The sequence below is a fragment of the Rhipicephalus sanguineus genome, chromosome 6, assembly GCF_013339695.2.
Source record: "Rhipicephalus sanguineus isolate Rsan-2018 chromosome 6, BIME_Rsan_1.4, whole genome shotgun sequence".
Classification (NCBI taxonomy): domain Eukaryota; kingdom Metazoa; phylum Arthropoda; class Arachnida; order Ixodida; family Ixodidae; genus Rhipicephalus; species Rhipicephalus sanguineus.
The window spans coordinates 46,593,435-46,665,523 of record NC_051181.1 but is presented as its reverse complement, the minus strand read 5'-3'; the positions used below and the strand labels follow the sequence as shown (position 1 = coordinate 46,665,523).

The 72,089-nt window shown below is 48.3% G+C and overlaps 1 protein-coding gene across 2 annotated transcripts; it reads right to left on the bottom strand.

Moving 5' to 3' along the window:
* Nucleotides 1–19,508: 19,508 nt before the first annotated feature.
* On the bottom strand, nucleotides 19,509–69,140 carry LOC119395753 (dystroglycan 1). 2 transcript variants are annotated; one of them, XM_037662759.2, is made up of 4 exons: nucleotides 68,988–69,140; nucleotides 58,888–59,077; nucleotides 56,219–56,369; nucleotides 19,509–26,003 (listed from the first exon to the last, which is right to left on the bottom strand). In XM_037662759.2, exons 2-4 carry the CDS (start codon nucleotides 59,065–59,067, stop codon nucleotides 23,236–23,238), a joined length of 3,099 nt encoding a protein of 1,032 aa, XP_037518687.1. In that variant the 5' UTR covers nucleotides 59,068–59,077; nucleotides 68,988–69,140; the 3' UTR covers nucleotides 19,509–23,235. The 2 variants fall into 2 exon arrangements, with proteins under 2 accessions (XP_037518687.1, XP_049272720.1); XM_049416763.1 differs by lacking the exon at nucleotides 68,988–69,140 and adding an exon at nucleotides 68,926–68,941.
* Nucleotides 69,141–72,089: the final 2,949 nt, after the last annotated feature.

Here is a 72,089-nt window from a genome sequence, read left to right as displayed (position 1 = left end):
TGTGAAAAGAAGTAATGCTTCACGATCGACACCTACTAGCGCTTACTCCGTGATTACACGCGATATCGGAGGTCATGATTAAAGCGTCTCGATACCAGAGAGGTAGACTGGCCGCGCTGGCGTCGCCGAGGCACCCTTGACGCAGTTACATTCTTTGCCTTTGGCTTCGTGTTAGCGTGCGTCGGCGTCGGCTCATCGGAGTAGTGCAGCTCCCACGTGCACCAACAGGATTTCTCCGCCGCCGACTGCTTCAATTGCGAGAGCACCGACTAACAAAACTGCTGCAATATGCGTTGCTGAAAAGACGCGATTTCGACGGGCGAATGTCGTGCCCTGGTGGAGCGAGAGCAGTGCCTGCGAGACAGAGGCCAGCGAGACGCACGCGTTTGCTGCTCAGGCTACGAACCTCTACCTCCCGTGTTGCTGAAGCGCAGTGTGTGTTATGTATGCATGAGCGCAGGCGTCGGCTACCCATTGCTAGAAAGCGCACACCGTGCCGTTTCTCTTCTTAATTGACGGCGCTTTGAAGAAGTGCATACCGGGTACCAGTGTTGATTATGAGCTTGTTGATATCATCCTTATGCGGGATTCACGATTCGCTGTGTCCAAATATATGTTCACACCGTCAGCTACCACAACGGTTTAATCATGATCATGGGCGTTAGTCGTCGCGATAGAGACATGCTGTCAACATGGGTGCATCCACGTCAAACGGTGCTATAGCTGCCAAACACGAATAGACATTGTACAAGCTCTCATATATCACTACACAATAAGCACTACTTCTGTGAAGACACGTTTCACTTTCGTGTTATACCGATTCCTATGACGGAGGGATCAGCCATGTTTTTTTTATATGCATCGCTTACCGCTGGTGGTACGCACATCTAAGATGAGATTGGGTGTGTTTTCTATCACGCAACGCTCCTACATTTTCTTTCAATTTGAAAACTGCCCTTGATACGCGCACAACAATGCGGCCCCTTTATGTACCCAATCGTGATGTGGAACGAAAAAAAAAAAAAAACCGGGCACACCTTGCGACAGACACCCCCGTGTGGCGGGACGCAGAGGGGTCACTCCACGCGCCGCAGTTTTACAGAAAAAGAAATATCTAAGAACGTCTGATTCTCCATCGTCATTACTTGCAACAATAGCAACGGCGAGCTATTTATATACACCATTTAATGCTAACGACACGGAGAGCTTGGAGGTGCTTCAGTGTGTGTTGCATCACCCGCGAGATTGCCCGAAGAGTGCGCTTTAAAGCAACGCTCCTACATTTTTCTTCAGTTTGAAAGCTACCCTTGAGACGCGCACTAAAAAGTGGCCGATTTCTGTACCCACTGGCGATGAGGAACGCCGAATAAACAATGCGTCGGACGCCACCGCGAGGCAGGGGACGCGGAGGGGTCACTCTACGCGCCGCAGTTTTAAAGAAAAAGTCTAAGAGCGTTGTCATACAGCGCGCTGCTCAAACACGAACAACTGGAACAGTTCGCGCTCGTACTGTGTGTACCTGTATGTTCTTTTCGAGAGTCCTTTCTTGTGTTTCAGCAGCGCGCTGCAAGTGCCGAGCTGTGACCGTTGTTAGTTCGCGGTCGTCTTGTGTGTGTTTTTTTCGCCAGTCCTTTGCGCTCGAGCGGCACGTTGTAAATATCGAGCTGCTTGTCGTTCTTCGTGATATTGTAATTTTTTGCTATCGCATTCATTTCTTCGCCATTTTGGTGAAACTGTGACTTTTTTTAAACAACGGTATTATATTAAAAGCCGATTCTAGCCTTAAGATCGCGTCATTTGACTGGTCAGCATCACGGCGAAACGACAGAGGTGCGACTAACCTTGAGAACAGGTTTCAGTTGTTTAAGACCAAAAAGCTATCCACATCACCTCTGCACATCTGTGCCTGGCTTTTTGGAAGCACAGAATCACCATATCGCCACCGCTTTAGCTAGAAAAGTACGTGAAAATGCATGACTCTTTCTTTTTGAACAGCGAAGCTGCTTAGCGACTCGTTCCTTTTCCGACGAACGAAAAGACTATCATCATCATAAACGGGTATGTGCCACAGAGATTGGGTAAACCCCACAACTCACCGTTGGTCCACTAAACATGAAGAAGGCAACAGGTAGCCCTACAAATGTGACATAGAAACTGGGTAAATCGCACTACTCACCACTGGTCCACTAAAAAATTGGCCGCGTATCTGCGTGCTTCGCTGCAAATGTCGTGTAAAGGCGATAGAAGAGGCGCTGTGTGAGATATGGACGCCATCTGGCAATACGTCGGGAAACATGAGTGCTGTGTTGCGTGCTGGTAGTCCCGGCGCAGCAGCAGGCGAAGACCGGCGGTGACCAACGCGACCGGCGGGGACGCCAGCCAGCCCGAAAACGCGGTTTGGCGCGAAGCGCTGAAGCAGAGAAACGTCCGCACTCAACGAGTACTCTCCACACACTCTTTTATTTACACGTCGCCTGGGTAAAACAGGAACGCCAGAGCGGCGCCCACAACCGGCAGCCTGAAGGCCGCCCACAACGCTGCTTTTTCATTTTTTAAATATTTTTTTTCACCTTCTTGGCCTTCTCAAAACTAAAGTTTTTCAACACCAACCCATGGCATTCGTACAGTGCAATACAGAACCGAAACCGAAACACAACAATGAGCTCGTGCGAAGGGCACGGAGGAAGGCAAATTTCAGCACAGTCGCATTTTCAGCTTTGTTGAAACAGCGCTCGCTAGACGACGACGAAGTAAAAGAAGGCACACGACAGGCGCTGCCTGTCGTGTGCCTTCTTTTACTTCGTCGTCGTCTAGTGAGCGCTGTTTCAACAAAGATGAACGCATAACAACTCGCTCAAGCTTCCATTCTTATGCATTTTCAGCGCAGCTTAAGAAACTAGGGTCCTTAAATTTACGTATGTATGCATTTTCTATTAAAGGAACACGCCACCTAATACTTACCTAGTGATGTTGCACCTCGGATATGCATGATATTTGCTTTTTGATCGACAACGTTCACAAGTATGAACAGCCATACCAGTTCAAGACGGCTGGCCCTTGGGCAAGTGGTTCAACTTTGGCCGAGTGGCTGAATCGAGGGACGTGCCGACAAACAGAAAGACAGACAGAAAGACAGACCAAAATTTCTGCGTTTAAGTTCCCCAAGAAAGACTATCGTCTTTAATATCGTCTTTAAAAACTCCAGGCCTGCTCGTAAAGCGCAGAACAGTCACAGCAAAAGCTGGAGGACCGGCGTTTCTAGAGCCCGTAATAAACTCTCTTGGGGATACTAATGCACGTACACTAGCAAGGTACCCACTACGCCATAAATCATAATTTTTGTGAACTTGGGAAGCACCCACTACGCCATAAATCATAATTTTTGTGAACTTGGGAAGCACCCACTACGCCATTATTCGTCATTCTGCGGAGAGGCGAGGTACCATCTGTAAGGCATTACGTGCACTTTGTCGATGCGATGGCTGATCACGATTAAGAATTATGGCTGAGCCTTTTGTAATGGGTTGGAACCTTTAAACGACCCACTAGTTATGTAATTCACATTGTATGACGCCCGGTCGTTATTTTGACTCTCCCACGCTATATAACAAACGTTAACGTTAAAGAAAGAGAGAGAGAGAGGGGGGAAGAACTTTATTGATACCCTGAGGAAATGGATCATGGGGGTCTCATGGGCTTCGTTGGCAACCAATAGGAGTGCACTTGCGAGGAACCCACTACGCTATGAATCATCATAATTTTTGTGAAGTAGGGAAGCAGCCACCATGCCATTTTTCGTCATTATGCGGAGAACCGTGGTATCCGCTAAACACCTGTATGGCATTATGTGCACTTTGTTGATGCTGTGCATTCAACAACCCACTCGTTGCGCATTTCGCATTGTGTGATGCCTCGTTACAGAATTTGCGTAGTGTGACGCCTGAATGTTATTTTACTCTTCTACCACGCTGCATTACATGTGTCAATCGGGTTCCTTCCCGACACAAAGCCTGTATAGGATCTTTTTGCAAAGAAGTTTCAAGCACCGGCATAGCTCTGAGGTAGAATACTGGGCTTCCACGCAGAGGGCCCATGTTCGAACCCCGTTTCAACCTGAACATTTTTTTCTTATTTCGCGCGATAGTGGTTACGGACACCGGCGGCGGCGGCGGACAACTACAGCGCCAAAAACAGCTCTTGCTGTGATCTCTTAACAGCCTTCGCTGTAAAGCGAACCGTACCCTTGATCAATCAGCGTGATTGGTTGGAATGGCGTTTCCGCTGACAGAAGCGCTTTGATAATCAGTTTTCGTAAAATTAAAACGCATAATTTATTAAAGTCATATATGCCTCACGAGAACGCTGACATGACAAAAAGCCTGCATATGGCACAAAAAAGTACATTAATCACAAAAAACAATCGCCCGCATGCTGGGTCCAGACGCGCGAGATGATGATGATGATGATGATGATGGCCTTTATAAATGGCTCACACACACTCTGGGGGATTGGCTAAGAAACGAATAATTTATAGGTAAAAGTGGTCACATGTGAAAATGAATTATAGGAAGTTAGAATATATTGTAGGCACATTTATCGTACTTCATCGTTCTCACTTGTACATAACCATCATCATCGCCATTGGGTTGGTTGGTTGCTGTTCTGAGCCGAGGCAGACATCGCGGAATAAACGCTGCTGCTGGCCCTGCCTGGTGAAGTCTTCCTGCGTCTTTCAGAGTGGTGGAGGTGGGTCAAGATCCCGACGTCCTCCTACGTTCGTGTCCCACCTGGAGCTACGATCCGGTCGCCGTTTGCGCCCGGCCACCCCCACAGCTATGCAGACAACGGAACCAACACCTAGCCCTAACCCTACCGCGCCGATGCCTGCGGCTGCCCTCCCTTCGTCCACTGTCACCAGCCCTCAGCGCTAACCACCCGTATTCGCTGGTCTCCGCGGTGACGACGTCGAGGACTGGCTCGACCTTTACAACCGTGTGGGTTCAGCCAATCGGTGGACCGAAGCGGAGAAATTGAGCTATCTCCCATTCTACCTGACCGGCGTTGCCAAAACGTGGTATTTCAACCACGAAACTGACTTCGTCGATTGGTTGACCTTTGCCACCAAGCTGCGACAAATCTTCGGATGCTCGTCAGGTCGTTCCGAAACCGCCAAACAGAAGCTGGCTACGCGGGTTCAACTTGCACAGGAGACATACACTTCATATATCGAGGATGTTTTGGCCCTCTGTCGCCGTGCGAACAGTGATATGACGGAAGCCGAGCGCGTTCGCCTCGGCTGTTAACAATCCAACTACGGTTGAAAACATCATTTCCACATGCCAACGCCTTGACCAATTGCAGTCCCTCCGCCTTCAACAAGACAGCGATCCTCGCCTTATGCCTCCCTCTGATTTGAAAGCTCTTATCCGCGCCATCATCCGTGAAGAACTTCGAGACCTGGAACAGCAGCGGTCCACTGCTGTCTCAACTCCACCCGCACCGTTCGACCTGCGGAATCTTGTGAAGCAGGAGTTGGCGGCCATGACAACACCGACAGCGCCGGTCGCTCCACCAGCACGCCCGCTGCCCACATACGCTGATGTGGCCTCCCTGACGACACCGACAGCATCAGTTGCTCAAACACTGATGCCCACATATGCCGATATAGCTGCAATTCCGCCTGCTGCGGTCACGTCTGGGCCTGCTGACATTGCTTGTGGCCATTTGGCTTCTGTGCGAGGTGCGGTACCTGCTCCACCCTCGTCTCCTCAGTGGCGTCCGTCCCGTCCTGTTTGTTTTTACTGCGGTATCCGAGGCCACATATCTCGTTACTGCCGTCGCCGCCAGCAGGATGAACGACGAGGCTATGCTGAGTTCGAGCGGGACCGGTTTCGAAGACCCGATCATTATGGTCCAGACTCCTACCCATTCACGCAGTACCGGTCTCCGTCTCCTCCAGCGTCCCCGCGTCAACATCAGGACTACCGCTCCTCCAGGCTCCAGACGACGCTCTCCATCACCCTACCGCCGCTCGGCATCGCCGCTTCGGCCCCTCTCCCGCACTCTTGAACAACATTCGGAAAACTAAGGATTGCAGTTTTTGGAGAGAAAACTGCGTCCCGTCGATCATCAAAAATGCCTCCCGTTTCCCCGGCTAACCTGTTGTCAGTGACTATTGAAGGTGTTCCTGTGCAAGCGCTTGTTGATACCGGTGCCGCTTCTGTTATACGTAGTGACTTGTGCTCGCGGCTCCGTAAAGTCAGAACACCTTATGTGGGACCTGTGTTGCGTGGCGCAAATAACGTACTCATCCAACCTGATGGACAGTGTACGGCTCGCGTTTTCATCGACGGCATACGTCACCGCATCGAGATGATTGTGCTACGCACGTGCGTTCATGAACTTATCCTGGGTTGGGACTTCCTACATTCTGCTTCCGCTGTCATATCATGTAAAGAACACGTCGTTCACATCACGGATACATCGGATGCATCTATGTCAGCCCCGCCTTCATTGGTCTTCAACTTGGCTGTCGCTGAAGACTGTGTTTTGCGCCCTGGTCATGAACACGTGGTAGCTGTTGCATCTAGCCAAGTAGCCGATGGTGACGCCCTAGTTGCCCCTGCTCCTCGCTGCACCTCTCGTGGAATTCTCGTCGCCCCCTGTCTCCTCCGGTTGTCTCATGGCCGCGCGCTTCTGCCCATTTGCAACACAACTGCAGAATCTACGATGTTGCCCAAGGGGATGACTGTAGCGACGATAGACGCATCTCCACTGACCTCCATTGCAGCACTTTGCCCGTCTTCATCGTCAGTACCCACGTCAGGTGCGAGTTCTTCCCCTTTCCGAGCAGTAATCGGCTCCGATCTAACCTATGCACAATCCACAGCGTTATTGGCGCTTTTAGCTAAGCATAAGGCCTGCTTCGATAGCTGTGCCACGACACTGAGTCAGACTCCCGTGGCCGTACACCGCATTGAAACGGATGGTTCTGGTGTTATACGCCGTCGGCCTTATCGTGTCTCACAATCGGAAAGAAAAGTCATTGAAGAACAAGTTGATGATATGCTATCACGCAAGATAATACGGCCATCTTCCAGTTCCTGGGCTTCTCCGGTCGTCTTAGTGAAGAAAAAAGATGGCTCCGTTCGTTTCTGCGTTGATTATCGAGCGCTAAATAAGATCACGCGCAAGGATGTATATCCTATGCCTCGAATAGATGACGCCTTGGACACACTACAAGGAGCGCAGTATTTTTCCAGCCTTGACCTACGATCGGGGTATTGGCAAATCCCTATGAATGAGGCTGACAAAGAGAAAACCGCCTTTGCTACGCCGGATGGGCTCTACGAATTTAACGTAATGCCATTTGGCCTGTGCAACGCTCCGGCAACATTTGAGCGCATGATAGATACTGTTCTTCGTGGCCTAAAATGGAAGACCTGCCTCTGTTATTTAGATGATATTGTTGTGTTTTCATCTACCTTTGCCCAACACCTTCAACGATTAGACGAGGTACTTCAGTGCCTTTCAAACGCTGGCCTTCAGATAAATACCAAAAAGTGCATGTTTGCCAGCAAAAGTATAAAAGTCCTCGGTCACGTCGTTTCCAAAGACGGAGTCCGGCCAGATCCCGACATGATAGCCGCTGTATTGCAGTTTCCTCGGCCTTCCACCCAAAAGACGTTGCGCAGTTTTCTTGGCCTGGCGTCATACTTTCGCCGCTTTATACGCAACTTCGCGACTATAGCGGCTCCCCTAAATAAGCTATTAGTCGCTGGTGCTCCTTTCGCTTGGTCCGACGACTGCGAGATCGCATTTGAAGTCCTTAAAGAACGCCTGACTTCCGGACCAGTGCTTCGCCACTTTGACGAGAGCGCGCCTACTGTCCTCCACACTGACGCAAGTGCGCAAGGTATTGGAGCAGTACTTTTGCAGCGTGATGCAGCCTCTAAAGAGCAGGTTGTGGCATACGCCAGCCGGACTCTGTCGACAGCGGAGAGGAACTACACGATCACGGAGCAGGAATGCCTGGCTATTGTCTGGTCGATACAAAAATTCCGCCCGTACCTCTACGGTCGGCACTTCACTATCGTCACAGACCATCACGCACTGTGTTGGTTGTCCTCGATGAAGAATATGTCAGGACGTCTAGGGCGCTGGGTCCTGCGCTTGCAAGAGTATGACTTTACCATCACATATAAGTCTGGCAAATGTCATCATGATGCCGACGCGCTGTCCCGATGCTCACTTTCACTATCTCTTCACAATACGTCCTCCGCATCGCCTCCTCAGAGCTCCGACATCCCGCCTGCCTCACGACACCTGTCGATCACCTCACTGGACCAAATTCAACCTTCTTCGCAAGCCGGTTTCCGTTCACTTCAGCGGGCCGACACCTACTGTCGAACTTTCCTTGACTACCTCCGCAGCATCACTAAACCACCTAACAGCCGCTTGAGACGCCAGCTTAGACAATTCCGCCTCGACGACGGTGTGCTCGAACGCTATATTTATCATCCCACGGGTAACAAGTGGGTGCCGGTCCTTCCCCGCTGCCTTCGTCTTCGCGTTTTAGAAGCATTTCATGATGACATTGCTGCTGGTCATCTAGGTTTTCGCAAGACCTACGACCGCATCAGGACCCGCTGTTTCTGGCCCGGCTTGTCCACGTCGGTAGCCAAATACGTGGGCTCGTGCGCGTCATGTCAGCACCGTAAGCGGTCCACGTCCCCACCCGCCGGTTTCCTGCAGCCTCTTCCCTGTCCGACAACACCTTTTGAATTTGTCGGAATTGACTTGTATGGTCCCTTGCCGTTGACGTCTAACGGTCACCGTTGGATCGTCACTGCAGTCGATCATTTGACAAGATACGCCGAGACTGCGTCTCTTCGGTCAGGTACTGCTACAGAAGTCGCCGACTTTTTCTTGCAGTCCATCGTCTTGCGCCATGGAGCTCCTCGCGTTCTTCTGAGTGACCGGGGCAAAGCCTTCATTTCGCACGTCCTCGAGGAAGTCCTACGGGCCTGTAGAACGACGCATAAAACCACTTCTACGTACCACCCACAGACGAACGGTCTTACTGAGCGCTTTCACCGAACGCTCTCTGACATGATCTCCATGTACCTACGTCCGGATCACAAAAACTGGGACAATATTTTGCCATTTGTCACCTTCGCATATAATACCGCGACACAATGATCTACCGGCTACAGCCCTTTCTTCCTTGTGTATGGACGATCTGCATCATCAGTCTTCGACACGGCATTCTTCTTTGGTCCAGCTCCGTCCAGTACTCCTCTACCAGAAGAGTTCGCAGCTCGAGTCGCGCAATGCCGTGAAATTGCTCGGCGCAACACGGAAGCCACTCAAGAAGAACGAAAACGTCGCTGCGATAGCAAAAGACGCGACGTGACATTTCATTCCGGAGATAAGGTCTTACTATGGACCCCGACTCGAGCGTCAGGGCTCTGCGAGAAATTTCTTCACCGGTACGTTGGCCCATACACCGTTCTACGACGAACTTCCCCAGTGAACTATCTCATCACCCCGCTTCAGTCCGTCACTGACCACCGTCGTCGCAGCACAGAAATTGTTCACGTGTCACGCATGAAGCCTTTCATTACTCGTTCAGCTGATCTTTGAGTTGCGGCCAGGCTGGCCGCTTCGAAGAGGGGGGGAAATTAGTGTAAGCACATTTATCGTACTTCATCGTTCTCACTTGTACATAACCATCATCATCGCCATTGGGTTGGTCGGTTGCTGTTCTGAGCCGAGGCAGACATCGCGGAATAAACGCTGCTGCTGGCCCTGCCTGGTGAAGTCTTCCTGCGTCTTTCAATATTAATAATGCTGATTTAAAAATTCAGAATCAAAATCGCCCTGATTCAATTAAGAATTTTGTACAGCGAGATGCGCAATCACTTCGTCTTTGCGGCGTTCGCGTGACTCTGCCTAAGGTCACATGACCACGCGCGCGCCTCGTGGATTGGCGCTGGCGATCTGCTGATCCACTTCGTTTTCGCTAAAGCGTGAAACGGACGCGACAAAGAAGAAAATAAAGGAAGACGATCCCCTGGTGCAGCTATCTCTTTAGCATCCAATTCGGAAAGCGTAAACACAACTAATATTTTCGCTTACCTACAAATTATCAAATTATCTCTTTAGAATTATCCCTTTTTTTTTTCATTCACAAATCCTACTGCCACACGAGTCGTGGCCGATCCACCGTGGTGAGTTGTGCCACTCCTCTAGGATCGACCAACCAACCAAGCAGCAAGCATCGTGGAAAGCTACCTCTCGGCGGCGCCAGCCGCTTGGAGAGCATGAAAAAGCGCCGTTCGCGTCACTCGGCGTACTGATGCCAAGGAGAGCAAAATCCACAAAAAAGCGAGTGAAAGCATTGCTGTAATGATGGTAATCAAAGCATTCTAAGTGAGGTAGTGAGTTAATTAGTGAAATTGAATACCGAGATAATTATTGAAAGGGAACTGTATATTGATAATAGATAGAAATTACGTGAGTACTAGGTTAATTAGTGAAGTGACATTAGGGACAACTAATTAGTGATCGTTAAGTAGTAAACGCTGGACATCGATATAATTGGAAGGTTTCGCCTTCGAGTCTTCTTAAGCGAATGCGCAAGGGACCTTGTGAGTTTTACTTTTTTTTTGCTCCTAACAAATACACAAGCTCGGTGAACCAGGCACCTTGATAATACAGTGTTTATACTTCCGGCGTCTCTTTCAAGACCGGTTACCTTTTTTTTTGCATCTATATTTGGAATACAACGGCGCCCCCAAACGCAGGTGCTAGAGCAAAATTGTTACCATAAAGAATAACGAAGTATTTTTTGTATGCCAGCGGCGGTCTATATTTCTTCAGCGGTCTTTTCCAATTGCAGAAAAGTGCTCTGCCAAGTATGTGTGTGCACGCATGACATAAGCCTTTTGTAAAAGCTGTTTCGTTGTATTGCATAAAACTGCAGCTGTGCGGCGAGCGCGAAGGCTCTGTGTACTCAACTATTCGGAGCCGTGTCCTTTAGTAGAGCAAGACAATGAACATAGCATACAAAGTGGTGAAATCAACAGCTGACGTCTACATCGACCCAATTCTGGGCAAGAAGCAGCTCGAGAATTTTTTGTCATTTTAGTGTACTATGTTTCGCGCAAGTTTGTTACAATTTGCGTTATTTCTATTTCACGTTCATGCGATGGCATATCTGAACAATTGCATAAACATGCCCTTGTGCCTGCTTGGAAGGAAATTCTATTGCGCAAATTTCAAAATATCAACCATTGTTGCGTTCAACACTTGCAACAGTTCCGTCATAGACAGGGGCGTAGCCAGAAATTTTTTTCGGGGGGGGGGGGGGGGGGGGGTTCAACCACACTTTTTGTATGTTCGTGCGTGCGTTTGTATGTGTGCGTGTATATATAAGCAAGCAAAATTTAAAATTTTCGGGGGGGTTTGAATCCCCCCCCCCCTTGGCTACGCCCCTGGTCATAGAGGTATTCAATTTTTGGTGTGTGGCCTAGTTATATTTGTTCTGTTTCTGTTTTGAACGCGTATTTTCGTTTTTGCATCTCTGAATATATTCTCAACCAAACAAGCATTCGCTTCCCTTTATTTCAGCCCAAACCAGCGCCTGCCCAAACATATTGTCACGTGGTTGTGACTGTGAAGATGGCGGCACTCGGGCTACAGGCAATCCAAGCTCAAGTTTGGGCGCGATGCTCGGGCGGCCGAGCTATGCGTTACTGGGGATAGACGCTGCTGGCGAAGGTGGTTTGTCGCCGGATTGCATGCGCTGCTTATTCGCATGCGCTGCTTATTCGGCCCGGAGCACTGATAGTCAGCAATAGCTCCATTGTGGCGCACCACAGATGCAATCCGAGAGTTCTGCGAGTGCGCGGAAGCGGGGTCGGCAGTGCTGTAACGAAAGAACGCACCGTGGATATTCCCAGTTGCGATAAGAGCAGTGGCGCAACTCGACGTTGCTTTGGAAGCCAACAAGAGACGAAACTCGTTATTTCGGCGAACTTGGGCCTAGGAAAAGAAAAGTCAAAGTACAAGCAATACACGCTGTACACTGAATAGCGGCGATCACAGCGTCGGCCGTCGGTAATATGATCAGCTGTAAAGCGCGTCGGCATTTATAGCTGTGGCGTCGAAGGCTCCCGCGTTATCGTTGGGGCCCGCGACAGTTCCAGAATAAACTCCACTGTTCTCGTTGCACGCTCAAGCTTATCCGAAGATTCTACAATAATTTGGAAGGTTCCCAGGCACTCGGGTTCGGCTTGGCAAGGCAGTGGTTATAGGTGTAACGGAACGGTTGCATGAAAGTAAAAAAGAAGCGCACGTGGCAATATATTGTCATCAGTTCCCACTTTTGCTGTCAACTTTACGTTTTATTTTACACTCAAGCTGCCATGTCAAAATCATTTGATAACGGAAAGAAATCGGGTTCCACACTTATGTTCAACAGCTGAGTGTTTCTGGAAATAAATGAACAAAGTGTATAGAAGTGCTCTGACAGTTAATGTCATGTCTCCTTTGTATTGTGAACATTATGGTTACTGTTGTTTCTTACACACTTCGTATGAATCCTGTCACTATGTGGGATAGCGTTATTCCATTGTTGATTTGTTGCTATATGTTTTTACTACATGACGACATGCAATCTTGTGTTCACAAAAATGTTTTGGTACCTTTTGGTGCCTGGAAATAAACCCTCTAGTACATGCAAATATGTAGGCTTTGTGAGGCATCTTAACATTTTTATATCTGTTGCTAACATAAATTCAATACATTTATTCCTAATAAACTCAGAAATATCATCAGTTTTTTTTTTTTTTTTTTTTGTCTAGGGGTAAAGCTGGGTTTAAAAAGCAAGAAAGAAGACGCTAGAAGTATTACGCAGCCGCGGAATGGCAAAACGCGCATCACTCAAGTTGCACACCATTGGCTCTCTTGAACATGGCGCGCTCGGTAGTTGCGGCGGCCGCCGCGATCGCACTGAAAGTACGCCACGCGTTCCAAGAAAAAAAAAAAGAGAAAGTGCTGAAGGTCACAAGGCACGCGTGACGTACCTTCTTCCCACATGACATCTCTCCCTGCTTAGCTTCCAGCGCTTTCGTCGGGACGAGAGAAGAGAGAAAGCAATTACAGCGTGCGACAAATCTTTGCAACTCCGCTCGTACTGGACATATTCTAAAAAATTTTGCGGTGGTCGCTTTGTGAGGAAATAAACTCCTTTAGTGAAGCAATCCCATGGCTACTTGGGAAAATGTTGCAGGGCCCCTTTAATGACATCACGTAGGTTTGCGGAAGCCTTGCAAAACATTCTAGGTGGCGTTGCGTGGACATGGTTTTTGTGCGGACAAACGAGGGCCCCCTCCCCTTGCCCTCTCTCGTCTACTGGGACAAAATACTTTTCTTTCCCCTCTGTTACCAGAAATGAGGAACTTCGAAAGCGTTCACATAAAGGGTATCCCTTTTTGTCTTGAACAACGTAGAAAACCGTTTCCGGCGAGTGCTTTACGCATACGAGTGAAGGAGAGCCCAAGCTGGTAGCCGGCCGACTGCTCCCCATCGACGCTACGTGCTCGAGCATGTCCATGTGTTGGGAGCTAGGTTCAACCAAGGCGAGCGTTCACTGGCAAGCAAGCGCTGGCGATCCAAACGTGCAGCCTGCTCGGCTTATGTGTATCAAACGTGGGACCTACGTGACGCCAACGCGAGACGACAGCAGGGCGGTCCCATACACTGCCCTGCAGTTAAAAGCCGCGTGCCAACTGTTTTAGTTTGGTGTTTTTATACGCTCCGCTCAGCAGCTAAGCGGAGCGAGGGAGGCTAATGCGCATGCGCCCTCCGCTAGCCGCAAGCGGGCTGGCGGAGCGAGGTCCACGCTCCGCTTCCAAGCAGCCTCAGCGGAGCGTCGCTGCCGTTCCCGCTAGCGAGGGCTATCAATGCGCGCGCCCTCCCTCTCGCGTGCCTCGACTCCCCGCATATTTCAAGATGGCTGCCTCCAGTGCTCACCGTGCTTTCCACGTACACGGCAGCTACACGTTCGTTTACGCAGCGCAAGCACCTTCGCAAAGGCAAACATTTGTGCTTAATTAAGGAAAGTGACGCGATGCAAACAACATGTCACAGCTGATCTGGCGCGTTCAAGTCCAAACCGATTGGAGTGGATCTGGAAGGCATCCTCGCCGACTATCACGTGGCTATATTGAAGACGACGCTTTTCTTTTTCGATGAAATGCACCGGTAACGCATTGTAAGCGCACGTCTGAATACTTCGTGAACAGTTATGCATATTTGTTTTACTTTGTAGAAGTGACAGAACGGTTTTTCTTTTATTTAACGAGGCTGAACTTAGCCAGAGCGCGCTGCAACTGCGAAAGGTCCGCTCGGAAACGGAAGACGCATAACTGAAACGCGAAAATCATCCGCCCCGCCGCTCCGCTGTGCGGCCGAACCATATAGAGCGTCTTTGCCGGCGTTTTCCCGGCGTTTCGTACGCCGGCGTCCCTCGACGTCGACGCTACCGGTGACGGTGGCCGAAACGTCCACCTCTGGACGGTCCAGACATCACGGGCGGCAGCGTCGACGCCGAAAGCAGTTCGATGGACGCAGAACCAATCAGCGTGCGGTTGGCAGTGACTTCCGCTACGTAACGGCGTCGTTGCTGCAGCCAAAATGGCTGCCGCCCGCCTCGAATCTAATAAGTCGTCGCCGTGCGCTGTGTGGCCCTTAAGTTCTGAACTGATGCTTGTATTTGATTTAGTTTGTTCCCTAGAAGCTTCGACAGCAAAGCGTTCGTGATATCTTCGAACTCTTTCCGAAAGCCGTACTCAAGTTCATCGGTAGGCTTAGCAGGAATGAATGTATTGGCCGAATACGTGGCCTCAAAGATGATGTGCAGCAGCCTCAAGCTCAGAGGCCATATATTACGAGTTTGTGGTTTTTCTTAATGCCAATAGCTGGCGCTACAAGTCCAAAAAAAATAGACTTTTCGGCGGCACTGTGACTCGTTTTTTGCACCGCAGAACTGCAAATGAGACATAAAAGCTATAATCAGGAATATATCTTGTTGGTCCATTGACGGAAACTGTACACTGCTTTACGAGGTGTCAGGTTCATTCCCTCTGGTCACACTGTGCGACGCTGAGTTAACGCTCCTCATATGGTTTGCCGCCCTCTCTGACGGCGTTGATGCGACGACGCCGAGGGACGCAACGTCAGAAAACGCCGGCCAAAGCGCTCTATATGGTTCGGCCTGCTGGCGGACTCGGAGCGGACCGCAAAAACTCCAAACTAAAATACTCTAATTACAACGATACGGTATTGGCGTACTTACGGTACGGTACGGTACTATACAGTATTGCCGTACTCCTTAAATTGCGACAAGACTTGTTTGCCCCTTGAAATTATCTAGAGGCCTAGCTGTATTTTAGGACTAATCTTTTTTTTTTTACTTTACTTCAGGACACAAATTTGAAAGTGTAGATATGACCTTGCATTGCTGATGGGAAGGCGCCTAAGCTGTTCTCTCCTCTGAAGCGCTCAGAATTTGCACGTTGTCTATTTCCAGCGCTTCCTTTCCGAGGCTGTTAGCCCGGAGTACGTACCCGTACCTTTCGACAGCAAAACTCCTATCTGACAAGGCCGTGGAGTGCATAGGTAAACTGCGTACCGTGCTACCTCGCTTAAAGTGCGCATACGTCCACTACCGTGGCCTGCCAGACGATCTAGACCCCCGCGAGAGGCGTTCTGCGTGGATGCGGGGACGAAGCACTGCTAAACGCCGCTACTTCATGGTTGATGGAAGTCCCTGCTGTTCGACAGCGACGTTCGTGGGACTTCCCAATTCGTCGAATCGTCAGTTCGAGCCGATTCTGTAGCCTAAGGCTTGGCGGCGTTGACAAAACATTTAAAGGTGTGCTGAATTTTAAATTATCATTCATGCTAATATTGATGGTTGCTGCCCCCCCCCCCCATCCATCGCCCAAAGAAACACGGGCGGGGCGTCTCCTCTCTGCTGGAGCAGCAATCGACGGCACGCTTCACACGAAGTGCGCCATCCATGCGACGGAGATGGCCGGCTCGTTTCGCATCTGCTTCAGCTGCGTTCGTCGCCAGCGCTCGGGAGCTTTTACTCGCTGGTAGAACATACGATGTGGGGAGCGATATTATCGATTTGGACTACATACGGAACATAACTGTGACGCAGACGGCATAAACCCGTCGAGAGTGTCTATATAATTGCTCTCGCAATAAAAAAAACGCAGAAACCGTGGAAGCGCGCTCGTATTCTTTTCTGAAGAGCTGCATCGTCTCCGCTGTGAAGATTTCGTCCGTTGGAACGATCAAATGATCGGCGCCTTGTTCATATTTACTTATATATCTATTTATTGATTTACAGTAGTAAAAATGAAATTAACAAAGTGTACAAACGCCTCGATATATTTATCTATTTTATTTATTTTATGGAGGACGCCGCAGCGTTGAGGTCATGCGATACTGGTGAGACTTTTGGAGGAAAGAAAGGTACAACTTCCGGTGAAGTGATCCATTTGATGTCCTTATTCCCAGTTCGGATAAAAAGAAAATACAAACGGCGCCGCGGCGGCGGTGGCGTGATCACTCTTCGGACTTCGGCGGCGGCGCACAGTTCTAGTTGTGATCTCATAACAGCTTTCACTGCAAAAATTGGAAACTGTTTTACTGGACTTTTTCCCAACCGATCTACAATTTTCTAGCTCGAACATTTTGCCCAGCTCCGCTGCTTCAGAAGTAAGTTAACTAATCTTCCCCAATCAAACCGATTAAGCAGAACAAAAAGAAAATCACACCATCTCCCGCTAAAGAGGACCATGAGGCGATGCGAAGCAGTGTTTCGGCATGTAGAGCCCGCGTTTCAGAGGTGGAGTGGTGAGGGGGAAAGGGAGAGGGGGAGTGGAAAGGGAAAGGAAAGGGGGAAAGAGAAGGGGAGAGGGGATGCGGATAGGGGAAAGGGGGAGGGGAGAGGGTTTGCGCATGCGCAGTAAGGGTGGTCACGCCGCACACCACCACCACCGGATTGAACTCCGCTATAAGATGCTTCACATCTAAAAATAGCATGACTTACCCCATGCAATAGTCAGCAGTATGCATTTGGTCGCGTCGTCATAGAGTGCGGCGGCATATAATTAAACTTTGGCTGAAGTTAGCTGGGGCACCTTGTAGAAGGGGTGATACGTGTGCTGGTGAGTTTGTGGTGTATGCTAATGAACATGTGTAAATGGAATGACGAGACATCCGCCTTCTTTTTAATCTAATCAACATTAGAGTCGGGTCGAATATTAGTCCTAATCAGTTAACGTTGTTCTCACAGTTCAGAGTAACGCCTCCCAAGCGTGGCGGCTTGGGCTAGTTGGTAGCTCATGACAATTGCGATAGCGCGAACTCGGGACGAGGACAAAAGGCACACGCTCGTCTTCGTGTACCTTTTGTCATCATCCTGAGTTCGCGCTATAACAATTGCCTTCCGAGCGTATTGTTAGAGAGCGTTTAGAAGTTCCCATGTGTCCGCAACCAAAAGGAAGCTGTAGAAGTTATCATGCGTCTGAACCAAGAGGAAGACGATATCTGCCTACACACCTGACTTATCTGAATATATTCTAATTTGCGATGTTGTCGGGAGACTATAAACTGTTCGCCCATGTAGTGACAACAGACGGCCAAGACGCAAGAAGCTTAGGCACGACGAGATCCGAGCCCTATATACTTTCGCGATGGGTTTTCTCTTTTGGCTTTGGGTCCCAGCTAATATTCCTAGGCTTTGCTCTACATTGCTGGCCCGATGTCACAGCCGAACGGCTCGCGGCTTATGATCTAGCTTTCATATTTATATTCTACGTGAATTAAAAGTTTGCAACTTTCATGCTCAACGGTGCAATACCTAAAAGTTCGCTGGTCTGCATGCAGTCAGAGCTTACACAGAGATCCGCCGCCGTCAGCCAAAAAAACTGGTAGTTTTCGACAAGAACGCGTCGAATCTCGCTTACCTGCAACACTTTTTGAGCACAGATAGAAAACACTGCCGATCGGTAGACAATCGAGCTCCTTAGAACGTGTGAGCTAAACATTATGGCGCACGCAGCGCGCGGCGTGGCATTTATAATTATCTAACTCAGCTAGAAATCGCTCGTTCTCCTCTCGACAAATGATGCCATAAACCCAAATGACTGCGCCAAACCCAAAGTCCACGGTCATTGGCTGATTTGAGCATCTTGAGCTGCATAGTTACTGCGGCCGCCGCGGTATGGCGCTACGTGGCCGTGCGATCGCTCGCGGTCATACTGAAGGTATGACCGCGAGAGCTCGAAAAAACAAAAAAGTGCTGGAAGTTATGACGCGCACTGAAGAACGGACGTAGCTTCTGGCCTCTTGTCCAACTTGTCCCCCCACTCCCTGCGTACATTTCAGCGCGCTCGCTGTTGCGGAAGGTGACAGAAAGCGCTTAAAGCGTGCGACAAATGCATGCAACTCCGCTCGTACTTGACGTGTTCTAAAAATTTTCGCGGCAGTCGATTCGTGAGGCCATCAACTGCTTTAAAGAAGCCATTCGATACTTACTTGGAAAATCGTTGCTGGGCCCCTTTACGGTTACACTTATCATTTTCCTTACCATGGCTCACTGCGTCGTCCTCAATTTAACTTGAACCCTCTTTAAAAGCCTCCAGGTTTCTGCTCCGTAAGATGCAGCTGTTCTACACCTTCCTCTTGAGGGATAGTGGTAAACTACCATTCATGATTTGAGAATGCCTGCCGAACGTGCTCCACCCCATTCTTATTCCTCCAGTTCAGATTCATGGTTCGGCTCCGCAGTCACTAGATGTCCTAAGTAGAGGTATTCCTTTCCAACTTCCAGAGCCTCGCTACCTATGGCAAAGCGCTGCTGTCTTCCGAGACTGTTGAACATTAGTTTTCTGCCTATTAATATTCAGACCTACCGTTCTGCTTTCCTCGTCCAATTCAGTAATCATGAGTTGCAATTCGTCCCTTGAGTTACTCATCAAGGCAATGTCAATTGCGAATCGCAGGTTACCAAAGTACTCTCCATTAACTAGCATCCCTAACTGTTCCCAATCTATAGAGCCCTTAGAACTTCCTGTAAGCACGCGGTAAATAGCGTAAATAGCGTTGAGGAGATCGTGACTCTCTGCCTTACAACCTTCTTTATCGGAACTTCGTCGCTTTCTTTATGTGACCAATAATGGAGCATATATGTGCGCACTGACACGGGGAGCACGAGAGTGGGGCAGGCATTGATTTAAGGGAGCGCGTAACTGGCCCTTTCCGAAGAACAACATTGAGCAGCACAGCGACAGGCGTCGCGCGAAAGTGGTGTATGTGAAAAGAAGCCATGTGCCGCTCGATCGCCGCGACAGCGCAGCCACTTGCATATGAAACAAGCTTTCACACTTGAGGCAGTGCCACAAGTGCAGTGACAACGCAGATTTCAAAAGTCAACACATTTATTGACGTGAAACTCTATGAGTTACATTATACTGACTTAGGATGATTGTAAGCCGCCCATACCAATGCACAGCTCCCGCTGCCAGCCTGCCAAAGCACGGGCAGCCACATGTTGCACAACAATGCAGAAACAAATAATTCAGTGCACATCAGGAGGCAGTGCTTGATCTTTGGCAATTCTGTACTGCCAGGCTTTCTGATAGCAGGCATTCCCATGCATTCCCGTTCACTTCATCTATCCACACATACGTAAATAAAACATCCTGCCCACCGGAGAACACAACCTAAACCCAATGCACAAGCAACTGAACCACATAAAAAAAGCACTGTCTAGAGACTCCACGACACACACAATTAAGAAACAGCAAAATGCACAGAAGCAACAATGTCCCTCTGCTACAAGGTGGTAATGAACAGCACTTGGGTTGTATTCTTGACTGAATACATTTACTAAGGACATCACCTTTAGCATTCTGCTGATCAACCAAACAAGTAGTCAGAATGCCTGCTACTTGAGCAAGATGCCACGTATTACAAAAGTGAAAATACCAACCTTGAATATTGCCTAGCCTTCAGCGCATCTACTGCAGTTCTATGCAACACAAAGCTCAAGCGCAGCCAAGAATAAAGGGCCTGCGAACAAAGGCTTATGATAAATTCTGCTGCATGTGCAAGCCCTTTGCAGACTGCTCTTGATAGGCTAAAAGCATCACCCCATTCGGAAAAGGACACCGTTATCATTGAACTAATTTAGCTATCGAGGTTTTGTTGCCACGTACAAAGTTTCACTGGACAAGCTACTTTCAACCCACTTTTTTTATCCTTCACAGCGAAGCGGAATGAATCTTGCAATGTAGGAATGACTTAGCTGTTGCACCGTGATGACAGGTCCACTGTTAACACGTGGCACCTGTTAACATTCCTGAATAAAAAAAACACCTAAAGTAGGGTGTCAACATGCACAACAATTCCACAAAACTAAAATATGTATATCACCACTGTAGGCGAGAGGTTACAAAAATGTCATGGCTATTCATCACTGGGATTAGGATACTCTGTGCTAAGGCATTAAGTCATTAACAGAGTGCTGTGTCACCGCCACTTGACAGTGTAAATGCCACCAAAGGGGTCTCATAAAATGCCATACATCAGCAAATGCTGAAGGTTCCCTGCAAGTGTATGTGGCAGCAATGACGAGCAACGCCCCTTGTGAGACCCAATCCATGACCCACCTTGCCTGGCATGTGACACAACAGTTTGAACAGTACACATTTTTCAAGAGTCACCGAATGCGATATACTACAGTGGCGAATGTGATGATGTAACGGCGGTTCCATACTGGCTAGACATTTGTTAGTGAGCAAAAAAAGTGCTTCCAGGCGCTCGTAAAAAGCTGGTTAATGTGTAGGCTTACGTTGCACCACACAAGTACATAAGACACAAAAGCATGAAGGGCCCTGCCCATGTACAAATTGAGGACAAAGATATATGTATACATAATATATAATATATATATTAATGATGAACACAACTAGACTCCCTGATGCATCAGCACCTGGTCCACACAATGCATGAAGCACAATGAAAACTTGTGCAAAGATTCAAGAGGCTGCCATGTCATCCCGTGCAAGTGCCGCAAAAGGGTGAGCAAAACCGGACACATGGGCCCTTTTCATAACAGTAAAGCAAGACTTCTCAATGGCACTCTGCCGAACTAATTGTGGCATAATCATGCAGTTTGCTCACATTATGAAAAAATAATAATAATAAACAAATCTTGACAGCAGAACCACGATGGAAAAATTTGCGACACAAGTCCTACCAGTTACGGCTTGCACTTCTTTGTTTATTTGAACCCTGAACAATGCCACCATCCATCTTCTAACTTCACCAGCGCAGTTGAATAAAGACCAATAATATCATACTTGATGGTGTTTTACATGCCAAAGCCATGATATGATTATGAAGCACACTTCAGTGAGGGACTCCGGATTAATTTCAACAACCTGGTGTTGTTTAACGTGCAACTAAATCTAAGTACACAGGTGTTCTGCATTTCGCCTCGATCGAAATGCCACCACCGTGGCTGGCAATCGAGCCCGCACCCTCGAGTTTAGCACCGCGACACCTCACCTGCTGAGCTACCACTGCGGGTCAAAAAAAGGCCAAACAGCCCAACATTTAGTTCTCTTATTTGTAATGTCACGATTTGTTGGGCAAATGACCAATGCTGAGAAGCTTACTTGCACATTAGGAAAAGGGTATATTATATATCTGCTGCCAAGTGCACAGTGTTTAAGTTGGACAAAAGAAATCTTTTGATCATTCCCTCTCCTAGAATAGCGATGTGTTGGCTTTCATCTCCACAGCGTGCCTTTTCAGAAGGGCTTACACAAGAATGCGACACATGTGACGAATGCCTACATCACTCTCAAAGAACAAATGAAATCAAAAGTCTTAGCACTGGAAAGCACGTCAATGACTGCAAGTACTTCAATGTTCAGAGCTGTCATTTTGCTGACACACGATGCACACAGAAGAGAGAAAATACAGACTGAACACCTGCTGCGTGTCCTTGATCAGGTGGCAAGTCATTTTTTTTTCTGAAGAAGTCACCATTGCTTTCATAGAAGAGACACAGAGGGAGGAGAACGGCAACAGGAGAATGCACTTGAAGGCTTTGCGAGACACACTCTGCGATGACCCGGTTGATGGACATGGGTACGAACAACACATCTTGCAGGGTGGAACGAAAATGTGGGGAAGAAACACCACACGGGAGAATGGGACGACGAGGCTAGAGTCTTAGGGGACAGAACCGGGCAAGTGTAATTTTGTTTCTATCTCCTCACTCTTCCAATTTCCTGTAAAGTGTGGTAGACACATCTGCACAACAAGCCATGCTCCTGTTTCAGCTCAGCTTGGACTGTGGCAGCTGTTGAGGAAACCACCACGACGAACTGCTCGCACTGAAACTCGTGGGATGTCTACCTCGATAAGCTGCCTGTGCTCCCGAAGTTTCAGCGCTTGACTGTATTGGTGGTGTAGCGTCAATTTCTTTGAGCATGTCAGCTCGAAGAGAGAAAAACTAAGACTTCACAGTTAGGGACACATGCAAGGTGCCATTCTCTTTGATCACCATGTTTTGTCAGCGGTGTGAATATACTCAATATAACAGCTACGTATCGCCACCGAGTGCCTCACTCCATTAATGGAGTGAGGTAATGAATCCAAATTCCTTACAGTGTCAGCAAGGACAACCAAATTTCCTGAGCTGTCAGCTGTGTTTCTCCTCATTTTGATGGCACGTCTGAAAATTTTTTCATGGCAAAATGGTGCCCTCCTTGTGCAAGATGTTGGTCTCATCTAAGCTGGGCCTTTGCAACCAGCTAGTGCACTCACACCTCATCTCAGCTCTGAGACTGCTAACCACCAAGTCGATGCTCACATTGACAGGCACAGCTTTCATTCGAGACTGAAAACGTTTACATATGTCTGCCTACAGTCTATGCCACCCTTGCAATCTTTCACTCAATAGCAACAAAGACAAGCAAATAACATATTTTATCTGCTTGGCTTCACTTGTCTTCACGTGTGGAAAGCTCACAAACCGAACTGGTGGTCACATCTCACGCTTCTGCCTCAGTCCGACCTAAGCTGGACAGGAGTACAGGCTCGGTCACGCTTTGAGAGAGAGATAGTCTAGTACTAAGGCGGGACATAAGGCGGCGGCTGCCTGTAGGTTGGTGCAGCCTTGGGCCTTCGGTCAGCGCGTCCCGATGCAAATGGTGGCGTTGGGTGCTGGTAAGGTGCAGCACTGTCTGCGATGTCAACTCCGCGAGGGGTGATGGCACGGCGTCCCGTCTGGGGTGTGGCCCCACGTGGGTACTCGGGAGGTGGTAGGGGAGGTCGCTCTTCTTTCATTATAACCGGCGGCTTGGCTGGATCCGGCTTGTCTTCCAGTTCGTCAGCAAATATGATGGGTATGCCCTTATTGATGAACGTACTGCTGTCTTGCATGCTGAGCTTCCCTTTGCGCTTTTTACGGTACAGAAGGCAGGCAATGAGTGCAGCCAACAGAAGCATTGCTGCAATCACGGCTGCCGGAATGATGGTAGTTATGTACACATCATCATCGTCGGCTGGTGGAATCGTCTCTCCAGGAGGCGGTGCAGTGGGTGCAGCTGCTGTTCCCGCTCCCACACTGACAGTGGGTGGAAGGCCTTTGTCCATGCACAGACCCAGAGGCATCGTGTCTGCCTTAAGCACATGGAACTCCGGGCGCATTTCGTCTATCAGCCGCTGTGTCAGTGTCTGGTTGTCATGTACCAGACGTCGCATGAGCTGAAGGATGGTTTCTGTTGGACATGGTTCATAACGAAGTGTGTTATTGGTCCAGGCATACACGACTGAGCCTTGGCTGATGGTGTTGACTGTAATGAACCTTGGGTCAGGGTCACCATACAACTGTGCCAGCTTCCAGGCCACTAAGACCTTGCGGCTGATGTTGCGGCTGAATGCTTCGAAGTCCTCTTTTAAGTGCAGGCTGAACTCAACGGCCCACTTCATTTGTGCACGAGGCTGCACTAGAACAACAAAGACATCTGTGACTGTCGCACCAGCGTTGTCTTGGGCAACCATTTGGAACTCGTGCCTCGGAATGTCAACGTCCAAGGGCAGGCCATACAGCTCCTGTGTCCGTGGGTTGAACTGTATCCAAGAGGACTGCGGCAGTTGCAGCCCATCAGCAGAAAGGAAGCTCAATGCCAAATACCGAGTGGAACCATCCTCATAGTCATAAAAGGTGTCATCAGGAATGATGAAACGCAAGATCTCTCCCACAGTGGCATTGATCTGGCCAATGGGGTTGCGTCTAGTGGGTGCTTGGTTTTCAAGAGGAGGCGCAGAAGACGCTGGTGGCTGGCAGACACCAGAGTATTCCACGTGAACAGACTGGAGTTTGAGATTCCCTAGAGCCTTCTTGAAAGCTGGCGATGGCCCTCCAGTCTTGTCAACCATCCGATCGTGCAGTGCTTCCAGTTGTTCACGAGGGCAAGGGTGCTTGGGCAACGAATCATTGGTCCATGCAAGTGTGAAAGGATCGCTAGTTGCTGCCAGCACGGTAATCTGGGATTCATCAGGATCGCCAAAGAACTTCGCGAGCCGGCGCACGGCAGCAATCTGCCAGTCCAGACTGTTGACGTACTCCCAGCGTTTGGGTTTAAGAGTGGCATTGAACTTATGGTGGACTGCTCGTGCACCGGTATGCTGCCATACATTGATCTCAACCATGTCCTGCACAGTGTCTCCTTCAGCATCCATGGCTTCCAAGATGAAGGTGTACTTGCCGATGTTGTCGTCCAGTGGCAAAGCTGATAGCGTCTGTTTCTCGGGGTCAAACTGGATCCACGAACGGGGTTCGATGGCTGTACCTGCTGAGGTGACAAACATGAGCTTCAAATTGCGTGTGTCACCATCCTCCGCGTCATGGAAGGCATCTTCTGGGATCTGGTAGCTCCACACCTTGCCAGCTGTAACAACCAGCTTCTGGAGACGCTTGTTCAGCATGGGCCGTGAGTTACCGGGCTTTCTGGTCACAGTTGGCTGAATTGGTGGGCTTAGCGATGGCTCGGGTAGCCGACTCGTGGGTTCCACAATGCCAGGACCAAAAGTTGGGGTTGCCTCCAGAATACCACTCGCCTCCCAGCCAGTCACAGTGCGTGTTGGCCGCATTGGCGGCAGTGGTGGTGTGTGTCCCGATGGAAGTGCTGTGGGCAGGGTCACCATGGAAAGCGTGGGCGATGGGGCAACGACCCCATGCCTAGCATGGTCACCATGGTGATGACGGTGGGCGTGGGAAGAAGGTCCGCCCATCATGGGCGATGCCATTGTGGGCACGATGCGTGTTTCAGGTGTTGCAATGGGTTGCTCACTCACTTCCATGCTGCTGCTGCTGATCATGGTAGGAAGCACAGCAGGAAGAAGCGGAGTGCCAGCAACATGGTTGGCATGGGCTCGCGTTTGTCGTGCCTGCACACTTGATACGTGCCAGCCGACGACGGGGTGTTCGAGGAGTCTCGCCAAAGTACCGTCTCTCGCTGCAGTCTCCAGTCGGGCCAAGGCAGCTGCGTGAGCTGCTTCGACGTCACTACTGCAACCCACGCGCCACCGTAGTCGAAGACCCTGTGTGTGGCGTTGTCGGCTGTCACCAGCTCCAGCCAGAAGAGCTGCCTCATCGTAAGCCGGCTCGCCTGGAGCCATTGGGGAGAGGGTTACTTCATTGGTAGAAAAGCCGAGAAATTTGGCCAAACCAGACAGCAGCCTAGCTCGCGCCTGTGGAGATGCACGGTTGGCATCGGCATCGACTGTGAGCACGGCCACAGCCACGGGGTCGCCTGACCCGCAGGGACCTCGTGTCGCGACTCGTTCTTCATCGAGAACTTCCACCGAGAAGACGTCCTGGGCTTGTGATTCACCTGCGAACAAAATTATTCCGTATAAACTCCTCAGAGTAAAACCAAGAAAACAGCAAATGAAAAGAAATCAAACATGCAGACCAAGTACGTAAAGATAATTGGCATGATAGCTTGAATTAGCACATAAACATAGGAATACTAAGTCAAGGCAGGGACAGGCACTTCCTTTGGCGTGCCAGCAAATAAACCTCACTTTACTGAGGTTTGTGCCTTCTCTGTATTGGCGAAAGTCATTTGCAAGAATACTCCTGGCCAACAGCAATTTTAAGATAGTGCATGATCCTTTCTTTCAAGGGGCTGCTAAGGCAAATCAATCTTTCAAACACGACACATAAAAATGTAACAATGCTACAAAAATATTTATTTATTTGTTCATATTATCCTGCAGGACCCAGGAGAGTGCCGACGAGCAGGGATGTTTACAGTAAGATAACAACAGAAGGAGCATCACACAAGAAACAATAAAGAAATATGTACACAGGAAGGAAATTGAAGCAAAATACTGTGTATTTAAATATAGTGACAAAGTGGATCAAGCATCGTTGTACAATATAAAGGCAACAGTTGAAGTTCCTATTTTTCACAGTATTTAGCAGGATTACTTATCGATACAATATCATCTGGAGGGCCATTCAATAATGCAATGATGTGTGGCAATGCAGAATTGTTGAATTACGGTGTGCAGATGAAAATGGACCTGAAACCCAGATGATCATAAGGTCGACGAGATGTGCGTGAAGGAATATCCAGTCAGAGCTGACCAGACCTAGAGTATTTATGAAAATGTACAAAAGAGCAACAGAATGGTGGGAATCTAAGTTCATACGTGAAAAACTTTGTCTGATTTGAGTAATGCTAAGAAATAATAACTGAACAATAAAAGAAAAGAAAAGCCAGACAAAATTAAGTTCTCTCCACAACGAAATATTTTCATATCCCCGCTGAGCAGCCATGGGATTCAATGGATTTCTTATCTCTCAACAACAAAACTGCAGTCCACACAAGAACAAAATTTGCCTGCCATAATTTTATTTCCCACAATGCGTACTCATGTAATCTCACCGTAGCATAAAAAGGTTCTCAAATTCACTTCCTGTGCTCATAAATTGCATTAAACATAGCCATATATGCATGCATGGCCACAGTCATTTTAGTATGCCAAAGCAGAAAAGTATCACAATTGGAGACAAGAAGAGGAAATGTTCTGCAGCCACAGCCTCATTTGTTTGCTGCCCGTTTCGAGTCATACCGTTTCATCACCATCAACCTGTATTGACATACGGTAATTGACACATCATGCAATGAGGTGCATATTGCGCGGCCTTGGAGCATTTTCAAGTTGATCTGTGATGTACAGAGAGAGAAAAAAACAGCCAAAACAAAGTTGTGGCACGTGAGATAGTGGTCGGTGCACGGAATGCATACAACCCAGCCTTGAGCCATAGCTGAGAGCTGGGGTCGTAATGTCTCGTCAAACATGATTATCCAAAGATGTGACTTCAAATTCAAGTTTTGTGTTTACAGCATGAGCCAGCAGTCTTATGTGCGAGTTCTAACATTGCCACAAAGAGATTTGCTGCAATATACCATTCTTGCCGTGCTACTGTCAGTGACACATTTATTATCGAGACATCGCACATGACTCAGCCATGCTTTCACCATGCAAGGACAGCGTGTTGATACTGCTGAAATGCTGTTGCTACGTAACAAGAGCAAGTACACTGCAGAGTCCCGAAATATTCTTACAAAATCGGTGATGCTTTTGAAAGTGACTGAATCTGGGCCAGAGCCACTTCACTCACCAATGAAAGTGGCATACTATGCGTTGTTGGCAGTGCAGTTTTAAACAGCAAGATTTTTACAGTAAATATTCGTTTTCTAGAAAATTTCCCCATGTCTTCTGTCTCATTTTGCAGCAACAAAATTCTCGCAAGATCCCCTCTGATTTTGTTATTATTTCAAATGTATTCATATCTTACTTATTCTGCACCTAGTATATATTAAGAGAAGAAATTTTCATATTCCAGACAGTCGGACAATGTCTGGCAACATTCAATCGCAATATCTCATAATATAAGCAAAAATACAAAAACAGCAGTTTCGCATGTATCTAGAAAATGGTGCAAATAGATTAAATCGATGATTGTGAAAAAGTTGGGTGATTTACAATACTATATGCTGCTTATCCACACCAACAGCAACAGATCTAGTGAAGATCCCCCGACTGCTGAGACAGAGATGCCACCATTCTATTACGGCAGCTGGTTTACACCATTTAGCAGGCACTATTGCAAGACAAGCCACATAGTTATGTTTTCTATTCAACAAAATCAAACTAAATAACCTTGTAAAAATGTGCTACAGGTACCTGTCACAACCTCAACGCTGAACCTGAGAAGTAATGAATACACATCATGCAGAAATCCTGTTCATAGCATCAATTCGCAGAAATAAGTCATCCCTTATTGACAAATATGCCCTCAATTCTTACTCACATAAGTTATGAAATACTGACTTTAAAAGCTGTATACTATAGTTGTATACAACTTAATAAGCCCAGAGAGGCCCCGCCCAGACAGCCGAAGCGTGGCAGTTAATCGCCTCCACGACTAAAGAAAAACTGAAGGAGACTTTGTAAATTCCAACGTGTGTTCGGCGAAAGCCTGTGGCCATTCGACTCCGCTCACGGATGCCGCCGCCGCGTTACGCAACAGTTGCGCAACGCGCGCTGGAAGGAGCAATGCGCAGCTGATGCTATGCGCCGTTGTGCCATCACGTGATTGCTGAGAAAGTGAGGGGGAGAGGTCACAGATGGCACCGTGCCAGGGCACGGACAGACACGGTCGGACACCGCGAGTATGACACATTAAAGGCTTTGGCGTTAATAGTCTCTATCGTGCACTCGGCAATGTTCTCCGAAGGCAAAGTTCACTGGCAGTCCGGCTCATGACGTCAGTCCAGAGTGCGCGCTCGTTGGTGCAGGCTTGTGCGTCCGCCTTTGAGGAGGAGATGCCGCGGACTTTGAAAGTTGTATCCGACCATAGTACAGGTCATGATTTCTTGCACGTTTCAGGAATAGCAGCACCATACTGCAATTACAGAGTTGTCAGCTGACGAACTCGGGGTGTTGTCTATGTACATGTGAGAATGTATGGACTATGACAAGCCACACAAAATTTTTGTTTTTAATGTCCTTATTCAACACTCATCTTATAACAGTGGATAGTTACCAAATTTGTGGCTTGCACATTCTTTGCTGTGAGCGTTTCCTATAGCTCCAGGAATACATGCACCAAGATACATGTATTCTTGCTAAATAATTTAATATCACCGTTTTATGTGGACAACTTTCGGTTTCAGTTTCTGGGCGCTGAGGTTGGGCAATGACGAAGTGTACGGGGCTTGGTCACGTGACCACACAAGGCTGTGACGCACTTGGCTAGGGTGCGATTGAAACTCGGCAAGTGATGCAGCAACTGATGCTTTGCCGGTACTATGGTCCCTAGAATATAGTATATTCTAGGGACCGTACCGGTAGGTAGGTTGCAGAGGTGATGGAGGTCCGGAGGTCACTCACGTCACTACAACAGATCTGGTATGACGTCACTACAACTTTCGTTGCCACTCCTATAGAGCTAAGTCAGTGTTGGCGCGCTAGCGATGGGTCTCGATCAGGAGAATGGGCATTTAGGTACACTTTGCAAGTGAATTAAAATATATTCTAAACGTATGCTGTGTTCGACCCTTCGTGGGGAGTGTCTTTGCATACAGAGGAAACCCACAACAGGCTTGTTATAACCTTGAAATTCGATGGCACCACACCTTCAACATTAGCTAGCACTTAACACGACTTAACCAACTCCACGACACTGACCTGAGTCACTACTTACCATGACTCAGGCCAGTGGTGAAACAGGCAGTATGGTTCAGAAGACCTTGGGAAGCAGCAAAAGTGGGGCTATGAGGCATGCAATAGGTCAGGGGTCCTTAAACTGGTTTCAGTAAAGGGTGTTTCAGTGTTTTCACAAGTGGTCAGAATGAATATATAAACTGACCCGATTTTGCCCATTACAGACAGAGCATAAAATTTTAAAGAAAATCTGCATAGCATTTCGGATTCAACGAAGCCATCGCACGCTGAGGGACGCACACACCAGCGGCGCTAAGACTCATCATAATGCGCACGTTGAAATCCGAACAATTTGCGTTCCAACAATGGCCATGCATACCAAGTGATGAACTGAAAAATTCATGCTCACAAGCGAAGCTGATAACACACACATGGAAACCAATTCAGATATTCTGCAAGTTGAGAACCACTTGTCTCCCCAGTCAAGTACAGTCGAAGTGCAATTTTTCGAACTCCCTATGGAAGAAAGCAAAAGCTATCATCATCATAAACAGGTATGTGCCACAGAAATTGGGTAAATCCCACTACTCACCACTGGTCCACTAGAAATGAAGAAGGCAACAGTTAGCCCAACAACAAATGGCTGTGAAGCGACAGCGGCGAGCTGAAGACCCCGAGTACGTATGAGAATACTAGGTAACGGGAGAGGCAACAGATACTGCGAGAAGACCCCAAAGCGACGAAAGGCCTACGCCAACGACAGCGTGCCCGTAGATCTATAAGAGGTGCGAACGCTTGGTTTCAGCGCGAGTTTCTGTGTCTGGAGTTTGGACATCCTTGCCGTGTCTGTGACTGTCTGTAGTTTAACTCGAACTTCTCTGCGCAAAGAATCAACGCAGAAACAACCTAGCATCACCTAGCTAAAGCCTAGCAACGACCTATAAGCAACCAGGAAACAACCTGCATCACCTAGCTAAGGCATAGAAACAACCTAGTGGCAACCAGATTAGTCTTTAGAATCGTCCAGTTTCGCCGTTTGAAGCTTTGCACGGCTTAGGGCAAGCTTCGATGAATTTTTTTTTTTTTTCAAAAGAAGACCCTACACAGTAGAAAACCGCTGTTACGTTCCCGGGTATTGTGTTTTCCTAGTTGTTACGTTGTTTTCGGCCGGCCCCGGAATGCCTCCCATAGGATCCAATGCACTGGGAACCATGCTGCTACATCGCAACTGCGGGACCATTCTTGTGTTGTACCGTACTGGCTCTCCGAGACGGCCCAGGCAGCCACGTTGACTTATCACGTGGCTTGGCTTGATCCACTTGGTGGCTTGACAATCGAATTGGCTGCCAGAAGCAGTGAGGGCGACATCTATGATGCATTCTTAAGTCCTGCCCCCACAAACACAACCTCCAAGATCTGTATTTTTCATCTAAACATGGCGTCTATGACATGTTTGGGGGCTAAAAATTGGTGTTGATGCGTTCAACAAAAGTACGGGCTTCAATATTAGTTTTTGTTGCACGGAGTCATCCTGTTTACATGGACTGGGTGCCTGGGTGACCTCATCATCAGTGATGTGATGACGCCATCACTGACATGACTCATCGTCGTGCTTCAGTGATGACGAAGTTGAGGAGGTGGAACAGGTGCCGGAGCAGCTGCCGGAGCCAACGACTTTATCGGCCGTTAACAGCGCTGGATTTATTGCGGAGATTTGCACGCAGTGACGACACCGAAAGCCACATGGCAGTGATCGGGTGTGAAAAAATGCGCCAGGCGAAGCTGCACGATTTCTTCAAGTGAAAAGTTTAATAAACTGTGTGGTTCTCGTCACTACTTTAAATTCTCATTTTTAAATGCGGAGCATTTCTTAGTCGCACCTGCGGCGTCGGCCGCCGTCCACACCCCCACTGCGCATGCTCGGCTCGTCTCGTGCCGGCAGCAAGCCTATCCTCTCCCTCCCTCGCATGCTCGGCTCGTCTCGTGCCGGCAGCAGGCCTCTCCTCTCCCTCCCTCCCTACCTCCTCTCCGTCCCTCCCTCCTCTCGATCGAACGCGGGCGGTGTGTGTATAAGCGGCAGAGCGCGCGTTCGGAATTCAGTCAAGGGCGTCTTTACTTGGCTTTCGCTTGACTTGACACTTTGCTTGACTCGAATAGATGCGCTGGAAGCAACAGTACCTTCAATCAGCGTCCCACCACTCGCTGAAGGCAACGTTACCCCACCCTCACCGTCGTCGGCGTCAACAACAGCAAGCAACGCAGAAGGCAAGGCTGCGAAGAGACGAGCATACGATGCTGAACGCAAGCGTTTGAAGCGAGCTGCGGACCCGGAACTTCGTGCACGCTGGAGCCGTTCAAGTCGTACTTGGTGTGCGCATCGTGTAATAATTAAGCATTCCCAAACCATACCCAATTACGCAACATTCACGCGATACCCTCGTGGGAAGATGCGGGCGACTTTTTTCCCATTTCTCGGCCCTTATGTCTTTTTTTTTTTCATGGTCCCGTCAATAATGTGTCAGCAGGGTTCTACTGTACAACAAGCACCATGTATCACAAGGAAATGGGTTTACAGATATACCGTATATTGCATATTATAAGTTGGGTGATTCCACGAGAGATCGAACATGCCTGTCCGGTCGCAATTTTTGTTTTGCCTGGGTTTTCTATATGTTATGTGGGCACATTTAAAGTGCACGGAACCGAAAATTTTATTTCCAAGAAACGCTCCCAGCGCACCAAAAAATTATTTGAAGGTGGCGGCGCGGGCCTCCTGTTTTTGCTCACTGCGATGTTTTCGGATTTCACGGCCGAATTTAGCGCGAACTATAAATGATGTGTCGAAAATTTTTTTTGCTGGTTTGATACGCATTACTGTGAATTACATCCATGCTTCTTTTATGCTATCCTCGAAAAGAAGAAAATGTGAAAAAATGGCAAACACGGCTGAAATCAAAAAACGGTCCTAAGTTTGAGGCGCTTTGGCGCCTTTGCTATTACAAACAGAAACTTGAAAACAATGTCAAATATAGAAAAGAGCATTTGCAACATTTATACGGAAAATAATTTTCCTACAGGCAGCGCAAAAAAAGAAAAAAGTAGTTAAAAGAGCGAGTTTTTTCAAAAAAGTACATTTTCAAAAAATAAAATAAAAAAAACTCCGGTCTCAATTTTGATGAGAATTTTTTATCGAAGAGCGCTTATGTCAGTGAACACACAGTTTTAATATCATATGTCCTCATTTGCTTTGTTTACGAGATATATCTGGCCAAAATGACCCTTGCTGTGTGTGCTCACTTCAGTGCGACTGATGGTTGTTATTAGCTTGCATTGTGCGTAAATCTCAGTTTTGATTATTCTGCTGCAGCAAAACCTTGCTGTGGTGGCTTTTCGTCAAGAAAAATGTGTTCTCAGATTTTATTTGCTTCTAGCGTGTGCGAAAGTGGGCTGCTGCCGCCTTCTAAAGGGTGATTCCCTTTACAAGGCGGCAGAAGCCTGTTCGCCATTTCTGCATTTCGCTTCACTTGCGAACAGTGGTGTGCGTCATTTGCGACGCTGCCCAACGGATGCCAAGATGCCACCACTACGCCGGCAACACTGCAGCGCTGCTTTCAAGCGGCAAGCGATCCTTTACGCATAGTCGGAAAGCAACGTTGCAGCAGGGTGCAAGTTCGATGCCTCGGAAAAGTGCGTGAGGGAATGGAGAAAACAAACGACCAAGATCTTCGCATGCGCTGCTACACACCGTTCCTTTCGCGAACCAAAGTCTGGACGATACCCTGCCGTTGAAGAGGCAGTTCGATATTGGGTTCACGACCACAGAAGCAAGAGCCTGAGTGTTTGCTATGATGATATTGAAGCAAAAGCATGCATTGTTGAGAAGGGTATGTGCACCCCGCGAACCAGCTCAAAGTATCCAAGAAATGGGTCACGAACTTCATGAAACTTCATCTCAGTACCACCGGCACCCCTTACGACGGCGAGCAGCAGCAGTGGCTTACACGATGGCAATGACCGTGACTGTGTCCTTTTCTCAAGCGGCGACGACTTATAAGCAATGCTTCATGGGCAAATATATGTTTCTTTGCATGACTCCCTCTTCTGAAAAACTTATTGGTGAGCTATGGCCGCAACATGAGGCTGTGTTTGGAGTCAACTTTTTTTTTTTCCTAGAATGGGTTGCAAGTTGGGGGGTCGACTTATAATCACATTCGACTAATAATCGGCAACATATGGTAATAATGGGTGGCATAACAGTAAACTCACCAGGCATAAAACCATATGAACTGAGTAACGAGTGGGTAGTCTAAAGCTTCCGCCCCGTTACAAAGGGCTCGGCCATCAATCATCATGCTCACCCTCATCCACTACAGCAACAACAGTGCGCAGCTAGGCAGGTGCGCCTTAGAAACATGTAGTGGTTGCTTCAGTACTTCATTATATGGGATGATTTATTGCGTAGTGGGTACGTGCAAGGTGCCCTAAGAGAGTTCACAGTGGGCTTTATGAAGGCTGCTCTGCCAGTTTACACTGTGTTAAAGATCTTCCCTTTTGCCCGAACCGTCACGGGGTCTCTGGCCGACACTTGCTTTTCAACAGGAGAGGTTGCGCGATTGGGACCCCTGCGTACATGTTCTGGGAATGGGATAATGGTCAGGACCATACTGCCCCTTGCTGAACCAACAAGAACGAGAGAGGGAAAGAGTGGCTGGCGCGGGTGAACTCGCAGCCGAGCAGAGACGAAAGACATTCGAACAATGAAGGACGAGAGATCCTCAGCTCCATAATTCAGTTGTAAACAATGTAAAATAAACTTCTTGTATCATTTAGAAACCTCAGCGTAATCGAGTTATAGAAATTGAACCTTTTCATAACAATTTTTCGTGCCGAAACCCAGGATTTCTCAGCGGATACAAGAAGTTCAGCGATAACCGACACAACTGGACCGAACAAAGATGGAGCATCTCTGAACGAGCAGGACCGTGTTGCGTGTCGAGGTAGAGAAGCTGGGCAAGGAGCTCACGTTACTGAAGACGAGATGACTTGGAGTCGCACAAACAAGACCGCATCGCAGCAGTAAGAGATGAATTAGAGGCCATCGCCGAAGAACTAAAGCAACAAGACGAGCTCATCGAACCGCACGTTAGTGACGACGACTTCACCGAGGAGTACGGAGGCGTGAGGAAATACGAAGCGCTCATCATACGTATGCGGACCCAACTAGAAGTGCTTGCAACGAAAGAGCACGTCCGATGGAGATACAGATAATGGAAGCACAACGGCCTTATTGCCCACCAGCTACGCAGGGCCCTTCAAGCTGCCAGAACTGGAACGCCAAAAGTTCAGCGGCGACCGACTGGAAGAGACCCCAGATGAAAACGGTGTCCTTTCAAACACCGAGTGTCTTTTCTACCAGTGCGGCACCAACGGGCAGGGCAGCAGCAGCGGTGAGTGGCATACACATTGTGGAGGTGCTATATCACCCCTGTACAGGCGACTGCCGTAACTTGGGCACGGCCGCTGTGATTGGAACGCACGTGCTTGGCGTAAGCCGAGGCGTTCGTCCAAGGTCAGGGATGCGTAGATGTGCTTTGCTGTAACCCGAGTTTAGCGCGGTGGCGCCGGCATCGCCGCCGCGAATTTAGGCCGGCGCATAGAAAAGGCAGTGAATCTCTTTTTTGGGGTGTGGCAGCGGGCGCGGATGGGCTCCTCCTCGCTGTGGGTCCGGGGACGGTACCGCGGCTCGCTGCCCTCAGACCCTCGTGGTGAGTCGTGCATCTGCGGCGCCGCATTTGTATTGTATTATGTTGTCTTATTGTATGTCTTACATTGTCTCGGGTGTGCGTGTTGTTTCCCAGTATTCATTGTTACGTGTTACGTGTTACTTACGTGTTACTAATTCGGCCGGCGAGCTCGCCTTATGTAAAGAAGTGTTTAATAAACACCAACGTTTTGTTGCCCGACCGCATGAACTGTGTCCGTGTGTTCTGAGAACGGCGGCGTAGTATCGCTCAGACCCCACACTGGCTGCCCAACGTGGGGCTCTTGGAGCATCGGACGACAGTTTTCGCGGTTCGGGGAAACATTTGAGTGAGCCGGGTAAAGTAAGCCTAGGGGGGATTTTATTGCTCAGACCGTCGGCGGCGTGTTTTTTTCTTGAGAGCGATGAGATTGGTTGCTGTGGCCTGTTGGAACTTGTCGGCACGCTAAGTTTTATCTGTTCGCAGGCGGTTCATTTTTATTTTTAAGAAGGTCGTTGAGTGTCGGTACGAGAGTCACATGGTCCGCATCCTGGGAGAGCGAAGCACAGAGAACGTGGATGGTAGGCAAGCGCGAAGCGAGTGAGTACAGAAGCCTCGTAGGTGGTCCGAGTTTTTTCTGTAAAGTTTTCTTCTGTCTCTTTGACTCTGGAAGTCGCGGCTTGTGTAGCCAAGTGGCCAGGGGCCACGGGTGTCGTTGCTGCTGGCATTGCGGCTCGACGCCGGGGCGTCGTGACATCGTCCGGGACGGTGGACGCCGATCGCTCAGTAAGCTGCTGTGTGCAGCGAGCGCTTAGGGCCACCTCACAGAGCTGATGTCTCCTCGCGGCTGTCTCTTCTGCGCCTGTGCGAGTGCTTGTTTTGGATGCCGGTTGTGTCGAGCGAGTCGTTAGGCCTAAGGCTCTGCTTAGCTGCCTGTTGCACGTGAGACACAACCCGCTGGATCGTGGCGTCGAGTTTTTGCACTCTGCTTCCCTCATTTTTAGCTTGCGTGCATGACTGAACTAAAAAAAGCAACCGTTCATTGCATTTGTCGTCTCAGTCACCGCCGATGTCATTGCCAGCCGGACTGCACCGTTCTTTCGAGAGTGTACGCAGTGGGAGTTGTAACCCGCGGCTGGCTGTCTGCTGCACATCGTCTTCACCGATGACCGACATGCCCGTGACCTGCGTAGCTCCCTCCAAATCGGCGCCCTCGTTGAGTGCTGCCCGCAACCAGAAGACGTGTCTGCGCGAGCTACGCTCTCTCGCGCCAAAGGCCACGTTGCCTTCGCGGTTCCGGGACGAAGGTCAAGCCAGTGCAGCGGTGTCGACCAGCGGCGGTGTCGCGGTGCACGGACATTCTGTAGGGACATTTACGCCACTTGTTCTTTTGTAGAGCTTGTGTACCTGTTTGTTTGTTTTAAGTCCTTTTCCAGGATATGTGTTTAATTTAAGGTTGGGGGGATGTGGGGGTGCTATATCACCACTGTAAAGGCGACTGCCGTAACTTGGGCGCGGCCGCTGTGTTTGGAACGCACGTGCTTGGCGTAAGCCGAGGCGTTCGTCCAAGGTCAGTGATGCGCTGTCTGTAACCCGAGTTTAGCGCGGTGGCACCGGCATCGCTGCTGCGAATTTAGGCCGGCGCAAAGAAACAGGAGTGAGTCTCTTTTGGGGTGTGGCAGCGCGCGCGGATGGGCGACGGCCACGCTGGGGTCCGTGGGGGTCGGTACCGCGGCTCGCTTCCCTCGGGCCCTCGTGGTGAGTCATGCATCTGCGGCGCCGCCTTCGCATTTGTACTGTATTAGGTCTTATTTTATGTCTTAAGTATGTCTTATGTTATATTGTATTGTATGTCTTACATTGCCTTGAATGTGCGTGTTGTTTTTCCCAGTATTCATTGTCAGCGCAGAAGTTTAGCGTTCTAGCGTGTTACGTGTTACTAATTCGACCGGCGAGCTCGCCATATATGTAAAGAACAGTGTTAATAAACCTCCATGTTTGTTGCCCGACCGCGTGAACTGTGTCCGTGTGTTCCGAGGGCGGCAGCTGTTTTATCGCTCAGACCCCACAACGTGACTCATCAGAATTACGAGTATGCCATAGAGACATTGAAGGAGCGCTCCGGCCAACAGGACATGCTTGTGCAGAATCACCAAGCTCAGCCACTGAGTGTGCAGACAGTTGAAGCAGATCATGTGAACGCACTCCGTTGCCTGCCCGACAACAGCCGCAAAGAACACTGCATCGATGCGCTAGAGATCGGTGAGATCTGCTCCAACAAACGGGTGCAACTGAACAACGTGGCTCATCTCACCAGAGTAAGTGATCTTCAATTGACTGATCGAACACTATCACTGACCCACGACTGCAAGGACATGGAGGTACTCATTGGAGCCGACAGCGGTGGGAGCAGTGTGAGCTGTAAAGTGCGAAATCTTCAGGGAGTGCTGGGGGAAGCGAACGCTGAATTTGTATGACCCTACAAGGCCCAATTGCTCAGGCGGCCTCAACAGTGTGTTGCTCCACGGTGACCGTCCTGCGCACCAGTGTGGTGGAGCCGGCGCCCAGCATTTCCAACGAGGTACGAGCCTTCTGGGACATAGAGAGCCCCGGCATCCCAATGAAGGACTGCCATTCGGGAGACAACAGAGATGTGAGGCAAGAATTTATTCATTCATTCAGCTTCGTTGACAGGCGCTGCGATTCAAGCCTTCCTTGGAATTGTTTCGATCGGCCTTTAGGGGACAACAATGCAGTTGCACAAAGGCGCCCAACCTCCTTGCCGATTCGCAGAGAAAAACCAATGGCTTCTGCCGCTAACGAACCAGCGCACCAATGGAAAAAGTGCCAAAAATTGTCGGACCTAATATGGAAATGCTGGAGAGCAGAGTACTTGTGCGCTTTGAGATCGCATCACCACATCACTCCGGCAGCAGCATGTGACGTACACGACATCGACCTGGTGTTCCTACACGATGACTTTCACCCACAACAAACGTGGAAGGTTGGGTGAATTATTTAAGTTCTTCTGGGGCATGATGGACATAACCGCACCTGCATGATACGCCTGCCTGGGGGAACCAACCTACAACGGCCTGTTAATCCCATCCACCAGTTAAAAAGAGGACAATGAGCCACGCTCGTTCAATGGGGAGTATGTTAAAGATCTTCCCTTTCGGGGTCTCTGGCCGACACTTGCCTTTCCACGAGAAAGGTTGGGTGATTGGGACCCCAGTGTCTATGTTCTGGGAATGGTCAGGACCAGACTGCCTCTTGCTGAACCGGACGACGCGGCCAACAAGAGCGAGAGAGAGAGTGGCTGGTGCAGGTGAACTCAGGGGCCGAGCAGAGACGAGACATTCGAACAACAAAGGATGAAAGATGCTCAGCTCCCTAACACAGTTGTAACTAATGTAAAATAAACTTCTTTTATCATTTAGAAACCCCAGCATCATCGAGTTATTGGAAATGAACCTTTCTATAACACACTGTGACTGTGCTGTGCGTTCCATGCAGGCCTGGCGTTTCAACTGTTTTTGTATACATTGACTCAATGGGGCTAAATCTCCAAATTTTCAAGCATGCCTGAAAGATCAGCAGTTGAAGTGATAATACTGGCTGTTTAAACAGCACTTTGCAAGAGACATGTGGGGCACTTCGTGCATAATTTGTGGCTCAAGATGCTGCTGTGTTCTCATGGCACTGTTTCTATGCATGGTGGTGCGCTGGCTCACCAACACACTACATCAGTTTCGTAACCAAGACACTTAATGAAGGCTCCAATGCGTGTGAAAAGCAGCACTTCGTGCCAGCTGTGGGCTAGAGAAGCGTTTATGCTTGGCATTATCAGGGGTGACACGGCTGAAATTGATTTGGGAGCAGTTTTTGGAGCAGCAAAATTTCAATTTTGGAGCAGAAGAACCTTGATTTGGAGCAGTTAGCACAATTTTTTATGTCATCGCAGGAGCTTGAAAAACAGATTGGTAACAATTTGGGGGGACAAGTACATATTTAAATTGGCTTAGGATAGACGTAACACTGAAGCAGCCTTTGGAGAAAGTATTGCCAGGTATGAGCTATATACTACCTCTTTAAATACTATGCAACTTATCTGGCCGGAGTAAGAAACGCATGAAATAATTGAAAAAAAAAAAAAGGTTCTGCAAACTAGGTTCACTTCATAAAATTAAAAAAAAATAACAAAGAGAATGTGATTGCACAAGAATTGCAGTTAGATAGCAGTAGGCCTTTTTAAAATCAGATATAATTTAGCAGATTACTGCTTTGGCTTTTACTGCGACAGCAATTACAGTGGAACCCCGTTCATACGTTTTTCAGCGGTCCGGGGGAAAAAAAACGCAACAGCCGGGAAAACGCAAGAGTGAGGAAAGCTCTGAAAATGAATGAAAACAGGGCCACTTTGACTTCAAACAATTTATTTCAGCAAGGTGAGCCTAAGACTTAAAAAATCGAGTATGATAGACTGTCGATTCTTTCACTCACAGAAAAGCACCACGCGTCTTTCAGTAACCTGAAAGGCTGCACTGCTGTCAGAGTCGCTTTGACGTGCGACGTACCTGTGAAGGAGGTCCACGGCCGCGACGGCTTCTCCAAAGCTTGGATCGGCTAACTCCACTGCCAACTCCCCAGAATCTTGTGGCTCGTGCTCGTCGTCGTCATCGCAGTCACTGGCTTCACTTGCGACCGAGTTTGCAACGATCTCTGCGATGGTCTGGCACTCCAACGTCACGACGGCCGCATACACAGCGACGATGTCGTCGTATGTCACTCCCGTGGCATCCAGCGCGTTCATAGTTTCTGTAACCTCTTGCTCACAAGAGGCTACTTCTGATGGCAGTCTCCACTTCGCCGTCCACACGGAAGCCACACCTCGCGAAGCAGTGCTGTGCAGTTGACGCGTTCACTGCAGTCCACGCTGAAGCGACGTAGTGCATGGCGTCGAGTACAGAAATTGTCGTAGGCGGCTGTCCGCGATCAATACGCGCGAGACAGCACATCACGATGCTCTTCCTGTATGAATGCTTCAGGTTTTTGATTATGCCGGCATCCAATGGCTGCAAGTGGCTGGTAGTGTTTGGCGGGAAAAATACAAGCTTGACGTTCCGTAGAAACGGCAAATCTCTCAGGTGGGCCGCACAATTGTCCGGAAAAAGGAGAACACTCCTGCACTGCGAAGGCATCTTGTTATCGAAGTATCGAAGAAACTCTTCACACAAAGCACAGGTCATCCATGCACGATGGTTGCTCCAGTAGTGGCCTGGCAGTAGGCGTGTGTTCTTGAAGCACCGTGGGTTCCGATACTTGCCGATCACCCACGGCTTAAGTTTGTCTGAGCCATCCATGTTGCAGCAACGAGCACCGTCAGTCAATCTTTGCTGCATTTGCCTCCGTGGCACGCTTCGCCCTTTAGGCTTAAAGATTTCGATGGCTGCACCCGAAAGAAGAGGCCCGTTTCGTCGGCGTTATGTCACGAGGCTCGTACCCCTCAATTATAGTAGACAGTGTGGACCTCCAATCGTCGACCGTTTCCACGTTCACACTTGCCGCTTCTCCGCCTACAGTCTTGTAGGCGATGCCGTGCCTCCTCCGGAAACGGTCGATCCAGCCATTTGACACCGCAAAGTCGATGATCCCCAGTCTGTCGGCTATCTCCATCAGCTTCTCGTGTAAAATGCTGCCGTCGAAGTTAATACCGGCAGCGCGAGCTTGATTGAACCAGGTGAGAAGAGTCTCTTCGAGGTTCCCGTACTTGGCGCAACGAGCCTGCTTGGCTTTCGGGCCGAAGGGCGCGGCATTCCCTTTGATCTCTGCACGCTTCGAGACAATGCTGTTAAGCGTTGACGGTGGCGGTCCAAGGTCTTTGGCAATGTCGACCCTTTTCCGCGTTGGCTGCTTGTCGACTGTGTTGAGTACGTCCAGCTTTTCCTAAGAGAAAGAGCCTTCCGCTTGCGCGACGCCATCAAGGCACGACGAAGATTGGGGTGACAATTTCAACGGTATTCGAGCAACACCACCTAGACTGGCTAAGGCCTGTTCATATCCTCCTCTCCTAGTGCCTACGTCACCACACTGCGACGGAGCTGCTTTGTTGGCGCTTCCGGGAAACAGGGAGAAAGCATGAACGGAATAGATGCGCAACACACGAACGAACGCGCAACAATGGGCATTTCTGAAAACGCGTCCTCCCGCCCATCGTAGTGTGCTGATGTTACCGAGGAGTGAAGAGGCCTTAGCTAGTCTAGGTGGTGCTGATTCGAGAGGCTTAGTTGAAAAACACGACGGCGATTGAAGACGAGTCGCGAGACCGTTCCAATTGTGCGGTGGTACTTTTATATAAAGGCTGACCATTACGCACTTCTGGCATTCCGTAGTGAAACTTCCGTTGGAAGCCCAGTGATGATGGTGATAGCACATTTCACACATGGCCATCTAGTGGCGGCCTCTCCAACTCGCCTGCGGCTCCTTGCAGCCAGTTTGTTAGCCAAGCCCGGCCAAGACTGTCAAAAGTCAAATCAAAATGGCGGTGCCCAGGCGGGTTCGGCCGCAGAGTTTCCTACAGTTACCTAGAGGGAAAAGTAGCGCTTTGAGCTGTTGTACACATGGAAATGCTGGGATATGTGAGACTTTGCTCGCATTGCCATCGTCCGGGAAAAGCCCGGACACCTCAAAGACGCATCTGGCTTCAGTGCCTTCCTTGCGTCAAAATAGTTGACTTCGTAGTAGTACTGAAGAAACACGTAGTAAGTAGGGGTGTGCGAATATTCGAAAGTTTTGAATATTCGTTGCATATTACATTCGAAATATTCGTATTCGATTCGAAAATCGTGTATTCGAAATGTTTCGAATATTCGATAACTTCGAATATGCGATTCCATTATCATGCATAAAATAGCTCGTCTTCCACATTTCTGCTGCGTTTGTAAGCTAAAAACGTTGCCGAGAGGAGCGATAAACATCGTAAGTACACGGAGGCACGATATCTGCCTGCGACGAGCGCCCCAATACGTATGATTTATTGCTGGTGCATCTCCAACGTGCAGCGCTGTTGGCGATCATGTAACCATACATTTTCAATATTATGCGGCCGTAACGTGCCGCACTACCACTTGTTCACTATGCGGGACCACTTCTGAAGAAAGACAGTGACCCATGTGACTGGTGGCGGACTGTAGGCACCTTCAGATACCCCAGTCTGGCAAAGCTTTGCCCCATGTACCTCCCTATACCAGCCACTTCTGTTCCAAGCGAGCGTGCCTTTTCAGTGGCAGGGGGGGGGGGTGTTGTCTCTGTTAGAAGGGAGCGCCTGCTGCCTGATCATGTGGAGCAACTCATATTTCTTCAAGATAACATGTAGTCATTACTTTCATTGTGCCGTGATATTTGCTTGTGTTGTGATGTGCATTGTGCTAGCCTGGACATTTGTGTTCTGGAGATAGCAGTGTATGTTGTGTTGCCAGTCAGGCTGTTAATGTTTTTTTTTTTTTTCAAACAGCTACATCTTAAATAAAATGTTGTTGTTGTGGAGGCATTTTTTCTTTGATATTCGATATTCGATTCGATATTCGAAGGTGGATATTCGTATTCGATTCGTATTCGAACAATTTGATATTCGCACACCCCTAGTAGTAAGCCATTTCTTTTTTATCATTGCACAAAAACGAGGTTTCTTTAACTTCGAGAACTTCTACGTCGATACACTATTTTATGAAGCGAAATAGGCAACGAATGGCCGCTAACCAGGCAGAATATGCCAGCGTTCACTCTGCGACTTTTTGTCGTCTGTTCTGTTTTTTCGCCATTTAGTTATGCCGTACAGGTCAGTGGACATTTATTCTAGAATATAACACTGTAAAGGTGTTTATTGGCGGCGCGATTGACGGCGACGATGCACAGAGACGACAGTCACGACGGAGCGCAACCTCGCAGACTCTCACGAGCATGAGCACGAGGGGCGTGCTCCCCGAGAAGAGGCGAAGAGGGCGACCCACTAGAAGGTGCTCGAGAGGACGGCCCATTACAGTGTTCCAATGCTTCTCTACAATTACCCCGGGTAAGAAAAGGGAGTCCTCTGGCGACCTAACAGCTGGTCACTATGAGCGGGTCATGGTAGGGCTTGAGGCGCTCCACGTTGACAATGTCGCGCCCTCGACGGCGCATGTCCGAAGATGGTTCAATGGGTTCAATCAGGTAGTTGACCGGGGATGTGCGTTCGACGACACGGTAGGGGCCTTCGTATTTGGGCTGTAGTTTGGAAGAGAGGCCAGTTGCAATGGTAGGGACCGAGAGCCATACGAGCGCTCCAGGTAGGAACGTGGGTGCAGAAGTGTTGGTCTCACCGCGGATGCTCTTCTGCCGCTCTTGGTCATGCGTAGTAAAGGTTCTGGCAAGCTCGCGACACTCCTCAGCAAGTCTGGCTGTGGCAGAAATAGGCGCACGCTCAGATCGATCCGGCTTGTATGGAAGGATTGTGTCGATGGTGTGCGACGGGTGCCTGCCATACAATAAGAAAAATGGTGAGAAACCAGTGGTGCTTTGAGGTGCGGTATTGTAGGCGTAGGTGACGAAAGGCAGAATGGAATCCCAATTTGTGTGATCGGCGGCGACGTACATCGAGAGCATGTCGCCGAGCGTGCGGTTAAAGCGTTCCGTGAGCCCATTCGTCTGTGGGTGGTAAGCAGTAGTTTTGCGGTGAACAACGTTGCACTCTTTGAGGATGGCTTCGACGACTTCCGACAGGAAGACACGGCCTCGATCGCTCAGCAGCTCCTGGGGTGGACCGTGGCGCAGCATGAACCGGCGGAGCAGGAAGGAGGCTACATCGCGCGCTGTAGCCACTGGGAGGGCGGCAGTTTCGGCGTATCGCGTAAGGTGGTCTACAGCGACGATAGCCCAGCGGTTACCAGCCGACGTCAGAGGAAGTGGCCCATACAAATCGATGCCAACGCGCCCAAACGGTCGGTCAGGGCAAGGTAGAGGTTGCAGACCCACCGGCGACAGGTGCGTTGAAGTTTTGCGGCGCTGACAATCGATGCAGGAGCGAACGAACTTCTGCACGTAGCGGTACATGCCTCGCCAAAAGTACCGTTGGCGAATGCGGTGGTATGTTTTCGATACACCAGAGTGCGCACACTGCGGATCAGCGTGGAACGATTCGCATATGTCAGAACACAGACTGCGGGGTATTACTAGCAGCCACTGGCGGCCGTCTGCGTTGTAATTGCGTCGGTGAAGGAGGTCGTCGCGAATGGCGAAATGGTGGGCTTGACGACGCAACGCGCGAGTGGATGGTGTTGCCGATGGATCAGTGAGCAAGTCTATCAGTGAAGCGATCCATTCATCCTTCCGCTGTTCGGTAGCAATAGTGTGAATGTCGATGGAAGAAACGGCATTGTGAGACATTGAGCTGTGGGTATTGTCGTCAGGCAAGGGGGAGCGCGAGAGTGCGTCGGCGTCAGCATGCTGGCGTCCGTTGCGGTACAGCACGCGGATATCGTAGTCCTGCAGGCGAAGTGCCCAGCGGGCGAGGCGGCCTGATGGATCCTTCAATGATGACAACCAGCAGAGTGCATGGTGGTCGGTGATGACATCAAATGGGCGACCATACAAATAAGGTCGGAACTTCGTAAGGGCCCAGATGATCGCCAGGCATTCCTTTTCGGTGACGGTGTAATTGGTCTCGGCTTTGGTGAGCGTACGACTTGCATATGCCACGACATATTCAGGGAACCCTGCTTTGCGCTGCGCAAGGACAGCGCCAAGGCCAACACCGCTGGCGTCTGTGTGTACCTCTGTAGGGGCCGTAGGGTCGTAGTGGCGTAGTATGGGAGGCGACGTCAACAAACGACGGAGCTTCGCGAAAGCGTCGTCGCACTCTGACGACCACGAATTGAGGGGCCCGTTACTTCCGAGGAGCTTCGTCAGCGGTGATATGATAGTCGCAAAATTTCGAATGAAGCGCCGAAAGTAGGAACACAGTCCTACGAAACTGCGCAGTTCTTTGACGGACGTAGGTTTGGGGAACTCGGTCACGGCCCGAAGCTTGGCTGGATCAGGGAGAATGCCGTCCTTGGACACGACGTAACCGAGTATGGTCAGCTGCCGTGCTGCAAATCGGCACTTTTTTAGATTCAGTTGTAGACCGGCGTCGCTCAAACGCGTCAAAACATGCCGCAGGTGTTGGAGATGCGTGGAGAAGTCCGGAGCGAAAACAACAACGTCGTCGAGGTAGCACAAACATGTGTGCCATTTCAGGTTGCGCAGAACGGTATCCATCATGCGCTCAAAGGTCGCGGGCGCATTACACAGCCCAAATGGCATGACGTTGAATTCGTACAAGCCGTCGGGCGTGACAAAGGCGGTCTTCGGTCGAGCGTCATCAGCCATAGGTACTTGCCAGTACCCTGAGCGCAAATCGAGAGATGAAAAGAATTCGGCTCCTTGCAGGCTGTCAATCGCGTCGTCTATTCGCGGTAGTGGATACACGTCCTTACGAGTGATCTTGTTGAGTCGTCGGTAGTCCACACAGAACCGCACGGAACCGTCCTTCTTCGCAACAAGAACGACAGGAGACGCCCAGGGGCTGTTAGAAGGTCGAATAACGTCGCGTCGAAGCATGTCGTCAACTTGCTCGTTGATTACACGGCGTTCTGTGGGAGATACGCGATATGGACGTTGCCGCAGTGGCGGCTGGGCGCCAGTGTCGATGCGATGCGTAACGGCGGACGTGCGGCCTAGAGAACTTTGAGCGACATCGAAAGAAGAGCGAAATTCTTCCAACAGGCCCAGAAGCTGGGAACGCTGGACCGGCGTAAGGTCGTCAGCAATGGAGGAACCAAATACATCAGCGGGTGATGAACCAGACGTCGAAACAGCGCCGAGCGTACTGGAACTGTGGCAGCGCATTTCTTCTGGTTCGTCCATGACTTGTGCGTCTTCGAGGGGTTCCAGGCTGCCGAGACATTCCCCTCGCAGCAACATAACACTGTACTGAGATGGGTTGATAACAAAAATTGACGTGCTGCCCTGAGTGACTTGCACGGTCGCGAAAGGCACCAGCAAGCCTTTTCTCGTGCAAACACGGTCAGATGGTGAGAGAAGTGCAACGGCGTCGGAGAGACTGGCGCAGTACACTGACACCGCCGTTGACGAGTTTGCAGGCACCTTGGTGTCGTCTTTGACAAGGACCTTGCGCGCAGCCGACGGACCGTCTGCCGGCGTCAAATCAGCGAATGGTGAGAGCTCTATTTCGGCTGGTGCGCAATGAATGACGGCGTCGTGGCGGGAGAGAAAATCCCATCCTAGGATGACGTCGTGAGAGCAGGCAGGAATTATGATCAATTCGACGGCGTACAGAGCATCTTGAATAATGACGCGGGCTGTGCACACCGCTGTAGGGTTAATACTTTGGGCGTCGGCTGTACGGAGGGAGAGCCCAGAAAGCGGCGTCGTCACTTTTCACAGTAATCGGCTAAATTTGGCGTCCATAACGGATACGGCGGCTCCAGTGTCGATAAGGGCAGATGCGCGAACGCCGTCCACAAACACGTCTATCACGTTCGAGGGGCTTCGCTGAGGGCTTTCGCAGTTCGATAACGTCGCAGCCCTTGCCTCGTGGACTGCGACGACTAGTTTTCCTGGTCGCGTGAGACCGGACGTGGCCGCATCGGCGACAGTGAGCGACGTCGTGGAGACGGTGAACGGCGGGTAGATGGTGCAGGGCGGGACGTCGGCGACATAGGCGGCGCTTGGTCATAATAAGGGTGGCTTGATGGGCTGGTGAGCGTTGACGCGACCCGAGGCGGCTGTACGCGATTGCAGTAGCGTGCGACGTGACCGGCGCAACCGCACGCAAAACAGATGGGGCGGTTGTCGGAAGTGCGCCAGCGGTTCGCGGGTCCCATCCATGTCGCAGAACGGGATGGACGAGGCGGCTGCTGATATGGGTGCATTGTGGGCAGCAGTCGGGGCCTGGGGACTACGTCGACGTATGTAGGCGGCACAGCCGCGTCGAAGGCCTGTGGTCCGACGACGGCTTCGGCGTAACTCCGCGGGCCAGCCACAGGAATCGCTGGGGGCGGCTTGGCTACAGCTTGCGCGTAGCTTAGTGGCGCAGGCACTGGAGGCGGCTGGTGGTATTCAGGAATGACCTCCGCGATTTCTTGCTGAATCGCCCGGCGGAGGGGAGGCAGAAGTGTAGTTGGCGGCTGGTCAACATGCTGCGGTGGAGCGAAAGCCAGTAGAGAGACCTGGCGGGCAATTTCCTCACGCACGAACGACTTGATTTCGGCGAGCAAGGTGGAGTGGTCAGCAATGGCGGACAAGCCCGCGAGATCAGCATTGCGTGATGGCGATCGACGGGTCATCAAGCGCTGCCGGCGCAGCTCCTCGTAGCTTTGGCACAGCGTAATGACCTCTGCCACTGTGCGTGGGTTTTTGGCCAGCAGCATCGTGAAGGCATCGTCGTCGATACCCTTCATAATATTCCTGATTCGGTCAGACTCCGACATGCTCGCGTCGGCTTTCTTGCACAGGTCAAGGATGTCTTCAATGTAGCTCGTGAACGACTCACCTGCCTGCTGAGCTCGTTCACGTAAACGGTGTTCGGCTTGGAGCTTCCGAACGGCAGGGCGCCCAAACACGTCGACGATGGCGGTCTTGAAATCGGACCACGTCGGGAAGTCGGATGCATGGTTGTTGTACCACATGCCTGCCACACCCGCGAGGTAGAAAACCAAGTTGCTGAGCTTGCCTGCTTCGTCCCATTTATTCGGAACACTCACCCGTTCGTAAATCGCGAGCCAGTCCTCCACGTCGGTGCCATCCGCGCCGGTGAAGATAGGAGGGTCGCGGATGCGAGGGACACCGGGACAAGCGGTCGGGGCAAGAGGCGGCGTTTGCTGAGCGGCGTCTTGCGGCGTGGTAGATGGTACGGTACGGGATCGTAGCTCCAGGGGCATCGAATGGAGACCGAAGTTGTGGTGACGGTACAGCACTCTCCACCACTTTGTAAAGGTGTTTATTGACGGCGCGATTGACGGCGACGATGCACAGAGACGACAGTCACGACGGAGCGCAACCTCGCAGACTCTCACGAGCACGAGCACGAGGGGCGTGCTCCCCGAGAAGAGGCGAAGAGGGCGACCCACTAGAAGGTGCTCGAGAGGACGGCCCATTACAGTGTTCCAATGCTTCTCTACAACACGCGTGAATAAGATCCGGTTATAAAAGTTCTGTTTTAGAGAAGCTTTATTTGCGCAGTCGTATCCGCATTTTAGCCGAAGCCTCTGCTCAACACCAGCCAACACAAGCACCCCGATTCCCATCGCGGCAACGGCGCCCCTTAAATTTGCATACACGGTGGCGCCAGGTTTCCCTCTAGGTATTATTGTGAGAAACTATATGGTGGCTGTTTTGGAGCAGCTTGGCACAGCAAAAGATGGAATTGTATAAAAAATACTCACTATGCGCAGCTGTCGCACCCCTGCATTACAAATGGTATGATGAAGTTTGGAAAATTAGGTTGAAGTGCAATGAAAAAAACGTGGACAGTAGAAGTGGGCAGGACAGCGCTTACACTCACAACTGATTCTTTAATAGTCAGAAGAAGGCATACAAAGCTGATACATGATTTCTCACACGTGCGTAACAGAGCAGGGCGCTACAAAAAGGCATTCGTGTCGGGATTACCGCAAGAATTGTTGTTTCTTCTCACTCACCACCCTCTCCCGTGTTACATGTCATTTAAGAGATACCACAAGCACTACGTACCTAGATACGCGTATTCCTTATCACGCAGCACAATCGCGGCTTGACTAACAGTCATGTCCCCTCTTCCGGATATGGTACGATTCCACTGTCTCGCGGGTCAGCTAATCCTTATGCCGAAAAATGACCTCGGTTTCATTAAACACGGTGTAACGGCCCGTGTTAAAAAAAATTTTTTTTGTGGTATAATCCCGACACGAATGCCTTTCTGTTGCGCCCTGCTCTGTTACGCACGTGTGAGGAATCATGTATCAGCTTTATATGCCTTCTTCTCACTAATAAAGAATCAGTTGTTAGTGTAAGCGCTGTCCTGTCCACTTCTACTGTCCACGTTTTTTTCATTGCACTTCAACCTAATTTTCCAAACATGGACGTAAACCATGTCTGGAAAACTAAACTAGCCCAACTCGCTATCTTGCTGCGGTATGTTGAAGGCCAAGCTAAAGCAAAAGTGGAATGTGTTGTTTTCCTTCTTTAGAGGGAAATCAAACTACTGTACAAGTGACACCTTGTATGCATGAAGACACCATGTAAGGCACATGGTACCGTTAATGTGTTGATGTGTGCATTACAATGTTAAACAACGTGAGAGTGAAAAGTTGCTTGTCGGTCTTATGTATTACAGTCGAGCCCGACTATATCGAACCCGTTTATATCAAATTATCCCGTATATCGAACAATTTCTAAACACGGTAAATTTACGTTGAGAATATATAGCAAAAGTTACTGTTACATCGAACGAAAATAGCAACGACAACCGATATATCAAACTCCATGTGCCTCAAAAGTGCCCCAGCAAGTTGGCTTTCCCTCGCGGTGGCGGGGAAAACTGCCGGCGCCACCCTAGAAAACGTGGTTTAGACCCAGTTGTGCACGGGCGAACACCCCCCTGCAAGAAATGATCCTGGCCCGCTCGCAGCGCTTACAGCCAATCAGAGGCCGTCGTGCTTTCTCCGAGACGCGGAGGCGGTAGAAGTGAGCGCCATTTTTTTTTCTTTATGCTTGTGTGCCTGCTGCTGCCTGTTTTCCTCGAGTCCTCATTCAGCGTGGTCCGTGCTGGTGGTGTTGCCTGTTGGTGCTCTGTGAACTTTATTGGCGCGCTGTCGTCATGGCTTGTGCAAAGAGGCAGAATTTGCCGTTCTCCGCGAAACTCGAAATCATAAATCGGGTCGAGTGCGGTGAAAAAAAGTCCGACGTTGCCGCCGCGTACAAAATTCCAAAGAGCACCTTGAGTACTATCCTGAAGAACAAGGCAGACATCAGGGCCAAGTCGGACAAAAGGCCAGGTGCTCGTGGCGCCCGACGTGTGCGCACTGCTGTGTACAAAGATGTTGAAGCGGCCGTTTACAAATGGTTTGTGGACGTTCGGTCACGAAACATCCCGGTGTCCGGCCCTATAATTGAGCAGAAAGCCAAGGACCTTGCTTTCCTGCTTGGCAGGAACGATTTCCAAGGCGGTTCAGGGTGGCTCCAACGGTTCAAAGAACGACACGACATCGTTGGCAAAGCTGTTACAGGTGAAAGCAGAGCAGCGGACCTGGACAGCGTAGACAAATGGTTCGAGGAAAACTGGCGAGATATCGCAGCAAGATATCAAGCCCAAGATATCTTCAATGCGGATGAAACCGCTCTATTTTGGCAAATGTTGCCAAACAAGACACTTGCGTGTCGTGGCGACAAGACTTGTGGCGGCAAGGCAAACAAAGCTCGTGTGTCCGTGCTGTTGGCAGCTAATTTAGACGGATCGAAAAAGCTTCGACCTCCGGTTATCGGGAAAAGCACGGCACCACGATGTTTTCGAAATGCGCTGTCGCTTCCAGTTACCTACCGAGCAAACTCAAAAGCGTGGATGACCGGGGAGCTTTTCGGCAGGTGGCTATCGTCGTGGAATGATGATTTGGTAGGCGAAAATCGCAAGGTGTGCCTGCTCGTGGACAATTGTTCATCGCACCACTGCAGTACGATCTTCAGCAACATCGAGCTGCGTTTTTTGCCCCCAAACACTACGTCTGTACTGCAACCACTGGATCAAGGCGTTATATGCGCACTGAAAGCCGGCTATCGGAAGCGCCTGGTGGAGAGGCTGCTGCAGAACCTTCGTGTCGGCAGGGAGCTTAAGATCGACTTGCTCGGAGCTCTTTCTATGTTGAGTAGATCGTGGGCAGATGTCACGAAGGAGACGATCCAGAACTGCTTTAGGCATGCCGGCTTCCGCATGCCTGGTGATGACACCCCAAATTCCGATGACAGCACTGAAGACACCACAGGTGTTTCCACCGAAGTTTGGAGCGAGCTGGCAGAGTTCCCGGGAGCTATCGATGGATCGACATTCGACGACTTCGTCAGTGCGGACGATGATGTCGCCATCATGGGTGAGCTACAAGATGAGGACTACGTTGCAGACGTCGTGCCGACCACGAGCCAAAGCGACAGCAATAAGGAAATTGACGATAGCCCATTGCCTACATCCTCCGAAGTGATTAGTGCACTTGCGTTGGTCCGGCGCTATTGCGTGAATGTGGAAGGTTGCGGCCTCAGCTGCTCCGACTCGTTGGACATGGAGGCATGCGTGCTGTCGCAGGCAGCGAAGTCGTTGACACAGAAGAAAATCCAGGACTATCTTGTTCCAAAGTAGGGCACGCAAGTAAGCCACCATATTAATAAAGTACTTTTCTTATTGTTATGTGCCTTTGTGTCAAAATCCTATAGCGGGCCTATATCGAATGATGCCATATATCGAACTCATAAACGTTTTTTGGCGAGTTCGATATACCCGGGTTTGACTGTATTGCAAGTTCCTCCTTGAAAGCAACTGCCAAGGCATCTATACTACATCTCAGAAGTTCTTATCAGCAGTGTGGAGGCTGTAGAACTGCTTAGCCAATAGGATTGGCGAAAATCCCTTGAGATCTATTTAGCCATGCCACATCATCTGCTCAGTCCCTTCGTGGCATCTGCAGACAGGTATTGGGCGAGTAAAGGTGAGCAGGTGGCAGCAGTGGAAAAAAAACCACAAGACGGCACCGCCTGAAGTAAATGCCTTCCATCACGACTTTATCAAGCCGTAGTCGTGTACACACTGTGTGGGTTTTGTAAGTTTTGAATTCATGCTTGCATTTCTTTATATTTGTGCCCCAACACTTCAACAGTAATGTATTCGTGACTATGTAGCCCTGTTTCCAAGAGCCGCTATCAAATTCTCGGTGTTTTAGGCTTCACAGGCGTGGCTGAACAAACAGTTAATCTTACTAAAAACGAAAAGAAAAACTTGGTGCTTTGTCCTATGACTAAGATGACAAAGAAATGGCTCATTTTCACCATTTATTTATTGCTGTCAGGGCAGTTGGCAAGTAGCAAGCATGAGTTTGAATCAAAGCGGGTGGTGACATCTGTGTGGGTGCTGCCATGTTCCCTTGTAGCCACTATTAGCAGTGTTTACCGAACAACCAAAGGCATACAACATACACGCGAGGACGGGTCAACATACCTGTGTAGTTAGTTTTTAGACAATAAGTCTTACTATTTAGTCTAGGATGGTGAAAACATCAGTGATGATGTGTTTTCATGTGCTGATGTCAAATATGAACTGGACTTCTATGTACGCTATACTATTAATTTTGAAATTAACTATTTATGAGCACGTCATTTGATCACGTTTTTACTAAACTATCTGCATGTATCTTGCTGAATTAAATGTCACAAGACTTCACAAATGTCAAGGAGTGCAATCAGTGTAATTTTGTCGCCCTAGCTTTCCTATAACAAAAATTATGAAGCTTCAAAATTCCCATTTGAATAACTGTGAAAAATCAGTTTCCTTGTTTCACCTTTCTAAAAATTGATAAGTTCCCAAAGTAATATGTGGTGCCCTATCGCATTTTCTAATCATTGAGCTTATCAGAATGACAAGAATGATCAAAACTGAGCAAGAATGATCAAAACTGAGCATGCCCAAGCTGAGAAAACCTTGTCAGAATATTGTAAAGCCATGCAAAAATCAAATGAGAAAATATAAAAAAAAACTGAACTTTATTGATGCGACTCTACGCTGATGCTGATGTGACATAAAACTTGAGGACACTTGAGCTTCGCTTTCAAGAGTAGGACACGATAACGTAATTGCGCCTCGTTCACACCGCCTTCTTGTTCACTAGCTAGGCTTAGCTTCTCAGTCAGCACCTCAACCGTGCCGTTAATTCGGAAAATCTGATCATTCAGACGAGTTCTCTGGTCTCAGAAAGAATATTAATTGTTTAATGGCATCAAACTGTCATTCATTCGGTCCCATTTAGCCACAACCCCGTTAATTCAGATGATTCTGGGAGTGTGCCTATCGCGAAGCGCCGCAAATGCATGATGCAAAGGAGAGAAAAGGGCTCTGGCGGACAACCAAAACGAGGCAGCGCAGTCTGCGTCGCCATCAGCACGAACCGTACCGTAATGTCGGTAGCTACATTTTGGATTAATTAAAGGGGTCTTGAGCTGCAGTCACATTGCGAATGTCCCGAATGGCGAAAATTGCAGCTCTTACACTGCTCTTATGCAAAGTACAGGATTTAAGTATTCATGAAGAAAATGAAAGTGTATTGACATAACAGACATTTATTTATTGTTTTTTTGATATTTTCGAAATTGTCATTCGGTTAACTTGGACTTTTTTTTTGGTCCCGTGAAATCAGAATTAAGAAGCTTTTACTGTACTGTACAATACAGTCAACGTCCGATTTTTCGGACTCCCTAGGGACCGCGAAATCGTCCGAAAAAACAAATTCATGCTTTTTTATTTATTCCATTCAAGCGGTCAAATCACCACAGCCATGTCCGAAATAGCTTTAATGCCTCCCAGTACAATTATCAGGCATTTTGGTGCGCGCCCAGGCTCTCGCAAATACATTCGGTACCTGCCGCGAACCCCGCTTAACTACGTAGGTGCCAACCGCCACTTTTGCATCTCGTGATGAGCGCCGCTGATAACAGCAAAGCGCGGAATAGATTACGGCCATCTCGCATGAAGCGTTTGTAAACAATGGCGCGGAACACAAAGACTGTGGCGGAAGAGCGGACGACTCGTCCGGCTTTCCCCGATGCGTGTGCGTATGCAAACGATGCGCACACACATCGCCGAATCGCCGCCGATACGCAGCATTTGCTGCCGTGTCGAACTGATCGTTTCTAGTTGTGTGCAGCACATCGCCAACTAAGCTGACGCTGTCACTTTACTGTTGCTGTATCGTACGCACGCACTTATCATGAAAGGGTTCGTGATGCGCACTTAGTTCCTGACCACACACGGGCGTGGCAATGGCGAGCTGGTTTGGTCCGTGAAGGCAACGCGTCTATGCGACGCACTTAGCGGTCTCGCACAAAGAGGCAGCAGGAATGGCGGCACGGCGCATTTGGGTTATCGCCTATTAAATGCATGCAGTGCGCATGCAACAGCGCTAGGCCACGTGCACTACCGAGCAGTTAACTGAAGATGCTTATCGTAAGGGTTTTCAGCGATTAAGCCGTACTGGCACGTTTGCCAGCTGCCACCATCACGCCTACGTGCATTTCCGCTGCTTATGCGCAACACTGCCGCACGGCACCGCGAGAGCGGCCCCTTTGAATTTTTGGTCTGCTTCACCCCATAACGCTTCGGCATTGCGGCAAAGCTGACTTTCGGACTCTGCTACTGTCTCAAACCGATCGACTCGCGAAAGCGCTGGTTCGAACCTACGAGATGATAGACACGGCAGAGGTGGAGGCTTCAAATAATGCCTTTCGGACCTGCAATTTGGGCAGAAAGTCCAAAAAATCGGACGCGGAATAGCTTCAGCGTCCGAAATTTTGGACGTTCTAATACATTGACATCTATGGGGCTGGTGACAGTGCCGCGAAAGCGTCCGAATTTTCGAGCCTGTCCAGAAAATCGGGCGTCCAAAAAATCGGCAGTTGACTGTATATGCCTTGTAACGTTTGGCTCAAAGAGAAATATCCACCATAGGGTGCTCGTTGACTGTTTTGCATGAAATTGACACTAGAACACATAATTTTTGAGTGTCCCGCATTTGTTATGCAGCGAGCACTGCTCATCAAGGAATATGGACTTATTGGTCTCAAGTGTACGAACCTTGATGATTGCCTGTTCCCGAGGGGTTGTGCTGCTCGGCGTGACCAGGCCCATCGAGCACTACTTACTTTCTTAAAAAACACCGATTTGGCCTCGCGCGTATAGACAATTTTCCTTGTGACCACTTATTCGTGTTTACGTCTGTGTTATTTGTTTTTTTTTCTTACCTATTTTCTTTCCTTTTTCTTTCCCCCCTATCTTCCTTTCCCCAATGTTTCCCCTTTCCCAAATGAGCAGGCAGGCGTTGTGCCCCTTTAGGTGGCAGTTGTCAGCCTGTTCCCTCCCTATTTCCTCTGTGTCTTCGTGTTTTCTATGTATTCAAACCAAATAATAATAATAATTTACAGAATGCGTGGAATCTGCCGGATTTTTTATTATTTACATCAATCGCTATTTTTCACATGCGGACAAACCAGACTTTTACTCATAAGCAACGATGCCAACACCAGTGCCAACGGCGGGACTTCTGCGAAAGCTCTTCAACACTATCGCGTTGAAATGCCGGTATGGCTAAAACAATGATCTAGGATGCATGAAAATTGTTCAGGCTATGCACCAGTAGTGGCAGAATCCAAAAATAAGATTTTCAAAATATCAAATATTTTTTTGCAATTTGCGGTTCCAAAAAGCAGCTTCCCCACAAACTGAATGTTGCCACAGAGTGTGTATCATGCGCAGCGAACACTGTTCACGATTATGCAAATGAATGCTGCTAAACTGAACTAACCGTGGGTGCCTCCAATGGCTTTGACAGCCAAGTAGTGGGGACCCACATCCGCTTGCAGGGGCACGCCCACCAGACGTGGTGGCGCACCGCCGTCTTCCTCTTGCACCAGTGACAGCCAAGACGGCAGCTGATGCTCGCCTGCCTCCACCACCTGCAACAATCACACAGCCATCAATATGGACAAGCGCTGATCCTGCCAAATGGCCTAGACAGTTCCAATGTCAAACAGGTGGCAAAATGCAAGGGAAACAGTGAAGAGATGCAGTTAAAGGGGTACTGACACAAAAATTTTGGCCTCGCGTCTTTCTGCTGCAATGTGTTGCTGGGGGCCTGCTAGTGATAACAAGGCACATCATTTGCTGCAGCGTGCAACAGATAATTAATTACAGGCTCCTCATTACCGACAAGTGCAAGTTTCGGTTTCAAAAACGACAAGCATCCAGGTGCAACTATCACCACCTAGCGGGTACAGCGCTCGACACGTCAGCACACAGAACTGTGACGCACTTCCGCGTGATTCGTGAGCAGCCGCCGAGAAGTAGGCTGCTGGAGCGAACAAGGCAAAAAATGGCGGCTGTGACATCATCATAACTTGTTGCAGCGTGGTCACGTGAGGGAAGTAGGGGGGTCACTGAGGGTCACCTTTGGGGGTGTCAATAGCACGAGGGTGTTGATCGCTCACGCAAACTGCAAAATTCATTTAAAATACCTTCCAAACTATATTCGATGTTCATATTTTACAGATGATATACGCATGTTCACAGAAATCGATCCCACAGGCTATCTCGGCCACGAAATTTTGTGTCGGTACCCCTTCAACAATGCCAATAGTGGAAACAGTTAAAGGGGCCCTGCAACACAAATTAAGCGTGTCATTTTCATCGCTTCTTCTGGAACTATGGAATGCACCGATGTTGTTGCGCAAGTGGCAATGCCAAAAACAAAGCTGTTATAATTTTATTTCAATGGAGAAACCACTTTGGTTTCAGACTACAGCGACACACAGCAGCTATTTTTGTGATCGGAAGTGACGCCTCATCATGTGGGAGTGATGACATTGGCGGGGCATTATGATTGGTTTGACGCGACAAGTCGCCCGTAATGTTCATATGGTCCTAGCTAGACCACACTATTGTGCGCTAAAAGTTATAAAATCACTCTCTATACTCCGTCAGATGCATATGGATTTGTGTTTTTAAATACGAAGTTTTGAAAAAAATTGCAAAACAATGCTAGATGCACTGCACAGCAGCTACCACGAGGCGACACTTCCGGTATGTCTCTGCAAGATGAACGCAGTGATTGGAACCTACCACTGACGTCAGTGGGAGAGTGAAATGCCAAAGGGAACGTTTTTTATCGTCGTCTGCTGTGCTTTTGAAGTTTGAAGACAAATAACTTCTATTCCCGTGCACAAATTCTGATAATTCTTTTTGCATTCATCTCAGTATTCTGCACTACACGCACTCCAGCACTGCAGAATGCAAAGGAAAAAATGTTGCAGGATCCTTTTAAACAACCGTGAAGTGTTCTTACTACCAAAGGTCTTTCTTATAATGAGTTCTCAATATATCAAACTGCAGTTCAACCTCGATACAACAATCAGTAAAATCGGCAATTTACTTAATTATATCGAAATTCATTATATCATTATAAAGTACTATTTATAGTCGCCAATGGATCACTTTTTATATTGAAGGTCTGCAAAATGTATGAGCAATGCGGCAGTACCAAAAAAAAAAAGCACATTTCAGTAACATTTGAAAATTAACTTTTCGAAACCCAAGATTCAGCAACCACGACGTACGCCACTCCAACGAAGTCCTCTTCACAACCGCAGTAAGTGTACAGTCAAAAGAAAAGCAGGACCAACGCAATGTGGTAATAAGAGTAAGGTGGCTATTTGGGCAAGTTGGTAAATCTTCATCTCAACACAGCGCACACACACGAACACAGAAGAATAAGGAACCGACGACAAAGGTTCCTTCCTCTTCCGTGTTCGTGTGTGTGCGCTGTGTTAAGATGTGGTAATAAGGACTAGGCAAAGCTACAGCGCCCATTTTGCCATCACAGCTTGACATCAGAATCTCTGGTGTTGCCCGGACTGGCACAACACTGATGCCCTTTGCTCTCCATTCATTTAAATGAATGCACAACAGTGAAACCATCACATGCCACAAAAGCAAAAGGGCTATGGTCTAAAACCTTATGAAAGCAAAAGCAACAACCTTAACTACAGCATCTCAGTTCATGGTGGCCGTATTTTCCGTTCTTCAACATCGTGCATGCATTTGTCTGAAGGATCTAGCCGTAGAGTGCACAATAGGATGTGCTAGAGCTATCTGATGTGCAACAATATGATAGTTGTAGAGTGCAATACAATAAACACTGAGTTACAACAAGCTGAATACTTCATTATATCAAGAATATTGTTATACTGATGTTTATTATATTGAGGTATAACTTGCATATTCCAGACCCCTCCAGGTACGATAAATCTTGGACCGACTCTACATTCGAACCTTCTTATAATGATGTTGACGGGACAGTTGAGGTTACTTTGTTATACCCATTTTGCACGTAAAAGCCCAAAATTTTTTAACTTGACCCTCACATAAATGCCATCAAAGTTGCACACAATCACACCAGTGCAAGGCGAGTTTATTTACCTCAAGCTTGGAGACATGTCCCTGGAAAGCGTCTGCCGGAATTGAGAAATTGAAGAGACGACCCACAACGACGCTCGTATCTGGTACACCCCATTGCCGCCGTACCTCCCCACTGGCTGCTGCAAGGGCCGTGGCCAAAGCCGCAGCCACGGCTAGCCGCAGCAGCGACCCTGCTGCCATTCCTCACCACCTGTCGATACCAAAGAGTGAGACACTGTGAAAGGTTGCAAATAATCGGCAAGGTCAATCGCGATGTCACACACATGTGGAAACATTAACCACACAGACAATGACACATGAGAAGAAAAAGAAAACGTCATTCATGCAGTGTTGGTGTTGCGTTTCCCTTCTGTTCCATTGATGTCTTCACAGGCAATATTTTTTACAATGAATAACTACCAACTAGCTCAACTTTATGTTGTTTTATGCACACTTGTTTTGGAAAGTGCAGCCGTGCATACAAATTCAAGGTATTTTGCTCTGTTCTTGGTAATGAAGAATACCAGCAGGAGACACTACAACCAATGCGAGAAAGACCACAAGACGGGCTTGCTGTCGTGTTTCCTACTTATATTATTAGTTTCCCAAAATGTACCAACTAGCAGGGCTCACCACTTTGCCACTTTTGTTCCATTAAATTGAACCTTTAAAAAAATATTGAGGGAAACATACACAACAATCTTTAAACATAGAAAAGAAAACTTCATACTAAAGCGATATATATAAACAGTCCATAACTTCAGTAAAAAAAAATGTACATATCACTTTTCTTTATTTCTTGAAATCTTCACACTTTTCCCGTTTCTTGTGAAAGCAAGGAAACCGATTACCATTGGCCCAATTTCTTCAGACATCGTGACAAAAGAACTGCCTTATAGCGTGGTTTTGATGTCAAGCTGTTTACAACTAACACGAATACAACACAATTAGAACTAACAGACAAGAAAGCCAAGGATACAACTCGACGTTTCAGATGCACCACACTGCACTTGGCCTCCAAATGTTTAAGCATTTGGTTCGCTACCGACTAAGTGCATTAACTAAAGGTTGTAAGTAAAGGCATCTTCAGCAATATATGCAATATCACTAGGCTGCTTGAATGCTATCTGAATTTACACTAAAAGTCACCATCAAACGGGTTCTGCCACGATTTTTTAGTTTACTCGTTTCATTGTTCATACGCTGGAGTTGCCCAAAGGGCACTGTAATAGCAGGTCAAAACATTTACACTGAAGGAAATGTAGTACAATAGAAGGACAGTTAAGTGGTAACAAAGAATACAAAAGATAAAGAACCGCAGCGTAATAACAATACATGACAGGCAAGGATATGACCACTACGTGGTCAACTACACATTGAAAGTAGTGAGCAGTGAAGAAAAGCAGCTTCACTCACTTCAGGTTGTGCATGATTTTTCAGGTTAGTGTGTGTGCAAACAGCGATAGAAACTGAGCACCGGAAATTTAATTCTCGGTATTTTGTTTTTCGTTCTTGAGCAGAGTTTTCAACGACACTTGTGCTCTTTGCGAATAAGTTTTTTGTGCTTGCGATTGCTTCTAGTTGTGCCTTTTTTTTATTTTCTGTTAACAATTTTGCTTGTGATATCCCATCTTCCTTATTGCGGTATTGTTCTTTTTCATTTGTTGCATGCTATTACTTTTTAACGCGTATTTTTTTCATAACTCACTCCCGCCCGAGGCCCGATAATCAGGTTGGCTGTACATAATAAATAAATAAATCATTACCTATACCCTTTTCCTGCATATCAGGGCATGAATGTGCTACAAAAATGTATCTAGCAGCTCTATGAAGAGGTGGCACTAATACATATTTCTTAACTGTCTACAGCAGACTGCTAATATTAATACCTGACGGCACAGAATGCCAGAAGCCTCTCGGAAGTTTGCTTGTAAAGAACAAGAAATCCAGTGCATTGAGACATCTACCCTCTCTGCCATTTAGTATATATATATATATATATATATATATATATATATATATATATATATATATATATATATATATATATATATATATATATTTCACTAGCAGTGCTCAAACAGTGGCAGAGCGAAAAAAGGCCCTGTTTGCTGAGCTGCAGCAGCACAGGATGTCTAGGTCAATATTTGGAGACGACAGACATGGAGGGAAGGGGCGCTTAAGGAGACTCTGCCTAGTAGCAAGTTATTTCCTGCAAACCAGCCTTCACTTGTACCATATACAAGAAGGTTGAAATAATTATTCTTTTGTACAGCACAGCTGTTAGCAAGAATTTTACGATGGTTTTCATGCTGAAGGCCAGCAACAATGAAATCCAACACAGCGTGACCTGCATCAAATGTCAATCAGAGAAGAGCTAGCAAAGCAGCCTGTGCTGGAGCCTTGAAACACAAGAACATCATGCAGCCGAATGCCAGCGTCAGACACGAGCTATCACTAAGAACCACCTGCAGTACAGCCATAGGAGGCCAATGGAACACACAAATACTGGATTCCATAGAGTCAACACAGCACGTGGGCACATTTATAATAATAATAATAGTCAATCATTCATATTATTCACTCAATAAGTACTACCTTTGGGCACAACATACCTGCCAACCCATAGAGTTTCTTGCAATTACCTAGAGAGAAAACTGGTGCTGCGACGCTGTTGTATGCTGGGATGTGTTGGATTCCGGTTGGCATTGTTTATGAAGAGCCCAGACACCTCAAAGACACATCTGGCAAGAAGCCTTTCTTGCATCAATTTTGTACAGAAGCAGCATGTAATGACCTAGATTTTTTTAAACGTTTTATTCAACTTTGAGAGCTTCTGGTGTGATGTGCAATTTTGCGAAATGTAAAAAGTAGCAACTGGCCGGTAGAGTTAGAAGACAAATGATCAGGTGAGCATGGATTCTACGACAGCTTATTGCCTGTTTCTTCCTTTCACTGTGTAGGCTCAGCAGGTGAATGAACTTTGAAATTGTTCTTATGGGTGAATGAGATCCATTTATGATGGTTCTGTTTGAAAGGGGCTTTATTTGCGCTGCCATATCCATGTCTTAAGCCAAGCCTCGCGCAACACCAGGCAACACAAACCTTGCATATAAAGCCATTCTCATGACGGCACAGTACGCCTTAGAAAATTAGCATAGATGGCAGTGCCACATTTCCTTGTGAAATTATTGCAGAAATGTCTGTGTCAACCCGAGGACCTTGAAATTCTGGAGACAAACTTTTATTTATTGTTCCTCTCCAAGGTCTCAGCAACGTCATAAGATGATTGCCAGTAAAGCTGTTAGACATCGTCACCGGTACTAGTAGTTATATTACTCGCGTATAATTAAAGGGAAGCTAAAGTGAAACTATGAATCAATTCACATACGATAAGTGCACGCTGAAAATTCTGCTGACCTCGATTTCACCATCACAAGTTTATTATTAGAAGAGAAAATCAAGGTCAATTCTTCATTTCTAAATTTTACGCCGAAATCTCCATGTGACGTCATGGATTTCAAAGTGCACTTTCGTTTTTTGGCGACTTTGGCTCGATGAAATTTCCTGAAACTTGATATGTTAAGTCTCTGGCCCCCTCAGAAGACACATTTTCTCGCTCATGGTGATTTTAGTACTGTGAAAGAGTAATTTACTAATACAAGGAAATCGTTTCTCTCTTTAGTGTCCCTTTAAGAAACAAAATGTGCGATGTCCTGTGCCACCTAGTGGCTCATTCGCACTCCCAGTACGTTTCATTGCATGACACTGAGGTGCTGCAAAGAAGTTGACTTAAAAGAAACATTCCGTGGAGCGACTGACATTGCGAAAAGAAAAATAAACGTTTGCGCGTACGACATTTCATTTCCATGAAGGCACTGTTTGTCACACAGTTCCAAAAACAGCAGCCGAATGGTAGGCGAGCGCTGCAGCACAACGCGGAAAAACAATCGCTTGTCTATGCGTTATCAGAAGTGCCTCACTGAGATTAAAGATAACATGCAAACTGTAAACAACAAAGGCCACTCACACACGCGGCGCCAATGCTACTTTGATTAAAGGCAAGGCGAGAGGCACCCTCCCCCTTTACATCTGCATGGAGAGGAAAGGGTCCCCTGGCCCCTCTGGAAAAGCTGTTGGAGTTCACCTGAGACCAGAAAATTTTAGAACCGTTGTCCTTTGTTATTATTACCTTCCTTATTGCAGTTTGGTTAAGGCTGCTTTTGGGATTTGCCTCGTAAATCTTCCATCAGGTGTCTCCCGGGCAAATCGGGAGGTTGCGAGGCACAATGAAGCTTTTATACAGACACCAAAGCAATGTACTCAATAACTTTAATTAATACATCATTCTTTGAAAATTGAGTTATCATTAATTGCCATAATAGCTTCATTAATAGAAGTGAGAATAAAGGACAGAGTTTTAATCTTGAACTTCGGAAAAAAAAAACAGCAGCTGACAGTGAGTGTGACATCAGAGGCTTCAGGTGTCGTTTTATATTTTTTTTTTGTTCATATTCTGGCCACGGGGATTGAGTAAAATTTCTCGAATCTTGCTGCGCCACATCTCTGGTGCCTTTGGACCCGAAAGAAATTCATTTTCTGCAAGCAGGAATTATGCAGACCCTCCAAGAAATCGTCAAAATCTATGACGTCACAGAGAGTTTTTCCAAGAACTTTACGGCTGCATTGCCACGTGCATTTTCTTTTTGCACATTTTTTCGCTTACCGAGCGTCTTATCATGGCAAGACTGGTACTTTCGGAAGTGAAGGTGTAAATCATTAATATGAGAAAATCAATTTCTCACTTTACTGTCCCTTTCTAAGAATTCTAAATATTGTCAGAACACCCTTGCACAGCGTTGCTGTCTTTGTTGTACACGCTGCTCTAATTGGCATTAACCTGCGAAAAAAAGCATTTTTCTTATTTTCTTTTTGCCCGGCTTTATAAAGTCTAGTGACGAAGCTGACACAACAAATATTCTATACTGCCCATTTCGTTTGGCTACCCTGAACCGGAGCGCTAACTTTCTTGACAGATTTCTGGACAATTCTCTCCGTGTGTCACTGTGTCTGAAAATCCCCTGCTATTCCACTTCCGTAATATTATGGGTTGCCAGACACCTTGTAACAAATGTATTACAGTAATGTGTGCAAGTGTCACAGTTTCGAAGAGATATCCACTTGCACACGGTAGTGTTTGTGCACTTTGTCTTTTTTGTAGAACATTGGAAAACCACCAGCACAATGACGGAAAATTTATCTCGTGATAGCTATCGAAGCACTATTCAAGTCAGGATCGGACAGAATAGCATTATGCACATAGAAAAATTTAGAAGAAATGTGAAAACTCAGCTACTTTATTATCATTATTATTTGCTTTTTCTTTTAATTTGTCTACCATTAAAGGGGTCATGAACCACTTTTCCAAGTAATGATCTAATGACCTTAGTATCAGAGTTTACTGCCTCCCGAATCGATTGCCGCAAAAATTTCTCGAATCTGTCAAGAATCAGCGGAGTTACGGGGGTTTGGCGCACGCTCCCAGCGCTTTTTCTCTTTTCTCGTGCCGACGAGCGCACTCGAAGCTAGACAGGGAGAGATGACTCGGGGGAAAGAAGTTACGTCAGTGCGCGTCATGAAACGCGATCGCTCTCCCGCTGTGATTCGCTTGCGCGAGTGCGGCTACCATGTACTGAGGAGTGCGGCGCCGGCAAGTGGCGGCACCCCGCGGCAAGAAGCGCATCTGATCTGAACGCCGCTCTCGATTTACGTCGGCTATCGGCCAATAAGCATGCTATGTCTCTTGCGACGTAAACTGCCAGACGCCCCGCCCACCGACGAGAGTGAGAACCGGCCTCTGTTTGAAAAGAGGGCGCCTGGGGAAACGGCAACTTCGCACTCCACTTGTGGCCTTTATGCGGCGCACACGACTGTAGTATTTGGCAGAGCAGTTCATAGCCGTGTCAGCTTTCCGCAGGATGTGTTTTTTCAACAAGCCCAAGGGGTGCTTCATGACCCCTTTAAAGGGTGTTTACAGGCTTATTCAGCAAAAAAAAAAAAAGAAACAATGAAATGCTCCTCTTGATATTGTTCTGCCACCAGACACAGAAGCCATGGAATTGGCTGCTGTTTAAACAAGTAGGTCAGAACGGATGTGCAACTAAGCTCTGGCTGCCACCACTACTCTTGTCCCCATTAGTGGCAGATGTTAAATGTGTACGACACACCAACTGAACTGGCCTGACGCAGATGCAGCACAGTGTGTGATTAAAACTTGCAACGACCAACCCTCCGCTGTACGCAGCCTCCAAACGGCTCAGAGCAGTGGAAAACCAAAGATGGTATGTATGTCAAAAAATCAGTGACAATTTGGCCAAGAAATGACCTAGTACTGCGAGTTATAAAAACAACCAGCTTTCTCGAAGACATCATTTCCATCACCAGGCAGATTTCTTTTGGCCCACCAACAACTTCAGGTATCGAACTGGCTACAACATTGGACACTCCCACTTTAGCGTTCCCATCTTTCCTTTTTCTGCCAAAACAGCAGGCTTGAGTAATGTAACAGCTATCATATGATGTCAATTGTTAATGATGGTTTTTCTAAGGCCTATTCCCACAGGAAGAGATGGTAAGCCTCAGGAGCAAAAAGATAAATCTCTTCATTTTTAGGTTTCGCACCTTAAAACTGTACACACCGTAAGAAATGAGGCAGTGCAGTGGAGCACACAGAAAAAGCCCTCCAAACCATTTAACGATAGCACCAAAGTCTCGTACAGGGGCACTCAGAAAGGCGCCGTCTGTGCTTTGATCGACCCAGTACAAGGACAGCATTGAGAAGTGCACAAAAAATTACATGTTCTTATAAGATGACATCCAATAAACAGCAGGAAGTGGAAGCTGGAAGCTTGTGATGAAAAAATCCGTAAACGGGGTGGGTGCTCGAGCCGACGTTCCGACAAGCGGACTTGTCTTCTTCAAGGCTAAAACTGATTTCCTTGGCTCTCGTGTGTATATGCTTCGTGCCCTCTTCACCACAAGGGAGAAGGGTACTGCCCTCCCCTTCTCCCTTGTGGTGGAGAGGGCACAAAGCATATACTACACACCAGAGCTAAGGAAATCAGTTCCAGCCTTGAAGAAGACAAGTCCACTTGTCGAAACCTCGGCTTGAGCACCCATCCCCTATTTATAGACTTTTTCATTATAAGATGACATGTAAGATGACATGGCCAATATGGTGCAACAGAAAGCCCGCCAACCAGGGTCGCCGAGTCATGTGGAAGTAGTGTGGAAAACGGCAGGGAACGATATTTAATCTTTTTTTTTTTTCAACTTGCGGTGAGAATGAGCTCATACACTGGAAACCATAGATTTTCTTTCGATAACCTACAAGAAAATCTGACCATGAAAGCTCTTGTATGCGTGGGAATACCAAGATATGTCTGATAGTGACTGACATTGTTCACGAAGAGCCCAGACACCTCAGAAGGACACACTACAAAAATGCAAGGCACCAAAGACATCAGTGAGCTGGTGGTACTTCCCCCTCCCCTTTCGAAGCAAAAGAAAGGCCATCTTGGCAGGCGCCAGGAGGTTGGTGCACCAGGAAGCTTGCTTTGAAAATTACATGTGACATAGCAGAAATGGGACTGAGCTAGATGGGCTAGGAGTGCAACAAGAAAAAAAAGGCAGAGGACAAATAACACAATGTGTAGGTGTCTAAAACTTATCACTAAAATAGCCCCCTCAAATATGCACCACGTGGGAAGCGTGATATATTTATTGTGTGAGATACAATTATGGAACTATACATTATTTTAGCATGAACTATCATTAGTGAACCTTGTTAAGTGATCCTTACGTTATCTTGTGATATCCCATTGGATTACACGACACTGCCTTGCAGTTTATTTTTTCTTTTGCATACCATGCCCGTTCATAAAGTTTTGTCATACTTAATCAGGCTAAAACATCAATGCACTGTTATTGCAACCTTCTCTGCTGCTATGTGTAACTGTCACCCTTATTGCAAATAAGACCTCATTTTGCTTACATATATTTCTTCATATTAATATTAATGTGTGGCAGAGACGAGTCAGCCATACTAAATTAGTCACTATCAGTATGTCCTCTTCCTTTCTACCAGAGACACAAATAAAAAAATATGTAGTCAGAAATGAATAAAGGTAACACGTAGCCCAGCAACTTAAGGGCAAGGCTTTCCATGAGGTAGCCAGCAATGCAATGAGAACAATAAACATTGCTTCACCCTTTTGGAGCTGAGTCAGCACACCAGGATGAGACCATATAATGTCAGACAATAGAAGCAGTCAGTATCTACACATGAAGTTGGCTTAATGTCCACTACATGAACATCGTAAAAGAAAACTAAGTTTTCCTCCTGCCTCACAGGAGGGATGGCTATGTGCCCATCTGGTGCAGCTCTTCATAGGAAAATACTATACATAAAGGTGCCCAATAAAGAACAAAGTACTTACCTATTTCATGAGCGTATGTGACAAGAATTAGAGTTGACTTGTGCACAGTGAGTGGTGCTGCATCTGTCCTAACTTGGTGTAGTAATCATATGGCAAAGATATTTCACATGCAGACCAAAGTGAAGTACACATCAGTGTGCAGGCTTGTGTTCAAGTAGTAACACCTCGAACGGCACGCAGTCGAAAGAGGTGCGATGCCCTCAGAAGATATCTCAATGTGAACTCCTTGATGATAAGACCGCAGAAAACATGTTTGTCAATCGCCACCTACCTACCACATGGAAGGCAAGGAAAACACTACACAGTGTTTCAGAACCAACACATCCGCCAACAATGTCTCTTGCTATCAGTGTAAGCAGTGCAAGACAGTGTTATAATGGCTGACGTTCACTGACACGGCCCCTTGATCTATGAGAATACTCATCAACACATATCAAAATACAAGCACTATTGCAAACCTACACTACTACAGCAATGTATTTTATGCAACGGTGATTCACCTCTGCAATCTAACAGTACTTGAGGTGCCCCCAAACCTCGTGGACTGCTTGTGTGCATGCACAAGTTTGTGAGAGGGGTATGTAGTACGTGTACATGTATTTATTTCCGATTACGAGGAAGCCCCACCCCCATAGCACCCCCACCCCCTTCCCTCCAATCCCACCGCCACCGGCTTAAGCGCTGCGTTCAAAACCGCTACCGCAAAGTTTTCGCACTGTTCAGTGATGTGCTCGAAAGATAACCCACCGCTTTAGTAAAGCTGCACGTTTCAAGTAAAAAGCCGTCCCGCTAAAATCTCCGAAAATTTAAGGAAGCGCAAGTAATTTCTGTCGTATACTCAGCTCTGCGTGCAAACCCGTCAGAACCAGCAAACGTTCGAATTCCACATTACCGATCGAGAGCTCAGGTGATTTAAGAACCACTTCCTATCGGTGACCACCTCGGTTCCTCCAACCGTTCGAATGTTAACGCGCGTAAAAGGGGTACACGCGCTACGCGATAACGAAACTCGATGACAAGACGCGCAGGTGGCAATGCCCCGCATAGTGGCTAGACTGCCCACGGTATCGGTTGCGATAAGCGGAGAGGCGCGGCCCCAACAGAGCACGCACTGCTGCTGCCGGAGGCCATGGCGAACATCTTCCGGCGGCCCCGCATACACAGAGGCGCCCACGCCTTTGCTCTCGTCCGCCCCCACGACTGTTTATTCTCGCGGGCAATGCAGGCCTAAGCTACGGCAGCTGGCGTGAACTACGGGGCTTCGGGTTACCGAGGAAGCCCGGCGCGACGCCTCCCACACTCGCGGAGCCGCAGAAACAAACTTCGCCGGGGCATTATTCCTCGGCGCCTGAGGTCATTCGCTGAAGGCGCGTTCCCGAGAAACGGCGCCTGACTCTTCCGCAGCGCCGCCGAACCCGGCAGCGTAGTACGAAAGCGCTTCGAAAGCCGACGGCATTCCTAGCGTCGAAGCAAGCCTAACCCTGAGGCACGCCAAAAGGCGGCGACTGACCCGCGCGTGCATCGTTTCTGCGCGCTCGTGCGTCCGGACAAGCAGCGGAACCGGCGCGTTCTCCACGTGCGGCGATGCTTCGCGGTCGTCCAAGGTCTCGCTGCGACACTCACCGCAGCTGCTGCCTCAATCCAACGCCGTTCGATCCGCCATGAAGTTCGAGCGAGCGACACAGTTCACAGAGATGCACACAAGCGAGCCGCCGAGAAGACGGCGGGGGAGGGCCGGAAGACGTCCTCGTCCTCCCTGCGTGGAGTTCTCATCGACGGCTGCTCCGCTCCGCGGAGAGCGCTCGCATCAAAGCGCTGCTTATGCGCTAGCTAGCCCCGGGTGGCGCTCTGTAGGCGCGGAAAATAAAAGGGGAATTCGGGTATTTTCGAGAGCATTGGGGGAAAATGCGATGCTAGCAAGCAGTAACACTTTGAAGCTGCGGTGTCCGTTAGGGAGAAAGTGTACGAGGAGCCATAGGTCGGCAAATTCACTCATCGAGTCGATCGACTCACTCAGACTCAGATCGAGCCGTGAGTCTGAGTCTGAGTGAGTCCAGGTGAGTAATATTTTGGTGAGTTAGAGTCTGAATGACTCCGGTTGTGAAAAATTTCAGTGAGTCTGAGTCCGAGTGAGCCTAAGCGCAAAATATATTTCTTGAGTGAGTCTGAGTGAGCTCCGCACTTTTTTGCCGACCTACGTTGGTTCTTTCTATACAACTTCAGCATTAATATCAGCGTTATGTCGGCTCATGTTTATACTCCTGTCGACTGACACATACTTCAAAGCACTTGTGTTCATACGCCAGCTCAATATTTATTGATCAGATGCGCGAGTTACGGAGGGCCGGGGCAGGTGACACTCCCCGCAAGCTCTTTCACAGGTAGTTCTTGATAAAAATACCTCGTGTGAGTAATCTCTTTCAATAAACATGTCCTTACTGGATTGCAACCACTGATAACTTATATTTGAAGGTACGAGAGAAGCTCATTATGTACTTACGGACTCATGAGCCGACTCACTCAGACTCAGATAGAGCCGCGAGTCTGAGTCTGATTGAGTACGAGTGAGTAATATTTGATGAGTTAATTTGAGTCCGAGTGAGTACGGCTGAGAAAAATTTTAGTGAGTCTGAGTCCGAGTGAGTCCAGTTGAGGAAAATTTTACCGAGTCTCAGTCCGAGTGAGCTCTAAGAGCAAAATATATTTCATGAGTGAGTCTGAGTGAAGAAGAAGAACAAAACTTTATTTGCGAAGACTTCGTTGCCTCGAAAACAAGGCAACGCTGTGTGGTCGGGCCCCTATTCCAAGGCACCGCTGGCCCTCGCCATCCTTTCGGCCCTCCGGACCAGCCTGAGCTGGTCCCCGAGGGCAGGGCTAAACAGCAATGCCTCCCACCTCAATCTGGTGTTATCCACCTCTTGCTCTTCGGTATGAGCCGTGCATTCCCATGTGATGTGGTAGAGCGTCGGTGTGCTCCCACACCATGGGCATATGTCTTTGTATGCTGTGGGGTAGTACACATGTAATCTATGAATGTTTGTGTATGTGTCCGTTTGGAGCCTACGTCACGCCGCAGAATCCATGGCTGAAAGGTTCTTGTGCGGTGCTGGGTAGAGCCTCCTCAAATCCCTGTAATATTGCAGGACCGCTTTGTAAGGTTCGATGGGTGTCGGGTCCTCCACGATGTTGTTATCGGCAGCTCGGTAATTAGTGAAACCTCGAGCCGCCTCATCTGCATAGAGGTTCCCAGTAACACCGTGTCCCGGGGCCCAAGTTATTGTTTGGGTATAGCCACTGTCCAGTTCTCTGCTGCTTTCGGTAAGTATCCGGTGTGCCTTGGCGCCGACTTTTCCTTTCTGATAATTTCTGCATGCTGCCTGAGAGTCTGTGATAATTGTTAGTGGAGCGTTGCGCTCCATACCTTCTCTTATAGCTAAGGCAATGGCTATCTCTTCTGCTTCTATAATGGTTGCTCGAGAAACCGAAGCACAGGCCGTGATTTTACCTCTTCTGTTTACAACAACCGCCACCATATTCTTGGCGTTGGCACAGTATGGTGAAGCATCCGTGAATCTTGCAGTGTCCAAGAACTTCGTGGTTTTGTCTATGTATTCTGCTCTAGCTTTTCTCCTCCCTGCGTGTAATGTCGGATCCATGTTTTGGGGTATTGGTGATACCCCATACAAATCTCTGATCTGGCAGGGTAGCTCTTTGGTGCTTTCATGCGTTCGTATGCATTCTCCCAGGCCGACTCTACGAAGAAGAGCTCTGCCGGCTTGCGTTTGCGCCAAACGGCTCCTCTGCGCTATGAGTTGGGCCTCAGCTAGCTCATCAAATGTATTGTGGAGGCCAAGAGAGAGAAGTATCTCATTTGAAGTGTTGACCTCAAGGCTGTCTTATATGCCATCCTTATTATTTGATCAGCCTTTTCCTTTTCCTCTCTATTCATGGCATGGTAAGGTAGCGAGTATATTACTCTGCTGATTACCAGGCTTTTCACGAGTCTGAGGGTGTCTTGCTCCCCAATCCCTGTCCGATTATGAGCCACCCGGGCTATCATGCGATTAATCTGCTGCTTTGTTTTTCTTATCATGTTTAAAGTGTGAAGACATCTGTTGTTCGATTGTAGCCACATTCCCAGCACTCTAAGTGTTGACCTCTCCGGAATAACCTTCCCCTCAAGCCTGATCTCGAGTTTGAGTCCCAGATCTGTTCTTTTTTCTTGTTTTTTGTGAGGCGAATCAGTTCTGATTTCTCCGCCGAACACTGTAGTCCTCTTTGGTTCGTATATGTTTCTATTATATTGGCTGCCAATTGGAGCTTTTCCTCCTTTTCACCCAAGTTGCCATTTGTTATCCATAATGTTATATCGTCCGCATATAGAGAATGACGGATGATTTCTTGAAGTTTTTTGGTTAGTCCAATCATGGCTATGTTGAAGAGTGTAGGCGAAATGACCGCACCCTGTGGCGTTCCTTTGTTAGGAGGATGAATGACTTTGGATTCAGTATCCCCTACTTTGATAACTGCTGTTCTCTGGTAAAGGAAGCTTCGGACGTACTCGTACGTCCTTTTACCACAGTCGGTTTCAGCTAGTCCATCCAGTATCCCTTTGTGACTTACGTTGTCAAAGGCCCCTTTTATGTCAATGGCCATGACAATGTGTTCTCCTGCCTTGGGGATGTTGGTTAATACTTCCTCTTTTAAAAGCAGGAGAATGTCCTG

Bases quoted from the DNA above. Each gene is read 5' to 3' on its own strand.
- LOC119395753 (XM_037662759.2), bottom strand. From the start codon at position 59,067: ATGGCAGCAGGGTCGCTGCTGCGGCTAGCCGTGGCTGCGGCTTTGGCC. The intron at 56,370-58,887 runs GTAAATAAACTC...TGATTGTTGCAG, and splicing joins GACATGTCTCCAAGCTTGAG to GTGGTGGAGGCAGGCGAGCA. The intron at 26,004-56,218 runs GTTAGTTCAGTT...TTTTGTTCGCAG, and splicing joins AGCCATTGGAGGCACCCACG to GTGAATCACAAGCCCAGGAC.